The sequence below is a fragment of the Sminthopsis crassicaudata genome, chromosome 1, assembly GCF_048593235.1.
Source record: "Sminthopsis crassicaudata isolate SCR6 chromosome 1, ASM4859323v1, whole genome shotgun sequence".
In the NCBI taxonomy this organism is placed as follows: Eukaryota; Metazoa; Chordata; class Mammalia; order Dasyuromorphia; family Dasyuridae; genus Sminthopsis; species Sminthopsis crassicaudata.
This window is the reverse complement of record NC_133617.1, coordinates 756,822,931-756,895,019: the sequence shown is the minus strand read 5'-3', so window position 1 is coordinate 756,895,019 and position 72,089 is coordinate 756,822,931.

Genomic DNA, 72,089 nt, shown 5'->3' with positions numbered 1-72,089 from the left:
CAATTTAAAAATTCTCTCTCAAAATGAATTGGGGAGGGGAAAACCCGAAAAAAAGTAAAGAGTGAAACAACATTGACCCCCTCCCAAGACAATTTAGACAGCCCTCAGCATTTAATAGTTCATTCCACATAGCCAGCACCTGAGGTAAAAATGGCGGGAAAACGGCATGCGACACCCTTCCCAGACCGGCAGCAAATACCTCTCCAAGCACTTTTAAAATTCTCTCTCAAAATGAATGGGGAGGGGAAAACCTGAAAAAAGTAAAAGTGAAACAACATTGCCCCCCCCCCTCAAGACAATTTAGACAGCCCTCAGCATTTAATGGTTCATTCCACATAGCCAGCACCTGAGGTAAAAATGAAGGGAAAACGGCAGGAGACACCCTTCCCAGACAGGCAGCAAACTTCTCTCCAAGCAATTTAAAAATTCTCTTTCAAAATGAATTGGGGAGCGGAAAACCCGAAATAGTAAAGAGTGAAACAGCATTGCCCCCCAACGACAATTTAGAAAGCCCTCAGCATTTAATGGTTCATTCAACAAAGGCAGAACCTGAGGTAAAAATGGCAGGAAAACGGCAGGCGACACCCTTCCCAGACCGGCAGCAAATACCTCTCCAAGCTATTTAAAAATTCCCTCACAAAATGAATTAGGGAAGGGAAAACCCGAAAAAAGAAAAAATAAAACTACATTACCTCCCAGGACAATTTAGTCAGCCCTCAGGTAAAGTCTTCATTTCAGTGAAGGGACAGAACAATCCAGACTCCTACAACAGAAACCCCGCCTTCCTTGAGGAAGACAGCCAATAGTTGAGCACGTCCCCTACAAGCCCCGAGCAGGCCTTGGCAACAAAAGCAGGGGGAGGGGGACTTCAGGAGCTTTCAGGCTACCCTTGTTGGGAGCGTCCAAAACCCAGAGAGATTTTGTTTGTTTGTTTGTTTTTAAAGAAAGAAAAAGTACGACCTACACAAAAATAGTTACAGCAGCTCATTTGTGGTGGCAAAGAACTGGAAATTGAGGGGATGCCCCTCCACTGGGCTAGGAGTGATTAATTTGTGGAATATGAATGCAAGGGAATATCATTGTGCTTTAAAAAGTAATGAACAAGTTAATTTTTTAAAAATATGGAAAACATACAGGAACTAATGCTGAGGGAAAAGCAGAACCAGGAGAATATTGGGGTACAGCAAAATTAGTGGAAGAGTAAACATGAATGACTAAGCTCTTCTGAGTTACAGGAAATTTCAAATTAACTCTGAAGGACTTCTGAAGGAAAATGCTAACTACCTGCAGAGGGAAAAAATGATATATGGAAGTATCTATTGTTCACATATATATCTATAATAAATGTTGACCTTTTCTTTTTCTTTTTATTTTATTTAGAATTTTTTTCCACAGAATATATGCATGAGTAATTTTTTTATAACATTATCCCTCATATTCATTTTTCCAAATTATCCCCCCCTCCCTCTACTCCCTCCCTTTGATGGCAGGCAATCCCATACATTTTACATGTGTTACAGTATAACCTAGATACAATATATGTGTGTAAATACCATTTTCTTGTTGCACAATAAGTACTAGATTCCGAAGGTATAAGTAACCTGGGTAGATAGACAGTAGTGCTAACAATTTACATTCACTTCCCATTGTTCCTTCTCTGGGTGTAGTTATTTCTGTCCATCATTGATCAACTGGAAGTGAGTTGGATCTTCTTTATGTTGAAGATTTCCACTTCCATCAGAATACATCTTCATACAGTATTGTTGTTGAAGTGTTTAGTGATCTCGTAGTTCTGCTCGGTTCACTCAGCATCAGTGGATGTAAGTCTCTCCAAACCTCTCTGTATTCATCCTGCTGGTCATTTCTTACAGAGCAATAATATTCCATAACCTTCATATACCATAATTTACCCAACCATTCTCCAATTGATGGGCATCCATTCATCTTCCAGTTTTTAGCTACTACAAAAAGAGCTGCCACAAACATTTTGGCACATACAGGTCCCTTTCCCCTCTTTAGTATTTCTTTGGGATATAAGCCCAATAATATGACCTTTTCTAATGTGGGGTTGGGAGAGAGAGGGAAAGACAACTGGGAACTGAATATGCAAGCAAAAATATTAATATTTTAATGATGTAACTTTCATATTTAATGGAAATGGACCTGGAGACTGGAAAGGGAATTTAAAGATTTTTTGTAAAGTGCCAGTCATACCTCTATCCACATGAAAGCCCTTGGGAAAACCACCCAATTTCTCAAGATTGCATCTTCCATATATAAAATAGAATGGTAGACTAACTCAGAGCTTCTTAAACTTTTCCCACTCACAGCCCTTTTTCTGAGGGATTTTTACATGACCCATTGTATATAATTATCTAAAATAGAGATCCAAATCAAATATTTGCTGATAGTAAATCATTAAGAAATTTATTTAAAAACATATTTATATATTTATATAACATATGTATTATATAAATAAATATCTACTTATATATCATATAAATGTATATGTTTTCTATATTTATAGTTTATCATTTATGTAAAACTAATTATACATACAAATGAGATGGATTTATTTTTACCTACAGAATTAAATATTAGTGAAATGTTAAATTTTCATGAGTTTATATTTAATTACCTTACCCCATTAGGATTTACAACCCACAGTTTAAGAAGCTTTGGCCTTCAAAGCTCTGATGTGATCATTTGTCATAGAAGAGAGATTCTGGTGGCCCATCATCTCTGAATATCTTTGAAATATGAATATGTAAAGTCAACTCATTATTCATATTGGGGAGAATATTATCATTTCATTGTAACAGAAATGAGCTTTTCCTTCCCAATATGCACATGTCTAATATTTGTATTTCACTGATGCACTGATGCACAATTTCAAAACTAAATTAAGACTTCTTAGTTCCTCTTGTTTCTCTAGTATTGTGTTAGTGATCAGGCTGGGTGCAGAATTAAAGCTATTAGAAAAATGTCTTCATCATTAATCCTAAATTACATCCTTAGGGCAAGGTGAGGGGGAAAAGGAAGCCATGTCAATTTTTCCCAAGATGTTACAATTAATTTGGCATCAAGATTTCAGAATTCCAAGTTCACTCAGAACCCAAAACTTCTTTTCTTTTCTTTTATGTTGATAATGGATTTCAACAAGATTAACTGGGGAAAAAAGAGAAATTATACCCTCAAGTAGGTAATTTCTCACAGTGAGTGCCTTAGTATTACCTCTATTGGGAGTAACAGAGGACAGATAAGGAAGATAAGGAATATATGGTAGTCAGCTAAGTTCTGTAAGGAGATCACAGGCGATCCCTAGTCAGCTAAGTTCTGTAAGGAGATCACAGGCGAACCCTAACCCTTAGGTCCCCTTTTGGGAATTAGATTCATTAATGTGGACATTAACATGAATGCACAATGGATGCAGTCATTAATGTCAAAGCTCAAGTGTTTAAGAGATGCAAGTGTGAGATCAAAGCACAACATCCAAATGGAAATGGCAACACAATTACTTCTGGAACATGTCCTACTATTAAATGAGGATGGGTTTTGAAGAAGGCCCAAAATGTTAGCCCATGCTTTCTATCAAAATCAATCTGTCAGTGACTAGATATTATTGCTCTATTATGTTTTGGGGAGGAATTTTCATGTCCACATTAGTTGACAAAGGAGATTTGTTTTCAAAATGTTCTGAACAATTCAAAGTCCTAAAGAAGGAAAAATGAGCTAAGCTTTTGTACAAGGGGCTAAAATCCATGGGGGGCTTCCCCTCTAGCATGATCCTGTCAGTTATCATCCTTGGGTATTTTGAGTCTCTGGTGATATTATACCATATGCCTTGGGAATATGTGGCGGTTCCATCTTTCACCTCAAAGGAACTGCCAATTTTTTGCCTTACCATATTGGAAGGCAAGAAAAGAGAAGAATGGTATGGTGCCTATTATGTGCCATGTACTGTGCAAAGTGCTTTTTAAAAATTTTATCTCATTTGCTCTTCCCAACAATTTTTTGAGATAGGTAATATTATTTATTCCCATTTTACAGTTGAAAACTGAGGTAAACTGAGGTGGAATGAGTTGTCCAAGATCACATAGCCAGTAATTATTCTGATCTTCACTCTTCTTGCCTCCAGGTCACTTCAGTATGCTATCCAGCCACCTCTAGGAGAACAAGAGAGATCAGGAAGGACCACTTCAAGAAGCAGGTACTTGTAATGAGCCTTGGAGGAAATCACTGATTCCAAGAAAAGAGGTGAGAATGCAAAGCACTCCTGGGAGAGCAATTAACTTGTGAAGAGGCAGGAGATAGAGTGTAAATGGAACAGTTACAAGAAGTGGAGACAGTGAAACAAGATGAAATCAATATGGAAAAGTAGGTCAGAGATACATTGTGCTAGAGTTCAAATGACACAGCACCCTATATATTGTATCCCAGAGGCAAAAGGGAAACACTTGAAGCTTCCTGAGCATGAGGCTGACAATCTAACCTCTTATTCAAGGGTATCACTTTGGGAGCTGTGTGGAAGATAGTTTAGAGTTTGGGACAGAAAGGAGAGAGAGTTGATGATTAGGGGACTCTTACAATAAATAATAAAATAACTCTTCTTAGCAATATCAAGATCCAAGACAATGATGAAACATGCTGTCCATTCAAAGAAAGAACTGATAGTCTGAATGCAGACTGAAGTATACTATTTTTAAAACTTTCTTCATTTTTCTTGAGCTTTTTCTTGGCAGGGGGAGCTCTGTGTTTTCTGTTACAACATGACTATTATGGAAATGTTTTACGTAACTATATAGGTATACCTTGTATTAAAATGCTTCCATTCTCAATGCAGGGGAGGCTTTAGGCAGAGAGAAAGGAGAGAAACTGAAGCTCAGATTTTAAAAAAAAATGAATGCTAAAAATGTTTTTATATGTGACAATTGAAAATTTTAATCCTACATTTAAAAAGATACTTAACAATACAAAGTATGGCTGAGACTACGTCCCTAGTACCTTAGAAGTTACTACTAATGTTTTCCCAAGTGGGTCTTTGCTTCCCTTAGGGAAGTGTATATGTCCTGGGCCTCTCTGTCCCTTGGAAAAGTCCATTACCTAAGTCAGCCCCTTTGATCTCTTCTACCACAGTAGGAAATATTCGTCATCCCCCAGCAAAAAAAAAAAAATAAGAAGACCTTGTCCCAATTTGTCAATCCATGTGTGAACATGGACTTTTGTAACATACATGCCAATTTGATTATATTGAACAGACATTTATTTGTTCTGCAGTGTGTGCAACATAGAGGATTAGGTGACTTTGTTACTTTTTACTCCAGGGTTAAGTTTTATCAGCCCAGATTATTACCATATAAGTCTGTCTCCCACTTTAGATTTCCTGAAGTTATATCAGCAATCTAAAAAGAAAACCGTCTATTTGCATTCTGCATATTCTCACAAAGTAACTATTAGTTGGAATCTTTTTGAAATAGAAATGTATGGACACATTGAGTAGGATGTCTCTTCTACCTATTTAGCTATCGTTTTCTAATTAACATCTGTGCGGTTTTTTCCCTCACTGGGGTCACCAAAGTCAGAAAACAACAATCCTGTGCAAAGTAAAAGAAAAAACAAACAAACAAAAACAAACAAACAAAAACAACTAAACAGAACATGGCACTCCAAAGTCCTCTCATAACTAGTAGAGGCAAAAGTTCCTTGATAATATGGATATCAGAGGGAAAAAAAAAAAAAAAAAAAAAAAACATGAGCTGATAGTTTTAGTACTCCCAAAAGATTTTCACAGGAATTGATCCTTTTTTTCTTCACTATGACACCCTGTAATGAGCTGTTGTCTCCAGAAACTGCCAATCGCCCTCTGGGAGGAGATCTGCTGTGTCAAACTCAAATCTCTCGGAGAGATTCTTCTTCCTATAGAGACCCCTTGTCCCCAGACAGTTGCTGCCAACTCTGGTTCAAAGTAGTGACTTCTTCTTCCTCTGGAGAGCCGCCTCAGGTCTCTCCTCCAGAGAGCCACTCCAACTCTGACCTGGAGCTGAGACTCTTTATCTCTCCAGTGCCGCCCTCTTTTATCCTCCCTGAGAATGGGTGTGGGATAACGCAAGGATTTCTGGGAAAAATTACTTCAACCAATGAACTTGCTCCTCCTAAGCATGTAAGCTCCTCCCCAGGAATTCACAGAAGTAAAACTCCCAGTAAAGGCCAGAACTAGAGAATTGTTAAGTACCGACTTAGCACTTAATAATAACGTAATATCTCATTATCTCATTAGCACTTAGTAAAAACTTAACAATACCCAACATATATTGTAGCTTCAGTTTTCATTGATGGAAAATTTGCTGCCAGTGTTTAAAGCCAGTTTTTACTGAATTTCGTATGAAGACTGTCACTAAATTGCTTAAGGACATGAAGTTTAAGTGATCTAATTTACACATCTCATTCTGACAGATTTATATATTATCATCCTATCTTTTGGGATTATGCTGGTGATACTTTTCTCACTTGAGTACACAAAATGGTATAATTGCATTTAGCATGTAGGTACGTGGGTGGATGAACACATAGATATGTAGATAAATGCCCATGAGACAAATACTAGCCATTAGCAAGTTGACAAGAATACTAAAGTATTTCTATGTCTTTGTTCTCGCACTCTTTCCCCTCCCCCTTATTGTTAATAATAATGGAATATAAAAGTAATTCAAGTCATCATTCACCAACAGTACTCAGCTCCCAAGGGATCTTTCTAATGCTGTGTGAAGAGACAATTTAATAATCATTACTCTCTGACAAGGAGTGCAGATGAAGAGCTTCATATGAACAGAAAGTGAGGTAGACATCCTTGGCCTCTATTGCAAACCTTGTTTGTTCCTATACTCCAGCCTGTATCGTCCACTTTTAGTGTATACAGAGCACATGTTCTGATTCTCTGTCATGAAGTCACTTGACTCCCACCACAGAGGATTTTTCCTCAAAATCATCTCTAAGATTTTGTAATTTATCTATAAAATTGTTTACCAGTCAATCCATGTGTGAACGTGGAGTTTTATAATATACATTCCAATTTGATTTTACTGAACAGACGTTTATTTGTTCTCCAGTGTGTGCAAGGTAGAGTATTAGGTGCAAAGGATTTGAAGTGATACATAGACAAAAAAAAAAAAAAAAGAGAGAGAGAATGCCTCACCTTTTTTCTCAGCAGTATTTTATTTTTCCAATTACATGTAAAATAGTTTTCAGCATTCATTTTTGTAAGATTATGAGCTCCAAATTTTTTTCTCCCTCTCTTCTTCTCCCCTCCTACAAAAATAAGATGCAATCTGATATGCTATATATGTGCAATTACTTTAAAATATTTCCATATTAGTCATTATAGGAAAGAAGACTCAGAACAAAAGGGAAAACCCATGAGAAAACAGCTCATCAAAATGTGAAAATAATATGCTTTGATCCACATTTAGTCTCCATAATTCTCCCTGGTCTCTTGGAACTGTCATCACTGTATTGATGAAAAGAGCTAAATCTCTGGTAGTTGATCATCACATGATCTTGCTGCTATTGTAATGTTCTATTGGTTGGGCTTACTTCACTCAATATCAATTCATCTCAGTTTTTCCAGGCTTTTTCTGAAATCAGCCTGCTTGTCATTTGTTATAGAAGAAATCATATTGCATTACATTCATGTACCGTAATTTAAGGAATCCATCTTAAAAAGCTTAAATTCCATTGGAGGAAGAGCAGGGATGACATATATACAAAAACCTATTAGAAAATATACACAAGGCAATTTAGAAGGGGAGAGATAGAAATTGGTGACCACAATGGGCAGGGCCTGCAGCACTTAATCCCATTACTTAACTTCTCTTGGAAAGGTCATATTTGAAAGAATGCAGATTTTTAAATGTAGAACTTTTGCCTTTTGAAGGACTGAATTTCTTCTTTCTATTTACCTCAAAACAGAGCTATCTGCCTAGTTTTATAAGCCTAAATTATTAGCAAGTAGTATTTCAGGGAGAGCACTAGACTAAGTATCACCAGAGAGCTGAATTCAAATCAGTCTCTAACACTTATCAGCTGTGAGTCTGGGCAGTTCACTCACCTCCCTGAGAGGTGATCTATTTAAAATAGGGATAATTACACCCTTAGTATTTATATTTTGGAGTGTTTTGAGGCTGAAGAGAGGCACTATATGGAAAGGTCTTTAAAAACACTGAAGTCAGCATTGTACATTATATCTCAAAAGTCTTAGTGCAATTTTAATCTTCCATTAAAGCTTAAACCTTTACCAAAACGTTTGGATCACTCTATACATTGGTCTCATTTGGTCATTTCGTTTTTTCCCCTACTCTCTTGGTAGATTTTGGAAAGAAACAATTCAGGTCCAGTCACTAGCCTGCTATTGTTTATTATACTTAACGTTCTATTGATTACTATACAGGTAGATGAAATGGATTTAAACTTTTTAAAATAATTTAATGAGCACTGAAATGCTCACTAATGAATGAATAAAAATTGAATTAATGAAATTAATGAAAATTAAAAGCTCATTTTCTGATGCATCTCCAAAGGCATCTTTGGGATAATTTCAGTTAGAGACAGGCTAGCAGTTATGATATACACTGTGACTTCTTCCCAGGCTGTACTTTCTTCTCTTACGTCTATATTTGGGTGACATTTTCATTCCATGTTGTTTGGAGATTATAATTATTCAGTAAGGTGACAAATCTTACATTCTTACGTTTTTGTTTTTGTTTTTTTTTTTTTTGTTTTGTTTTGTTTTGTTTTTTCTGATTCAGTGTCTAGGCTGTTGTGGATAACATTTTGGTCTGCAGTGGTACAGACCCCAGTTGCCTTCCTGAATTCTTAAGGATTTGGGGGATTTATATTTGCAGTGTACAGCTTTGTTATCTGGGAGTTGATAAAGTACAGCAAGTTTCTGGTATAGAATTTTAGTCAGCTGATTCTGTCTTTCTACATACTTGGAAGGTATTATATTTTGCAGCCTGTGGCAATATTGTGCATAGTTCTAACCACTATGATGTAAATATGCATTTATCAATAAGTCTGGGATCCTTAAGGACAAACTCTCTATAATTACTGGTGAAAATTAACTTATCAAGTCAAACCATTCTCCAATTGATAAATAGTCAAAGGATATGAACAGACAATACTCAGATGATGGAATTTAAACTATATCCACTCATATGAAAGAGTGCTCCAAATCATTACTGATCAGAAATGCAGATTAAGACAACTCTGAGATACCACTACACACCTGTCAGATTGGCTAAGATGACAGGAACAAATAAAGATGAATGTTGGAGGGGATGTGGGAAAACTGGGACACTAATGCATTGTTGGTGGAGTTAGCCAGAAAAAATCTGGCCATTCTGGAGAGCAATTTGGAACTATGCCCAAAAAGTTATCAAACTGTGCATACCCTTTAATCCAGCAGTGCTACTCCTGGGCTTATATCCCAAAGAAATACTAAAGAGGGGAAAGGGACCTGTATGTGCCAAAATGTTTGTGGCAGCTCTTTTCGTAGTGGCTAGAAACTGCAAAATGAATGGATGTCCATCAGTTGGAGAATGGTTGGGTAAATTATGGTATATGAAGGTTATGGAATATTATTGCTCTGTAAGAAGTGACCAGTAGGATGAATACAGAGAGGTTTGGAGAGACTTACATGAACTGATACTGAGTGAAATGAGCAGAACCAGAAGATCGCTGTACACTTCAACAACAATACTATATGAGGATATATTCTGATGGAAGTGGAAATCTTCAACATAAAGAAGATCCAACTCACTTCCAGTTGATCAATGATGGACAGAAACAACTACACCCAGAGAAGGAACACAGGAATTGAATGTAAACTGTTAACACTACTGTCTATCTACCCAGGTTTCTTATACCTTCGGAATCCAATTCTTAACGTGCAACAAGAAAAATGGATTTGCATATATATATTGTATCTAGGTTATACTGTAATACATGTAACATGTATGGGATTGCCTGTCATCTAGGGGAGGGAGTAGAAGGAGGGAGGGGAAAATTTGGAAAAATGAATACAAGGGATAATGTTATAAAAAAAAAATTACTCATACATATGTACTGTCCAAAAAAAGTATAATTATAAAATTAATAATAAAAAAAAGAAAAAAAGAAAACTAACTTATCCTGAATTTCTAGCAAAGACCCCTGTGTTTGAATAAATAAGTCTACAGAATTTAGCATTAGTTCAACATTTCATTGAAAAAGTATCATTACTTGAGTTTTTTTCCCTGAGGCTGGGGTTAAGTGACTTGCCCAGGGTCACACAGCTAGGAAGTATTAAGTGTCTGAGACCACATTTGAACTCAGGTCCTCCTGAATTCAGGGCTGGTGCTCTATCCACTGCACCACCTAGCTGGCCCCTGTAGATCACTGCTTTGTGGAAAATTGTTTTCAACCCACAAAGGGGCCTATCCCATAACTACAATGGCTACATAGTATCCAATCAATTGGGGGATTAGTTATCTCCATCCTTACTTCCAAAATGCCAAGAAGTTTCATAGAAAATTTAGTGTTCTGTACCTGTCTCACAATTTAGGAAAACTTCAAATAAAGCAAACCAAACTTACAAAGCCTATAAAATAGGTGAGGAGAATCATTGATCTTGTGCTAGATGGAAATTGAGAGGTCATCTAGCATACCATTCTCATTTGACAGATGTGGAAACAGAGGGCCAGAAAAAAGAGATTATTCCCAAAAGTAGGTGCTTTTAAATATATGTATATATACAAATACATAAAACAGAATTTATTTCGTAGTTTCTGCAGGTTCTATAATGAATTAAAAAGAATGGAAAAAATCTGTATCCAAAGCAAAATTTAAAATAATTATTTATAAAAATAAACAAATTTTAAATTAATATTGTTACACAAAAGGCATAGTGGGAGCCTATGTGTTATGAAAAATAAGAATTAAGTATCATCCTTTCTTTGGTTCTTAGAACCATGACAGAGGCATATAGAGAACATTTATTATTCTATTACATTCATTACTATTAGGAAAAGCAACAGACAACCTTTAGGCAGAAAAGATTAGACTATTTAGAAGAAATATCACTAAAAACATCTAGAACAAGGAGACTGTTATGATGTAGAAGGGGTTTGGTAATTCCATGTTTTAAAAAACCCCTGGATCGAAAATCCCTTTATAATTCTGCTTATTTCATGAAAGTTTTAGAATTTCATGGAAGTGTTTCATTCATTAAGTTGGTCAAACAAAATAGTTTCATGCCATGGAAATTCAATTCAGATCATTCTTATAAGGCACATCTCTATATGAGCCTGATAGGTAGGAATGCCCATCTATACAAAAAAGCACACACAAAAGAATCAGGTGATATCTAGTGTACCTTAAAGGTAAATGATTTTTCATCTAGAAATCTGACTCTTGCATTTTGAATATCTTACCCAGCCAGTAAATGCTGGATATAAAAAGATAAAGCATATATTCCTTGACCGAAATGAGCTTTAAATTTATAAGAGGAGACAACATCAATAGAAGTAATTAAAAACAAAATAAATATGGGGAATGTAGGAGGAGTGAAAACACAATAACTTGGGGAATCAAAAGAGTCCTTACACAGGTGGTGACTCAAGAAAGTTTTCAAGGAAATCAGGGACTCCTTGAAGTACAGATGATGAAAAACTACATTACAGAAATGAGTGTGCAAAGACAAAAAAATCAAACATGAGGAGCCCTAGTTAAGTGTTTGCAGGCAGGAAGAGCCACAAAATAGAAAGAATTCAAAAGTTAAAGGGATTAAGAAAGATGTGACAAAAGATTATTCTTCATATCTGCCAATAAGAATCTATTAATAACTTAGATAGTCATTTGTTTTCTCTATCTATTGCTTGTATAAGGATAAAATTACAACGTCCCTTTAATACTGATAATTTATCAGGCAAGAACAAATCTTGAGCCACTAAGTGTGATTTCCCAAATAAATCTACTTTATCCTTTGGCTGAAAATGAAATTTGAAACTTTCAGAGTGTTAGAAAGATTTATGATATTCTATCTTCCATCAGCATCTTAGTGGTTTCCATACAACAGCAGATAGTAATGTTATATTAGTAACCAAGAATAGAATGGTCACAGATTTAAAGGTCTACAAACAGCCCAAGATAAAATCAAATTAACTTAAAAAATAAAAACAAATACTTAATATTAAAAAAAATACTTAATGCAAAAAACAAACAAGCAAACAAACAAACAAAAAAAAAAAACCTTTGTATCTTGAGGATGCAAAAAAAGAACTTCCAGGGATGTAATCTCTTCACCAAATATACTCTCTATGTTTGCGGTCACAGTCCCCAGGAATCTGAATAGAGTAACAGGAAAGTACTACACAAAAAATATCTCACTATGCCATCTTGGAATATAGCCACCTTTCTAAATATTAATGAAGTCCACTAAATATCAACTGATAATCATGGTAGACAAGGTGGGGAGGTGAACATATTGATGAGGACACATACATTACAGCATTAGAAAAACAACCTTTCTAGCAGCAGCAGCAGCGACCAAGGCCAAACAAAGCCAGGCCACAGAATAGTTGATCTGAATCTCCTGAAGACTCACCAACTTTCCACTGCAGGGGATGAGGAAGAGGGGGAGGGTGCTAGGTTTGCTGACAATGACTATTTCTTAGTTGTGAATCAGTTCTAGCTTTCTTGGTGACAGACTTGGATGCTATTTAAGTGGAAGAATCTCTTCTTCCTGGGCCTGAAGAGAAGACCAAAGCATGGAGCTAAGTGTGAATGCACATAGATACAAAGAAAAATGTGATCAACACAATACAGAGAAAGTTATAACATCACCCACCAAAAGTCTATTTATACATAGAAAGATAGGTGTTCAGATGGTAATCTCATTAGAATGCAACTTTAATGCCTGCCTTAGCTCCAAACATTAGCCCAGGAGCCCTGGGCTAGCTCTGTTCATTAGACCAAATTGCATATCTGAAGATATTTATAATCAATATTGAATGAGCTCTAAATATCTCTCTCTCTCTCTCTCTCTCTCTCTCTCTCTCTCTCTGAACATAGCAAGTGTTGATTTACTATCAATCTCCATAGTTCTTTTTCTGGATGCAGATGGTATTTTCTATCCCAAGTTTATTGAGATTGCTTTGAATCATTGAATCACTGAGAAGAACCAAGTCTTTCATAGTTGATCATCACTATCTCGCTGTTACTGTGTACAATGTACTCCTGATACTGCTTGTGTTATTCAGCATCAATTCCAGTAAATCTTTCCAGGCCTTTCTAAAATCAGCTTGTTAATAATTTTTAGGAGTTTACATTCTATCAAGGTCTATATTATAGTCTGTTCCAATCCTGCTGGTTCTTCCTATATCTCTCTTGCATGAAGTCACTCATCTAAATCACTTTTAAAGCATTCTCCAAACTCTTTTATTTAAAAGTTCCTTTGGTCCACCGGAGGATGTTTTCATCCCAAGATAGAGGCCAGCTGCAAAAGTAGAGATTGGAAGCTCATGGAATTGTGGAGCTTCTGAGCACAAACAGAGACTCAGGAACTAGAGCGGGGCTCCTACAAATGTGGTAAGAACAGCAGTGACAAAGAAGGGAGAAGTAGCCCCAGTGAGAATGCAGGATCCTTTATGATCTAAGTCTCACACTTACAAAGGATGGAAGATCTTGGCTTTGTAAAAGATTCACTGAGAAACCTTTTCCTGTGTAGTACTATATATGGTTTTCTGACTTACCACAGGATATGAACTCAAGCTCCAGAGAACCTGCAAATTAAAAAAAAAAAAAAAAAAAAAAAAAAAAAAAAAAGCATTTATTCATGCAGTTTGGGAGTCATTCAAACATGTAAAAAAGGCTACTCACTAACCTGAGATCTGGAAGACACTGTTCTTAGTACATACATATCTATTCTAGCTTGGAAACGTAAAGGCAAATGCAAAAAAAGGGAGTTACTTTTTTAGAAGGAGAAAAAGGGTTGTATTCCTTTATTTTATCAAAAGCAAAACCAATCCCCAAGTCCTTTTAAAGTCAGTACTTAACCACATCCTTTGACTGAACAGCTATGAATTATCGTAAAAAGGCAACCCACTGGTCACTGTAAAATCCATGTTGATCTATTCCAGGGAAAAAGATGAGCTCTATATCTCAGAGAAAAACAGAGAGAGAGTGCAAAATAGCATTTCCCAACACTTATCCAGAAGCCTGAGGAAATATAATGGCCAGGTCCTAGTCAGTGTGAGTGGTGATTAAAAGTTACTCTAAAGCATTTCTTTCCTTTGAATGAATGAGCCTCAGCTTTCTCCTTTATAAAAAGTATAAGTGAGACTCGGTGATTGTTAAGGTTTTCAGGTATGTAATTTCACATGTAATATCTTCATTGTAATCATTTGGAGGGCATTCTTCTAGTAGAGGGACAGCTGAATATTTGAACCTATGTAGTGTGAGAAAAATGAGATTAGGAAGGAGGATGAGAGAGTTAAAGAACAAGCAAAACTGTTTGATATTGGGGAAATTATTTCCTCTTTAAATATCATATTATCTACAAAAAAAAGAGCAAGGAAAATAGAATTAAATGAGTTGAAGTATCCTAAATAATTTGTAAACACAAAGTGCCATATGAACATAAACAATTATGAAGCAGATAAAAAAGACAAGTAAAAAGCAAATTAATTTCAAATAATACCAGCCCTAATTTTTTTTACTAAAATCATGATATTCAGTTGTGCTTATGAAGGCCTCAATTTTAAGTAATTTTAACATATTTGCTTTCATAGACATAGACAACACAACTGACAATGGAGCATACATTCTTATATTTTTCCACATAGTAGTTATGAGTTGGTTCTAAGTTCTCTACTATTAGTACTTGAACTGGATTTTCTAATTCTTTTAAAAAAAAGTTTGTCTAGTCAAACCATGTGACAGTGTCAGCTGATTCTTTTAAAAGTTTATCTAAGGCAATCCCAATAGACTTTGAACAGAAAATGCCATCTACACTCAGAAAAAGAACTAAGGAAACTGAAAGTAAATCAACACATGCTATGTTTATTTTTTTTCTGATTTTTTTCTCTCATGGTTTTCCCCTTTTGCTCTGATTTTTCTTTCTCAACATGATTCATAAAGCAATGTATATCAAAATAAATAAATTTACAAGAAAAAAATGAAAGGTTTAGAAAGAAAAACTGAAAATATTAATTTATGACCAAAATGATTGCACACCCGGGAATTAATCCTCTCATGCATAAACTTTTATACAACATGGGTCAATTTCAGGTCTTACATCAGGGAGTTTTGTTACTAGACTACTAGAAGATCTTATTATAATAGAATTTTATAACAAGGGCCTGGTGGTAGGTAAAATGGGATTTACCGGCACAAATATTATGGTGTACATTTTTTGCTGATCTCAGATGTGTCTAAGGAATATTGACACTGTAAAAGATGTGTGCAGGAACACAGATGGTGGCTAGAAAGTCAAACTGGACAAAAATTGATGAAAATAATTCATCATAACTGATATTTGACTTTAGGAGAAATATTTAATTTGATTTTCTGGGAAAACAAAGTACTGCCATAGTTTTATAAAGAACAAGTCAGGTAAAGCTGATTTCATTTTATTTTTGTATACGAAAATTGATTTTGACCATCAGGGAAATAATGTCTACAAAATCCAGATTTTACCATACATCTTACAAATTATTATTGTGGGAGGGGAATGGAGATATATAAATTTATATAGGGAATATAACCTGAATTGAGAGAAATGTTTCACAATTCATTGGGATATCAAATAATAATAATTTGAGGGACAGAGATAATCCTAAGCAGAAAATAAATGTGATGCAAAAGAAAGCTAGAACTTTGAAACAAGAAGAAATAAGGGCTCTTTTTCTGGCTATTATAAAGAATAAATAAGAATCAGATCCAACTCTTACTGCCCTATGTTGCTGCTGAAAGAATCATAGCCTTAACTATACAAAACTTTGTCAGTAAAACAATGCCTCTGCTTTTCACTATGCTGTCCAGATTTGCCATAGCTTTCCTTCCAAGGAAAAGAATCATAATTTCATGGCTGCAGTGGCTATCTGCAGTGATGTTTGAACTCAAAAATATAAAATCCAAAATTGCTTCCATGGCTTCCATTTCCTCTATTTGTCAGTAGGCAATGGGATTTCTTGCCAAGAGCTTAATGTTTTTATGTTAAGCTTCAAGCCAAATTTCATATTCTTCTCGTTTACCTAAATCAAGAAGCTTCGTGATTTCTCTTCACTTTCTGCCAAAAGATTGTATGATCTGAAGTTGTTATTTCTTCCAACAACTTTAATTCCAGCTTTTGATTTATCCAGCCTGCATTTTCAGGATACACTATGCATTTAAGTTAAATGAATATGGTGATAATATTCAGCCTCCTTTTCCCATCTTAAACCAATCAATTGTTCTAACTGTTGCTTCTAGTCCTACATACAGGTTCCTCAGAAGACTAGTAAGATCATTTGATAGTACCATCTCTTGGAAGGACTTGCCACTTTTTGTTGTAATCCACATAGTCAAAGGCTTTAATGTGGTAATCAATGAAGATAAAGTCAATCTTCTGCCCCTTCAAAACTTGCTTTTGTGGTAATTCTCGGTTTGCATATTGCAGAAGCCTAGGGGGCAGAATCCTCAGCATGATCTTGCTGGGGTGTGAAATAAGTGGAATTGTTCAGTAATTTGAACATTCCTTGCCATTGACTTTCTTTAGGATTGGGATGTAAACTGATGTTTTCCAATCCAGTGTTCACTGTTGTGTTTTCCAAATTTGCTGCCATGTCGAATATAGAAACTTGAACATCATCATCTTTTAGATTAGTTATAAATAACTCATCTGGAATTCCATCTCCTTTGCTAGCCTTATTGTTAGCATTGCTTCACTTGACTTCATGGCTGGCTATAGATTTTTATTCATTATTCAGTTTTTATTTCAGATTATAATATATTTTCTGGGTAAATTATTCTTAATTGTAAACCTTTTTTGTTTTGGATTTTAGAATATCTCATTCCTTAGAAAAATTGTCTGATGAAAAACCGTGATTAACTCAGTTTTTCTCAGCAGCACAATGATCCAAGAAAAGGTCAAAGGACTTATAAAAAGGAAAATGCTATACATAGCCAGATAAAGAATCGATAGACTCTGAATTCAAATCAAAGCAAGTTTTTTTTAACTTATTCTTTGTGTTTTTTCCTTTTGATCTATTTTTTCTTTCACAATAATGATTACTATGGAAATATCTTTTACATGATAGCATATGTATAAACTATATCATACTGCCTAACAGCTTTGGAAGAAGGAAGAGGAGGTAAGAAAATTTAGAAAAATGAATGCTAAATTTTTTCTTAATGCGAAAGTGGGAAAAATTCTATTTAAAAAGAATCTCATTCCATATCATTCACTGCTTTAAGGCGGTAGTACAATCCTAATTGTTGTTCCTCATTATTTGATTTGCTTCTCATTTGCTGTTAGTATTATTTTTCTTTACTCTCAAATCTGTATTTTGTCAATGCTGTTACTGTGAGTTTATATTTTGGGACTTTTTTTTAAAGAAAATGATTGATGGATTCTTATTTTTATGCCTCTCTTATACTAATTGTTCTGGGCAATTTTACTTAATGATTTATTGAAATGATATCCAGGACGGCCATCAGTTAGGGAATACCTGAAAAATATTATGACAAATGAATGTTATGAATATTATGATTCTATAAGAAATGATCAGCCACATGATTTCAGAAAGGCCTGGAGAGATTTACATAAACTGAAACTAAGTGAAGTGAGTAGAACCAAGAGAACTTTGTATATAACACTAAGAAGATTATGTGATGATCAAGTCTGATGGACATGGGTCTTTTCAACAACAAGGGTTTTCAAGTCAATTCTAATAGACTTGTGATGGAGAGAGCCATTTGCTTGGATAAAGGGAATTATGGGGACTGAATATGGATCAGAAAATAGTATTTTCAATTTTTTTTGTTGTTTGCATGCTTTCTTTTTCATTTTTTTCTTTTTTGATCTGAATTTTTTGTGCTGCACAATAAATGCAGGAACATGTATAGAAGAACTGTACATGTTTAATATATATTGGATTACTTGTTGTTTAGGGAGTAGAGGACAGGGAGGGAGAAAAATTGGGAACACAAGTTTTTGCAAGGGTGAATGTTAAAAACCATGATTGCACATATTTTGGTTTTTTAAAATTAATTTTATGATTAGAACTTTTTTTTACAGTATATATGCATGGGTAATTTTTACAACATTATCCCTTGCACTCCCTTCTGTTCTGAATTTTCCCCTCCTTCCCTCCACCCCCTCCCCTAGATGGCAGGCATTCTCATACATGTTAAATATGTTATAGTATATCCTAGATACAATATATATGTGCAGAACCTAATTTGTTGTTGTTGTTGTTGTTGTTGTTGCACAGGAAGCATTGGATTCAGAAGGTAAAAATAATCTGGGAAGAAAAACAAAAAGGCAAACAGTTTACACTTATTTCCCAGTGTTCCTTCTCTGGGTGTAGTTGATTATGTCCATCATTAATCAATTGGATCTGAGTTAGATCTTCTCTTTGTTGAAGATATCCACTTCCATCAGAATACATCTTCATACAGTATTGTTGTTGAAGTGTATAATGATCTCCTGGTTCTGCTCCTTTCACTCAGCATCAGTTCATGTAAGTCTCTCCAAGCCTCTCTGTATTCATCCTGCTGGTCATTTCTTACAGAGCAATAATATTCCATAACATTCATATACCATAGTTTACCCAACCATTCTCCAACTGATGGGCATCCATTCAACTTCCAGTTTCTAGTCACTACAAAAAGGGCTGCCACAAACATTTGGGCACATACAGGTACATTCCCTTCTTTAGTATTTCTTTGGGATATAATCTTAGTAGTATTACCATTGCATGTATTTTGAAAATAAAAAGCTACTTAAAAAAAGAAAAATGACATTTAGGATCTCTTTTCTGATTGTGGTAATCTAGGGATTCTTAGATTCTCTCTTCTTGCTTTGTTTTCCAGGTTAGATTTTCTTTTAATAAGAGATATCTTAATTTTACTCTATCTTCTCAATCTGCTGACTTTGTTTTAATCATCCTTATTGTCTCCTGGAGTCATTAATTCCTAACTGGAGTAGTCAGATTTTTAGAGAATTTCTATACTTCTTCCATTGATCTCTTTTTCAAATCTCTCCTCCATAGTTTTCATTTGTTTTATAACATGTATTTAAATTCTTGCTTCATTTTTTAAAAGAAATTACTCTAAAACTGATTAATTTTCCTTAAGCAAAGGGTTATAAAACTGCACTCTCTTTGATCCAGAAGTTTGTTTTTATGTTTGTTTGTTTTGTTTTGTTTGTTTATTTTGGTTGTTTTTTTTTTTTTTTTTTTTTTTTTTTGCTGGATCTGTATCCTAAAGAGATCATAAAAAAGGGAAAAAGACCCATATGTGCAAAATGTTTGTAATAGCCCTTGTTGTATTAGCAAGGAACTGGGACACTGAATGGATGCCCATCTATTGGGGAATGTCTGAATAAGTTATGGTATAAGAATGTAATGGAGCATAATTGCTCTATAAGAAACAATGACCAGGATGATTTCAGAGAGGCCTGGAGAAACTTTCATAACTGATACTGAGTGAAGTAAGTAGAACCAAGAAAACACTGTACACAACAAGATTATGTGATGATCAGCTTTGATGGATATGGCTCTTCAACTGTCAGGTAATTTAGCTCAATTTCAACATACAAATCCAATAATACTTGTGATAGAGAATGTCATTTGCATTCAAAGAGAAGACTATAGAGACTGAACATAACTCACAACATTTTTACCTTTGGTGTACTTGTGGTTTGCTTGGTTGTGTTTTTCTTTCTCATTTTTTTTCCTTTTCATTTTTCTTGTGTAGCACAATAAATGTGGAAATCTGTTTAGAAGAATTGAACATATTTAACTTAGATTACTCACTATTTAGCAAGTAATCTTCCATCCCCTTGGGAACAGGGAGGGAGAAAAATATGGAACACAAGATTTTGCAAGGGTAAATAGTGAAAACTATCTTTGCATGCATTTTGAAAAGTAAAAATCTATTATTATTTTAAAAATTTTAAATAAGTAACTCCACTTTAATGCTGATATTTCTCCAGTCTGACTCTTTATATACAAGGTAAACAAATGTTTTCCCCAGTATCTTTCCTATCACTCAGCATTCCTAAAGAACCATCTCATTTAACAAATATTTTTAATCCAAACAAAAAAATGAAAGGAAAATACATACACACACACACACACACACACACACACACACTTAATCAAAACAAGCAAAAATTCCAACATTTGTAGACCTCCTACCTTAGCAAACGGATGTGTAGGGAATCATTTTCAATCTTTTCTTTCCAAGCTATGTCTGTTCTTTATAATTTTGCAATATTAATTTTTGAATGTTTTGATTTTCCCATTTGCTTTGTTATAATCATTGTATATATTGTTTTCTTGGCTCTACTTACTTCTTTCTACATCAGTTTATATAGATCTGTCCATGTTTTCCTTTATCACATTTGTTATTACTGATGGCAGCTATATTCCATTATACTTATATACCATTATTTATTTAACCATTCTTTAACTAATGAGCACCAAATTTGTTTCCAATCCTTTGCTATCATACAAAGACTGTTGCTATAAATATTTGGGTGAATATGGTAATGTTATTCTTATTTTTAGGATATTTTAGGATAATGCCAAGTAATTAAATTAATTAAAACTCTGAGTCAAAAGGGGTGAAAATTTTAGTCACTTGATTTGCACAATTCTAAATTGCTTTCTGAAATGCTTGTACTGATTCACAATTCCACTAGTAATGAGTGTATCTATCTTTCCACAACCTTTCCAACGCTGTCAATTTTCAGAGTATAAGGTGAAACCTCAGAATTGTTTAGATTTGCATTTATCTTATTTTATATGTATACACATACACACACACACACACACACACACACACACACACACACAAATAGATGGGCAAGCCTGAATGGAGCCACTAGAAGCTAGGAGATAAGGGGATAAGGAAAATTTTCATGTAGAAGGAAGCACTTGTGCAGAGTTTTGAATTAAACAAAGAATTCTAAGAAGTAATGATAAAATAGGGGTGCATTTGAGAAATAGAAATTACAAACATTTGGAAATCAAAGATGGATATGTGGGAGGAAAATTAAGAAATACAGTCTGGTATGGGGGGTGAAGGAGAGCAAAATATAATAATGTTGGGAAAATAGGTTGAAGGAGGTTTGTCACAAGTTTTAAAAGCCAAAAAGAAGAGCTCATTTTTTTTTTATTCCATACACAACTGGGATGCTTTGGAATTTACTTACTCATGAAGTGACATAGTCAGACCTACATTTTTAGTAAAGAATTTTGGCAGATGGAAGAAGATGGCTGGAAAAAGAGAGGCTTGAACCAAGATGACTAACTAAAAAACTATTGCAATAATCCAAGCAAGAGCTACTTAGAATGGCAGCTGTGAAAGTAAAGAGAAGGAGGGAGATGTGAAAAATGTTTAGAAATAAAAATGGAAAGATCACTAATATGGCATAAAGAAGAATGAAGAGATAAGTATAAAGTTTAAGTTTTAAACCTCAGTGATGAAGAAAGTTATAATACTTCAATAGAATGTATAGTCATTCAGCAGAAGGTATTTTACTATAATTGGTAATGATAGAAAGGGATTGAGGTTGAGGGTGACTGTAATGTTCTGTTTCTCTAGATTTTTAATTGTTCTCTTGGGAACCAGGTTTGTTGGGAAGCTTCTGGAGGCAGCCTTAATTTCAGTTCAGTTCTATAATCACCAAAATGCAGCCAGGAGTTAAAATCCTTTACTATCTCTTTCCAAATCTTATCTCCAGATCCTTTATTTTCTCTTTCAAGCCTTGTCTCTTTCACTTGGGGCTCTGCTAGCTTGCTTAGAGGCCTCTCTCCCTCTCTTTGGTTCCCGAGAGCTCTTGTCAGAACGTCTCCAGCCAGCTTCAGTCTCTAACTCCCTCTGAATCCAAAGCCTCCAGCCAGCATGAAAGTAGAAGTGGGAATGAATCAGAATCTGCCTCCAAGAGTGTGGGATTGTGGGTTTCCCAGAATTCAATCCTAGTTGTGAATCTCCTGGAAGCCCATGAGCAGGCTTTTCCTTTAGACTTCTGAATCTCCTGAACTTGGGAATCTCCCCACTGAAATCCTGGCTCCTTATATTCTCCCAGAGAATGGGCTTGTGGGTACTCCCTGGCCTTTTGGGAGCTCCTTAAAAGTATGCTCTCTTAAAGGTGTGAATACATTACTGAACTAGAGAACTGGTAAGTACCATACTACGTTAGATAATTATATCCATTCCAGTGACTTAGCACCTTGTAAGAATTCTAACATGACTATAAACTTAATTTTGAACATATTAGGTTTGAGAGCTTCTGACACTTCCATTGGAGGCAAATGGAGAGGTGCAAGTATAAATCTGGAGAAAGACTAGAGTTTAGTACAGAGATATTGAAGTCATTTGCATAGAAGATAGATGATTATACCCAAAGGGATACCAATTGAGAAAAAATGTAGAAGGAAAATAGAAAAGGATCCAAGACTAAGCCTGCTGTAGATCACAGAAAAGCAACTTATTATGGATGATAAAATAGCAAACGAAACCTACAAACTACCATAAGATCATGAATCATGCACATAGAGATTCACTATATCTAAATATTTGGACAAAAACAGTTACAATCTACAACAGCCCTTTCAGTTGTCATCAAGAGTTTTAAAAACATATAGAGATCTCAACTAAATGTTATAGAAACTGATTGAAGAAATTCCATCAACAACAGTTTTCTCTAGTATTCTCAGCTTTCATTGCTATAGACTTCCATTCAAAGTAATTTTTAAAATGCTTTTTTAAAAAGTACTTGCTTAGGAAGAAACATGATAGCATAGCATTTTTCTGAAGATACAAAGTACATCAAACTTCTATCATTTATTTGAAATAAGCATTATTTTAAAGTATTAAAATGATAAGTAATATGCCTGTATGCTTTCTGTGCCTTGGAAGCAAATATATTAGAGTACTAAATATGAAGCCAGAAGATTTGGACTTCAGTCCTAGCTTTATTACTTACTAAGTACATCCCCTGGGGAAGTCAATTAACCTCTAAGAGTCTATTTCCTAGTCTCTATATGAGAAATCATATTCTTACTACTTACTGGATTGTAGAGAGAATTAAATGAGAAAACACTTAAAAGGCACTTTGCAATTCTCAAGTGCAACATAAATGTGAATAATTATTTTTTCCATTTTACTGTTAATGTGTATGAATAACCTTCTTTAATTTATTGCTCATCTGGAGTATAAAAAAGTAAAACAAAGCTGATGAGTCACTAGAAAAAGTAAAATAACAAAGAACTCCTTAATATTCTTTTGGTCTAGTACGAGAAGCTTAGCACATAGCCTAGTGGGGACATAATATCTATCTAGATATATAGATACAGATACAGATATTTGAAAGCCCTTCATATGAGAAAATATTATATTTATTCCATTTTCCTCTAGAAAACCTAAATGAGGAACCAACATCAACAACAAAAAAAAGCAAAGCAGATTTTAATCAATTTGAGGATTTTGTTGTTGTTAAGTCATTTTTCATTCATATCTGAATGAATCCATTTGAAGTTATCTTGCCAGATAAATTGAAGTAGTTCCCCCTTTCCTTCTCCAGATAATTTTACAGGTGAGGAAACTAAGGCAAACAGGCTTAAGTGATTTGCCCAGAATCACGCATTTAGTAAGTGTCTGAGGCCAGATTGGAACTCACAAATATGAGTCTGACTCCAGGCCCAGCATCCAGACCCAATTAGCTGCTCTTTCCAACAATAAGAACTACCCCAAAGTAGAACAGCCTGCCTAAAGGTTTATTTTTAATAAAGTAGTTCATATTTCCCCCCAGGGATTTTAAAGGAAAAGTTGAATAACTACATGATAAGTATCTTCCAATGGGAATTGCTTCTCAGGTATGGGTTGGAGTAAATTGAATTTCAATTCTAAAATTCTGTGATTATAAGTATTATTGATATAGTAGTTTATTTAATGCTAGAATATAGAGCGAGAGTTATAAGATAATGCTTAGTTATTATTGATTTATTTTATTTACATATTAAAATTTAGAGCTAGAAAGGATTTTAAGATATCCAATCTAACCCTCTCATTTTAAAAATGAAAAAAAGAAGACACTATGAGGGAACTGACTTGGCAATATGATGTGGTGAAAAAAACACTGGATGTAGGATCAGAAGGCTTGTATACAAAACTTAATCCCCCTTTCTTAGAAGTGAAACTCCAAACTAATCACGTTACTTCTCCATGACTTTGGCTTTTCATCAATAAAGTGGAAATATTGCTATCTGCATTAATTTCCCTCCCAAGGTTGTCATGTCAGGATAAGTAATATGGATAAACATTCAAGTACCACATATGTGTTAAATTTTGTTATTTATTGCAAACATCCATGATGGAAACTAAACACTGAGGAATATCTAATGCCTAGCTCTACTTCTTTTCAGCTTTGTAATAAGCTATTTATACTTTTGAGCCCTGATTATTTTTCATTAGTAAAATGTAAATGTTATAAATCTAAAGTGGTTATTGCTAGAAAATCATTTTGTAAGCCATAGATTAATATAAATGTGAGATATCACAACATAATTCAGAAGTGTGACTTTCCTCCAACATATTTTTCTTAGAAACTGATATTTTAGTATCATTTTCATATATGTAGAGTCCTAAAAAGATTAGTTAGAGCATTTTTATGCTGCTTCATTTGAAATAAATTAGAGATGAACAACAATCATATTATAAGAAGTAGAGAATTAAAACACTGAGATTCAAGAATTAACTTCATGATTTATACTTTTAATCAATTTGAGGATATGACTTTACATGGTAATATCTATCTAATAAAGTTCAGCATGTTTTAATTCTTTGGCTCAAAGTTGTTTTCATAAGTAATACATCAGAAAAAAAAAGTTGTTTCTCCTTCTGAGCAAGTTTAGAGTAATAATTATACAAGGAGAGAGATAATAAATGTTTATTTGCATATATAACTAATAGAAAAGAATAAAAATGATCCCATAAATATGGAAAATATTAGCAGGAATTAGTAGGTTTTTTTGTGTTTGTTTTATCAAGTCAATAGGCTTGTATCATAATTTACTATGGGTAACAAAACTAATTAAAAACAGGCAAATCTGTGAAGGAAATGTCACTATAAAGTACTTCTGCCATTTGGAGAAATAGTCAGGATAGGAAAAAAAAGACTGAGAATTGTTCAATAATAACATATAAGTGGACAATAAAAAATAAAAATTTCCACTTAAATTAAACTATTAATATTTAAATACTAAGGATTCTATATAGTGAAAATTGAGAAATATATGCATTTAATATTTAAAAATGAAAATATTTGAAATGTATATAGCCAAGTATAATTAAGGAAGGAATAAAATGTAAAATATGTCCTTTAAAAAAATCAAAATGATGAGTAAACTACTCAAAGATTCAGAAGAATATTAAGTGATGTATTCAAAACTCAGAACTTTTCTTAGGATAACTACTGTAATGATCACACAATCAAAAACATTTATTAAGGACTTATTAAGGACCAAGCACAGTTCTAAGCACTGGAGATATAAGAATGGTCATATTGGAAACTCAAGGAACTCAAATTCTAATAAGAGAAGAAATACATTAATAACTAGGTACACACAAGATACATACAAAGTAGATAGGAAGTTATCTTGGATGGGAAAGCAGCTGGGAGAACTAGGAAAGGTTTCTTGAAGAATGTGGAATGTGACCTGAGATTTGAAGGAAGCCAGGAAATCTAAGAGACAGAAGGTTGAATTCCATAAGGATTTCCAAAACGTTTATACTTTTCAAGTTCATTCAGAAACTGTAAGTCTGAGCAGTATAGTGAACTAATGAGCTAAAATTCATTTTGCTGTACTGTTAGGAGGAATCGTGCAGCACTGTGCAAAAAATTACAAACAGTTTGCTCCAATTCTAAATATCCTGGTGTACCTCTTAGTCTATTCAACTAACTTCCAAAATGCTATTGGATTTACCCCAACACATTTGTTTTCCTACTATGTTGATTAAGGGTCAACAGCATGATTCCAAATCTCTTCAATTTGAAAAAAAAATAAGTAAAATAATTCAAAAGGAAATGCACATTATAAAACTAGTGAAAAGAAAGTCTGTGGTACATATTACTCATACTGTGCGTGAATCTTCATGCTGAGATCTGGATAAGTTTAAGCTGTCATTCATATGACCTTCATGGTGCATGATAGCCTCAAAAAAAGATCAATGAGTGAAGTAAATATCATTATGACATTTCCTACCGACAGAAGAGTATGACTGTGCAGAGTGGTGAATAGAGCACCAGCCTTGAATTCAGGAGGACCCGAGTTCAAATGTGATCTCAGACACTTAACACTTCCTAGCTGTGTGACTCTGGGCAAGTCACTTAACCCCAGCCTCAGAGGAAATAAATAGATAGATAGATAGATAGATAGATAGATAGATAGATAGATAGATAGATAGATAGATAGATAAATGGATGAATGAATAAATAAATAAATAGATGAATGAATGAATAAATAAATAAATAGATAGATAGATAGATAGATAAATAAATAAATGAATGAATGAATATATATATAAATAGATAAATAAATAAAACTGTGCACACTGTTCTCCCCAAGATCTGTTTCATTTCAACAACTGAGTATCCCCAAGCTAAAATATTAAGGTGAACATGAGAAAAAACAACTACTGTGTTTTTAATAATCAAATTCTGATGAAGGCCTCTTTACCTAAGTCCCATAATTTATATGGAATAACAAAAAGAAAATATCTTTTATTAGCATTTTATCCACTGTGCCATCTAGCTGAATTGAATGTTTCTATTAAATATGGAGAATGGGAAGTTGATAAGAACGCCTAGGGTGCAAATATGGATGACCATAAGGATGGTAACAAAAATAGTTAAGTACATAGAGGGATTGGGTTTTCAGCAAAGTAAAATGATATCTATTTAACATGCTGAGTTTGGTTAGTTGTTAATCTAAAAGTGGAGCTCAAGAGAGTCTAGGGCTAACTCTTATCGTGTGATGAGAGATGATAATTGAATCCATGGAAACTGTTGGTGTATATACATACAAGTGTTGTAGCCTAAGTATACCCTTATTAGTTTGTAGATATAGGTGCATATGCACTGCTTATATGCACATAGATCAGCACATGTCTAAATGCACATCTCATGTACATCAGCTATATTTGGTCACAAAGATACCTACATATACAATATGAAAGTATATAATCATGTGTTCTATCCACATTCCCCAAGAATTAAAATGAATATATCTTTTAAGAATTAGTCAGAATCTTTGTGTCCCAACACCATAAATAAATAGTAAGGCCCAGATAAAGCTACCGGTATCAATATATTTAACTTTAAATCATATTTGGTTTGGAAAAATGTTATTTTCCCTCAATTTGCAAATTATATTTTTCATTTCAGGCTATTATCTGCCCTTACCGCAGGGAACACTCAGAAATGTATGTTGGTCAATAATGGTCAGTGAGGGTAATGTGGACTGAGGATTTTACCCAAAACTTGTTTAAGTTTGCTGAAAAAAAAAGATCTTTGAATTCCCGTGTAATTAGTATTCTTTGTAATCCAACATATTTTATTTTATACATTTAATAAACTTCATTCTGAGAAACATTTTGCTCGATTTCCAGAGATCCATGACATAAAAAATTTCATCTGCTAAGAAGATAAAGATCATAGAAATGATCCCAAAACATTTTTAATGGAAGAAATTCCTGAGCGTATAGTATCATAAAGCAAATAAATTATCCAATTATATTATATGTAGCAAGCAAAATATGAAAGAACTCAGTTCAACAATAAATATTCCTATAAGTTCACTTAAAAGATCAGCTAACCTTTTATTAAAAAGAGGAACAACACAACATTATTCACATACTAAAGAAAAGACTCTGTTAATTATCATTTTTAGCTAAACAGTTATTGAGAGGTATATTTAATCCTTTCAAGTGGAATGTCAATTTTTTTGTGATTTTGTGATCCTCTGGGAGATGACTACGAACCACTACATAGAATTCCCAGTCCCTCTCATTTTGTCCGCCTGCACTTTTGATTTCCTTCACAGGCTAATTGTACACTATTTCAAAGTCCGATTCTTTTTGTACAGAAAAACAACTGTTTGGACTTGTATACATATATTATATTTAATTTATACTTTAACATATTGAACATATATTGGTCAACTGCCATCTGGGGGCAGGGGAAGGAGGGGAAAAATTAGAACAAAAGGTTTGGCAATTATCAGTGTTGTAAAATTACCCATGCATATATCTGGTAAATAAAAAATAGTTTTTAAAAATTTTTAAAAGAAAAATTATTCACAATATGTATATTTCCATGGAGAATGAACTCTATTACGTCAAGGTCAAAAGCCTAGGACTCATTCAATACAGCATGTTCAAAAAGAGGAAGGAATAAAACAATGGGTTCAGACTCAGAGCTAATAGTGGATCCACATTTCCACACGACCTACAATGAACAGTGATGTTGCCTTCTATAGAAATATAGAGCTGAAGAATTGAAGAACTCTGATAACTATAAAGAATTGGACATTTTCCTATCACTTCTATTCCAGGGGAGCATAAACAAATTGCTCACATGAGTGGTGAGTGTGGGACTTTTCAAGAAGTAGTTAACTACTTAGTGGTTAACATGATAAGGATCCAAAAAAGCCAGTAGTCAATCCATCAGTTAACCAGTATTTATAGGTAGCCGTCTCGGTCTGACCTAGTCTCCTTCAGCTGTCTGACAGTCTGACAGTCTCCACCAGCCTCAGTCTGAGTCTGACTTTGTCCCCAGTTCTATAAGCCTTTAAATACCCTATTACAATTACATCATTACAGTATACTGAATATAAGCCAATCTAGAATGATTACATCATTATATCAAACTACAGTGATTCTATCTATATCATAGTAGATATATGTGAACTAGAGAACCACTATCTCATCAATTCCATGTTTCAAGTATACTCCAGAATTCCGGCCCTCTGCAACATTGTGTTGACAAAATTTCCCCTAGTATTTTTGGAACATTTCTTTTTATTTTAGAGTCAACTAAAAAGGGGCTATGTTTCAATTCTATACTAGTCCCAAGAAGAAGAAAAAAAAGTTTGTGGCCAAAGAATAAAGACAAGGGGAAGCTAGGTGGTGCAGGATAGAGCATGGGCCCTGGAGACAGGAGGACCTGAGTTCAACTTTGGCCTCAGACACTTAATACTTTGTAGCTGTGTGACCCTGGGCAAATCACAACTCCCATTGTCTCACAAAACAAACAAGAATAAAAAAATTGAGACATGAAAATGCCAGGAGATGTTTCCAGGATATGTATCCCAAGACTTCAAAGATTTCTAAGAATCAATACCCAGATCTTGGAATTCATATGAAGATATTAATGTAAGGAAATCAAATAAGTATCACTAGATATTTAAGAAATCCAGGGAAAGGAAATGGAGACTTTAGGGGAACAAATAGTGTTTCTGCCATTGCTCCTGATTGAAAGTTTTAGAAAAGAAAGACAAAGAAAATAACTTAATAAGATAGTTTAGATAAATGGAATAAATATAAATAATAAGATGGTTTAGATAAATGGAAATGTTTAACATGCAAACTCTTGGCAAAGGATAGAGTCTAAAAAGGAAATCTATTTGAAGATTTGCATATCTGGTCAACCAAGATTTAAATTTAAAAGTAGAGGGAAAGGAGAAAACAATCTACTGGAACTATAACTAATATAGTCTACCATGTGATTTGCCATGCAAAACAATATAAGATGCATTTTAATATAATCTTGCTTTACATTGTATCGATCTCATTCTTACAGATTTCACATACACAGATTAGTAAATTAGACAAAGGCCTGTATCTATATGTTGTATGTAGCACACTGAATCATCTTACTTCATTTCTGACGTTGCTATACCATATTTTTTTATCCCTATATATAATTTTTCCTGTAAGAAAAAAAGAAGTGATACATTAACAATTATAATAGTATTAAAGAAAAGTTAAAGAAAAGTTATAAAAATAATGTCAAGATATTCCTTTCCCTAAATCCCATTCCATTACTTAGTTTTAGTGTACAATTCAGAAATCTTGTAAAGCAGGGCCTTAAATTTATTTTTATGCATTTTAAGTTTTGGTGAAAAGTACAAGTGCTGAAATGTTTGAAGAACCACCCAAAAAAATGAACAAAAGTAAAAATTATTGTGATTATATAAATCTTCATGAAAATTTTATGTTTTACACAAAAATTATTTTATTCTACTCTTTTGTAACTTCCATAGCAATCTCAGAATTTCTTCTTTCCTATACCCAGTCAATATTCTGATCTATATGATACAAATTTCTGTTCTCACAATGCAATTCTCTATTAGGATTAAAACAATTCTTATTCAGAATCCTACTGCATCACATATTGATTCTATGACAGACTAAAATAATCATACATATCACAGTACTTAAAAAATGAGAACACAGAAATTACCAAAAAAAAAAAAAATCCCAAACACAAAATCAAAAGTATTCTTTCTCTGTACTTTTTCATATTCATCTAGTATTACATTTATTTTTGTACATGTTTAATTTCTTCCATTAAATTAGAGGAATTTTAAGGACAATGAATATAATATTTTTTCAGCTCTAGATTCCCAGAAATTAGTAGAATATTTCACATAGAATGAGTTCTCAATAAATATTAATGTTATATATAACAACAGGTATATAAAAATAAGTATACATATGAAATATTTACTAATAATAAATCATAAATAAATCATGCTTGTTTACTATGAGTACTTAACAGTTTCCCCTTTTTCTGAAGTTTACAGGATCTAAATTGTCTGCCCAATTCATATCATAGTAGCTGTTGAATACTAGATCACCCTTCTTTCCCAAGAAGTACAGCACTTGACTCTTTATCTTCTTCAAAAATTCTTATCCTAATATTATTGCTCTATAAGAAATGACCAGCAGGATGAATCCAGAGAGGCTTGGAGAGGCTTACATGAATTGAACTTAAGTGAAATGAGCAACACCAGGAGATCATTATACACTTCAACAACAATACTATAGGAGGGTCAATTTATTTGACATTCTTTTTCTAAAATTTTTATAATTATGATTTTTTTTTACTATGAGGGTCAATTCTGATGGAAGTGGCTATCTTCAACAATGAGAGAATCCAAATCATTTCCAATTGATCAGTGATGAACAGAACTAGCTACACCCAGTGAAAGAACACTAGGAAATGAGTGTGGACCACAACATAGCATTTGTATTCTTTCTGTTGTTGTTTGCTTGCATTTTTGTGTTTCTTCCCAGGTTATTTTTACCTTTCTAAATGTGATTTTTCTTGTGCAAGAGAACTGTATAAATATGTATGCATATATTGTATTGAACATATTCCTTAACATGTTTAACATAAACAGCACTACCTGCCATCTAGGGGAGGGAGTGGAGGGAAGGAGGAGAAAAGTTGGAATAGAAGTGTTTTCAAGGGTCAATGTTGAAAACTATACTAATAAAAAACAATAAAATAAAAATTTTATCCTAGTTAGACATGATTCAACATTCATAATAACGCTTTCTTAAATTGCAAAACCCTAATTCTTTAGTTTTCTTTTCTAAAGTTAAAATTATTTTCATTATGAACATAACAAAAATAAATAAGAATTTCCAAATACAGAGAATAGAAAAAAAGACTTAATGAAATTTTAAGTCTCTATAATGTATAGATTGCTTTTCTTTCTTCCTTCCTTCTTTCCTTTCTTCCGTCCTTCGTTCTTTCCTTCCGTCCTTTCTCCCTCCTTTTCTCTTTCTCTCTTTCTTTCTTTCTCTCTCTCCATCTCTCTCTCCCTCTCTCTCTCCCTCCCTCCCTCCCTCCCTCCCTCCCTTCCTTCCTTCCTTCCTTCCTTCCTTCCTTCCTTCCTTCCTTTCTTCCTTCCTTCCTTCCTTCTTTTCTTTCCTTTCCTTTCCTTCCTTTCTTTTTCCTTTTCCTTTTTTTTTATTTATTCTTTTTTATTGCTAAGGCAGTTAGGATTAAGTGACTTGCCCAAGATCACACAGCTAGGAAGAGTTAAGGTCTTCCTGATTTCATGGCTGGTGCTCTATCCACTGTGACACCTAGCTGCCCTGATTGCTTTTCTTTTTTAAAATAACACATTTAATATGAAACTTTCAAAGTTGCTTTGCTTCCATGTAATTATTGCTGGCTTTTATTCTCTATTTTCTTTTATACATTAAAAACCTTTCAAAAACCAATTTTTGTAGTAACATCTCTAGTGCTTCTCCCAAGCATAACAAATTGAAAAGGCAAAAAAAGAAGAAAATTTTGTAACAAATGTACAAAATAAAATAAAATCTCACACTAGCCATGAATAAAAAAGATTATCTAATTCTATATCCTGAATGTGGTATATAACATGAAATCAGTTACATGATTCATCATCAATCTTCTGGAGTAGTGGCTGGTCATAATTCTTAAATTTTTCTTTTTTTTTTTTTTTGTTTGTTTTTATAGTGTCATTATTTTATTAACTGATCACCTGGTACTGTTCCCAGTTAACTCTTTTTCTTCTAATTGTAACAAAACTTGTTCTCTCTATGCAAAAGTTGATTTTATATTATCAAAATTTCCCATTTTGTCTCCTTGTTTTCTCTATTTCTTGATTGGTCATGAATTTTCCCCATATTCCTTGCTTCAAAATGCAATTTTTCTTTATTCCTTCAATTTATTTAAAATGTGATCATTTTTATCTAACTCCTCTATCAATTTGAATTTTACCTTTGTACAATGATAATTAATTTCTGCCAGACTGTTTTCTCATTTTTTCTATCAGTTTCTGTCAAATAATGAGTCCTTACTCCAGTAGCTACAGTCTATAGGTTTATTAAAGACTATGCTACATGTTTCTAGCTTACAGTTCCTCCATGAATAAAATGAAATATATTGTATACAAAGTAATAGCAATGCTCGAGGATGACCAGCTGTCAATTACATTATTATTCTTAATAGAATAATCATCCACAACTACTCTGAAGGACTAATAATGAAAAATTCTATCCATACCCAGAGAAGGAATAGATTGTGTCTGAATACTAATTGAAGCATTCTCTATTTCTCTCTTTCTTTTTAACTAATTTGTCTTGAGGGTTTTTAATTTTCATTAGGGTGAGAGATCTACACTTTCTTTCACAACTTGACTTTTATGGAAACATTTTGTATAACTTCACATGTGGGTGAGGATAAGGAAGAGAACCTAGAACTCAAAAGCCTTAAAAGCAAGTGTTTAAAAATTTATTTTGAATATAACTTGGGAAAACATTAAATAAATAGCTGAAAAGCTCATTTCTAAAATATATAAAGAACTGAGCCAAATTTAGTAGAATATATGCCATTCCCCAATTGATAAATGATCAAAGGATATGAACAAACAATTCTCAGATGAAATTAAAGGCATCTGTAGACATATGAAAAAATGTTCTCAATCACTATTGAGTGATTGAGAAATACAGTTTCTAGAGACTGTGAAATGCAAGACATGAGAATGCAAATTAAAACAACTCTGAGGTACTATCTCACTCATATCAGATTGGCTAAGATGACAGGAAAAGATAATGATAAATACTGAGAAGATGTGGGAAAACTGGGACAGTAATGCATTGTTGGTGCGATTGTGAAATTATCCAACCCATTCTATAATCTGGAACTATACCCAAATGTCTATAAAAGTGTTAATACCCTTTGATGTAGCACTGCCATTACAGAGTCTATATCCCAACAAAATTATAAAAGAGGGGAAAGGGCCCACATGTTTTTAGTAGCTATTCTTGTAGTAGCAAATAACTGGAACATGAGTAGATATCCCTTAATTGGGGAATGACTGCATAAGTTACGGTAGACGAAAGTACTGAAATATTATTATTTTGTTTAAAAAAAAAAAAAAGATGGACAGGCTGAAAAAAGGCCAGGAAAGATTTACATGTACTACTCCTGAGTGAAATAAGCAGAACCAGGATAACATTGTACATAAAAACAGCAAGATTGTGAAATAATCAACTATGACATCTATGACAGACTCAGTTCTTTTCAGCGGTTCAGCAATCCAAGGCAATCCCAATAACTTTGCTTGGAAAAATCCATCAGCATCCAGAGAGAGAACTATGAAGACATGAATCTTATGCTCACTTTTGTTCTGTGTTTTTTCTCATGATTTTTCCCTTGTTCTGATTTTTCTCTCCCAACATTTCACTGGAAAGATATAAAAAATGAATGTGCATGTATAGCTAAATGCATTGTTGTTTTTCATGTAACTGGGGAAAATAAAAAGGGAAAAAGAAAAGAAAAAATCCACGTGCAAGAACAAGAAGTCAAGCATACGAAAAGTTTCAATGAAAAATATATGTATGAAGGAGGCCTAGAAGTTTCAGATTTCAAACTAGTATTACAAAATTGTAATAACAAAAATAATAACTTAATGTCTAAGGAACAGAAGAGTAGATTGGAGGAATAAATTAGGAAAGCTGCCTGTAGTAGATCATGATAATCTAGTGCTTGATAAACCTAAAGAGCTAATTAAGCTTTTGTGGTTAAAAATTCATTATATGACAAAACAGCTAGAACAACTGGAAGGGAATTTGGAAGAAGCTAAACATAAAACAAAGTCTCACACCATATACATATAAGTTCAAAATACATATTAGACATAAAGGGTAATATGAATATCCTGGAGAAATGTACTTATGGATAAGAGAACAGTTTAAAACCACACAACAGATAAAGAGAATCACAGGAAATAAAATAGATAATTTTAAACATATGGATTAAAAAGCTTTAAAAAAAAACTAAACTAAACTAATGAATCCAAAATTAAAAGGCAAACAGGAAACTGGAAGAAAAATTTTATATGTCTCTAATAAAGGTCTAACTTCTCAAATACATAGGGGAAGTGAGTCAGAGTTATAAAAATCAAGAGAAATTCTCTGGGTGATAAATGGTAAAAGGATATCAACAGGCATTTTCCAAAAGAAGAAATCAAAACTATTGATGTCATGTGGGAAAAAAAAAAAAAAAGCTTGTTTAGAGAATTGCAAATTAAAACATCTTTGAGATACCACCTGAATCTGTCAAGATGCCTAACAGGAAAAAAAAAAAAAAAAAAAAAAAAAGACACTTTTGAAGGGTAAGTAGAAAAATTGAGATACTAATGCACTGTAGGTGGAATTCTTAACTAGCCCATATATTGTGGGGAACAATGTAAAGCTATACCCAAAGAACTACAAATCCATATATATTCTTTGATATAGAAAATACCACTACTAAAGAAACCAAAGAAAAATGGAAAGGATCTATCTGTACAAAAATATTAAGAGCAGCTCTTTTTGTGGTAGAAAAGAATTAGAAATTGAGGAAATGACTATAAATTGGGAATTGGCTGAAGAAAAAGTAGTATATAATTGTGATGGAATATTTTTGTGTTAGAAAAAATGAAAAACAGAATGATTTCAGAAAAACCTGGGAAGACTTACATGAACTTATGCAAATTGAAGGAAGCAAAACTAAGAGAATACTGTATATAGTAACAATAATACTGTGAACATGATCAACTATAGAAGACTTTCCATATATTTCTAATCAAAACAATAATCTAAGACAATTCCAAAGGACCCATGAAAGAAAATGTTATCCACCCTCAGAGAGAGAACTGATGAATTCTGAATGAAGATTAAATCTTTCTCTTTTTGAATTTTATTTTTCTTATTATTTTTGTTCTGTTTTCATTATAATATGATTATTGTAAAACATATTTTAAGTGATTTCATATTCATAATCAATAAAATTGTTTATTTTCTCAAATATTGGGGTAAGAGAAAGGGAAGTTTTAAGTCAAGTTAAAAAAATGATTGTTAAAAATATTTTATGTGTAATTAGGAAATATTCGAATAAAAATGTTTTTAAGGGATATTATTCAGTTCTTTAGAAATTTAGAAATAGAAATCTTAATTAAAATATAAGTATAAATGTATATTCCAAAAGAGAATATTAAATAATTATGTATTAATATTAATGAAGAACATGAAGAATTTAAAGAAAAATATACTAAGGAAATTTAGGTACCTTGCTAGCTAAACCTTATTCATATAGCACTACTTGACTAAAGTTCTAAACTTTAAACACTTTTTTTGGAATCAGGAGCCAGTGTTAGCACATGAATTACTGCTTGATAGTAATATGTCCTTATAATATGTTTATTAAATGTTTGTGTGACTCACTAAGGGCAGGTTAATTTCTTAAATATTTGGCTTATTCACAACAAAGACATAGTAGCCTCAACAAAACTTTCCCAGGACTTATGTTTACTTGTGTAGCATTAGGCACTACTACTTTTAATTACTCTGAGGGTATTCTCACCTTACTCTTTCCTAGATATATCACTTGTGGAGTACTAATGGTTAGTGCCCTAGTTATCACATTTCCAAAAGGAAAAAATATACTGGAAAGCACAAAGAAAGGGTAATCAGGATGGTGAGATGGTCACGTAGTGCAGTATCATTTCAAAGAATTAGGGGAATTTAACTTGGAAAAGACAGAGGTAAAAGGAAAAGATGATAACTATCTTCAAGTATTTGAGGGACTGTTACATGAAGAAGAATAGTCTTATTCTGCTAAAGCTCAGAAAGCAGAACTACTATGAAAGGATAGAAAGTTACAGAGAGGCAAATTGAAATTTGGTGTAAGGAAGAGATCCAGACAATTAAAACTACTCCAAGGCGGAATGGGCAGCCATGGGAGGAGATGAGTTCAACCTCCCTGAAGATGCAAACAATAATAGGACTTTAAAGTGTACAAAGCTGTTTACATATTTGGTCTCATTTAATTTTCATAACAACTTTGTGCCATTAGCCTTATTTTGCATATGAGAAACCTGAAGCTGAGAAAGATTCAATGATTTGACCAGAGTCACAAAGCTAACATCTGAGACAACATTTGAACTTAGGTCTTTCTGATTCGAATGCCAGCACACTATCCACTGTATCACTTAAAAACAGATTTTTTTTCATATACAGGGTCTAATAAACACACATTCATACATATGTAGAGGGATAGCAAGACACTGTAGACAGAATAGTGGCCTCAGAGTTAGGAAAAACAGGTTCAATTTTCTCTTAAAAAATAAAAGTTTTGTTGTCTTGTTTTTACATTGCAAACATTTACAGATTGCGACCATCTCTTTAGAAGTCTCTTGTAATAAAGTAAAACATTTAAGCTAAACAATACTATAATGTCCTCATTTGAAAGTATACACAACATTTCACATCTATCACATTTCTCACCTCTCTGTTTTTAAAAATTGTAAAACAATTATTTTTTCTCCCTCCCCATTGAAAAGAAAAATAAATTTCTCGCAACAAATATGCATAGCCAAGGGACATCTTTCAATGGCTATATGTCTTTGTATATATATATTAACATACACACTAACACATCCATATAAATATATATATCCATTTGTGTATATGTGTGTGGGGCACACACATGTCCACCTCTCATTCTTCACCCTAATCTATTGCTGTTCTTTACTGTAAAGCATGATTTGCTATCAATTCTCTGGGATCATGAATGGTCACTATTCTTAAATGTTGATCATCCTTACAATTTTGTTATTATAGAAATTGTTCTCTTAGTTCTACTCCTTTCATTTTTTCATCAGTTAGGGACAGTCTTCAAATGTTTTGGAATATTGATGTTATAGTGTAACTTGTTTTAGTTCTTCATTGTTTCACTATATATCAGTTAATATAAAGTTTTTTGACATTTTGAAATCATGTCTTAAAGCACCAATAATAATAAAATATTAGAACATAATATTGGAAGTGGAAATCTTCAACATAAAGAAGATCCAATTCACTTCCAGTTGATCAATGATGGACAGAAACAACTACACCCAGAGAAGGAATACTGGGAAGTGAATGTAAATTGTTAGCACTACTGTCTATCTACCCAGGTTACTTATACCTTCGGAATCCAATACTTAATGTGCAACAATAAAATGGGATTTACACACATATATTGTATCTAGGTTATATTGTAACATATGTAAAATGTATGGGATTGCCTGTCATCAAGGGGAAGGAGTAGAGGGAGGGAGGATATAATTTGGAAAAATGAATACAAGGGATAATATTATTAAAAAAAATTACTCATGAATATATACTGTGAAAAAAATTATAAATAAATAAAATTTTAAAAAAGAACATAATATTAATAATACTATAGTAATAGCTCAAATCTCACTTTAAACACTAAATTTCTCTTTGATTTGGGGACAAACTCAAAACTCCTATTTTCTCCTCTATAATAAGAATATCTCCAGCATCAGTTGTGTTTTCAGTATGAGTAATTCCCTGTGTCAAGACAAATTAGAGCACTTAATAACTAAGTGCTAGAAGATTTCCCATGTCACATAAAAAGTCACTTCTATGACTTGGCCTGGACTACAAACTTAGTATGGGATTCTTTTTTATTCCTTCTCAGAAAGACTTCTTGATTCACTATGATATATTATCTCTATTTACTTATAAAATGAGTAAAACTAATACCAATGCTCCATACACTTATGGAACCATATGAGGAAAGGACTTTGTTAATTTAAAATATCTTATAAATGTGAATTATTAGTACAATAGCTAACTTATGGATAGTGCAATAAGGTTTACACAACACTTCATACATATTATCTCATTTGATAAAAAGGACAAGGACTACATATGTGATTTCATTGGTAAAAGAAACTGACAGATGAAGTAACTCCCTCTACCAATGCTGAAACTTCTCTAAATCTTATAATATTAGAAAGTTGTCTAGAACAATGAGAGGTTGTCCTTAGCAGTGTTAGCTTGTTTTTCAAAAAGGATTCAACTAATTAAATAAGGAAAAAGAAAATGAGGAAGAAGGGAAAGGAATAAATGACAAATCAGAACTGGAATTGATTATCTTGTTTAATCCCTTCATTTTGCAGATGAGACAACTGCAACTCAGAATATTTAAGGGACTTACAGCATGTAGGAAGTTAAACAGCAGCATCTGTAATGAAAGATTCCTCAAACCCAATTATAATATTATTTTACTAAATCAAATCATAAAATACTGACAGGAGATCCCTTGTAAATAATTGATATGAGTAATTTGTTATCTAAACTTAGGAAGAGAATTTTGTTAATCACTATGTAGTTCATTGAAACATTATTTTATATATAAAATCACCATACTATTTTGTACTTCCCAAGTATCTGACTAAAATCTCCAACTCGAACTTTTTCTCCTTCTGAATGCTGTTTGGAAGCAGGATAGATGGCCCACCAACATGCTTCAACTACAATAATGTTCCATTCAACTAAAAACATTTAGTGAAATAGACCTTGCCTATAAGAAAATAATTAATTGAGTGAGATATATACTTGTATGAATATTTTGCATCAGGTACAAAATAGATACAGGATTATTTGTAGAAAAAAAAGAGAAAAGAACCACTAGCAGCTTCTGAAATCAGAAAAGGTTCCATTCAGAATTTAACAATTAAGATTAAACTAAAGAACTCTAAGAATTCTAAGAAGTAGAGAAGAGGAAAAATGAATTCTAATTATGCGCAACATCTAGTGTGATGTCAAGGAGAAAGGAAATGGACTGCTATATGGGAACAGCAAAGAAGGACTATTTCCCATGTTCATAACAGGGTCATAAAAGGTCATAAATGGGAATAAAGCTACTGTAGCTTACTAATTATAGGGGAATGGCACAGTCGGACCTTTTAAGGAAAATCAATGGTTGGAGATGGGAGTGATAAGAGAGGAACTAAAGCAAGCAAAAAAAAAAAAAAAAAAAAAAAAAAGGAGGCTATGGTAGTGATAGCCGTATGTGACAAAGGCCTGAAGTGAGAAGGGAGTCATTTAAGCCTAAAGAAAGGGATGATGTAAGAGATGTTGAAGAGGTAAAAACAATAAGATTTTTCGTAAATGAATGGATACATAGGTTAAGAGTAAAAAATGCCTTAGGTGATATTAATATCACAAATCTGGGCAACTGGAAGACTGGTGGTACTACCCTTAAAAGAAATAGAAAAGGTCTAAAGAGAAACACTGAGAATTAGCTCTTTTTAAGTTTTTGCAAATTTCATTATTTTAAGACATAAAATTTATTTATTGTTTGTGTGTTTGAGGCAATTGGGGTTAAGTGACTTGCCCAGGTTCACATAGCTAGGAAATGTTAAATGTCTGAGTCAAATTTGAACTGAGGTCCTCTTGATTTCAGGGCTGGTGCTCTATCCAGTGCACCACCTAACTACCCCATATATAAATTTTCAAGCTCAATCTGATAATGCTTTCTCACTAACATATTTAAGAAAGTACAAAGTAACATTTCATGTAAAAAAAAAAGCATTTCCTTTAATCATCATAATTAAAATAATTTTTGCAAATGAGTTGTGTATGAGGACTGGACGAAATGCTACTTTCCCCTTAAGCTCTTTTTTAGACAAGGCACAATATCCATTAAGTTTTATCTATTAAAATTCTCTGTCATTGAGCCAAATGGAAATGAAATTTTAAAAACGCAAGAAATATAGAGGTAAATATAGTTCTTTATACTTCTGTAAGCAATGCAAATAAATCAGTTGGATAGACGAATATTTTTTTGTTTTCAATAATCTATGCTTTTATATTAATCTCTCTCATCAGCTTTTATACTAATATATTTATATTAAACTGAAATAAGAATTTGGGGATGGAATGAGAGGTAGAAATAAACCTGAGATTCAATCAAATAAATGAGAATTCTCATATTTTTTCCTTAAATCATCATAAATAATTGGATATTCTGGATACCTCAAAACTAAAGAATATCAATATCTAGTTCTTTACATTATTGAATTAGTGAAATGAATGGTGAAATGATGTGGCTTTCTCATTTTTCCAAAATATTTTATATTACCTATCTAATCTATGTTCACATTTTATAATCTATAGAAAATAAGCCAGAAATAGAACACAGAAGTTTTTCTTTTACAATCTTCATGCTTTCCTTTACCTAAGAGCCTGCCAAATTATGCAATTCAGAGAACTTTCTTATCAGACATTAGTGTACATCAGGATCACTAACTGTGGAGCCAACATTTATTCTTTAAAGAGTAATTTTAAAAATTTTTCTTAATAGAGACTGAACAGATAAAACATGATTGTTTTTACTCATCAGAGAAGATAAATTAAAGGGCAAAAATAAAAGAAATTCTGGATACCATATAATTAAAGTCTCCTGAACAAAAATGAAAAATGTGGTAAGACAGGCTGATGGTCTCATCATTTAGAGAGGAATAGAAAATGGGAAAACAAAGCCATAAATTCACCGTGTGTTCAATGGATCTACAGTTTCATTATATTTAGGGATGATGGGACCAAATGGATGACTGAGTGAATGAATAATTGAATGAATTTTAAAAAGGAAAGGTAATAGAAGGAGAAGAAAAAGCAATTATCAAGTACCTACTATTTGTCCTAAGTGTTTCACAAATATTATCTTATTTGAATGGAAGTAATAATAAATGAAAGACTAAATGTAATTTCACATGCTATTATAAAAATTGACTATGATTAGTCCTTTTGGGAAGCAATGCAGAACAATATTTCATTCTCAAACATAAGAAAAAGCAGGTTTGAATACATAAAAGGGAAAGGAATGATGATAGCTGTGAATTAATTCTAAATCCTCTACTTTTGCTAAAAACAATCCATGACTAAAAGGACTATCACATATAAATGACACATATTCATCTAATTTATCATATCATGTCCCATAATCTATTTCTATCTAATCCCAGAAAGCAGCTTGTTAAAAATTGACCCAATACACAGCTCCCCTGTTGTGTCTTCTTGTAACCTAACATCAAACACCAGTTTATCTTTTGAAGATCAGGAGGTGAAAAGACAGCAGAGATACTAGAAATAAAGAAGTAGGTGTTTGTTCATCCTTACATGTTTATATTCATGACCAATTTCTATGATAAAAAGGAATATGCCATTTAACTGCCTCCGTTATACCATAAAATAGACTTTTTCCATAAACAGGATCTTTCTTTTCTAACCATGGGGTTTCAATTGCCTATAGTTTAGAACTGTGTTTAAGTTGCACTGATCAAATTTAATGTCCCAAAGTGAATGGTCAGTCCCTATTTGTTTCAATTTCCTACAAAAGATGGGAGACATATTGGCAATAAAATAATTGCTCCTTGGGAAATAAATGAGGACCAAATTAGATGCTCAGACATGTTGTATACATCTTGTTCAGGAATTCCATGAAGATAAACAGAGTAGACTATGATTCTGTAGAATACAATTCAGATGAGGTTAGAAAGAATATGGCTTTTAACAGAGAGCAGGGAATATTCTTTGGCTAAAAGGAGAATAAACACAGAGAAAATGAAAATCCTCATAAAGGAGGAAAAAAAAGCATCAAGGCAGCATTGACAAGTATATATCATCTGGGACATGGTTTTTTAAAACTCTGGTTTAGCACACATTGGACTCATTACTCCTTTGAACTGATTTAAAAAAAAATGCAATAACAATAATACTACTTGACATTTTGAACAGTGATTGAAATTGCAAATCATTAGGAAGGATGCTTTTCTAGTTCAGATTAACTAAGTACTCACTACCAAAGAAAAAGCAGAGACATTTTGAAAAAGAAAAACCTAGCAACATCCCTATAAGTTGCTGTACTTTCCAAACATTCTATTACAATTTAGAATATCAGAGAGCTTTTCTATAAAATATCTTTTCTGATCCTTCCAGATACTTTCTAACTAAATATTATATTGTTTACATGTTAGGTTCATGAAAGATCTCCAAAAATTAGAATAACGTATTTTAGGAAAATTGAATTATACATAACAGTAGAAATAAAGATTGATAGAAAGGGGTTAATTTAAATTTAAAAATCCTGTAGTCCTATATAACTAAATTGTCTATAAGAATGCTATATTCCAGAAAACATTGACTACAATAGAAAAGTTATTAACTATAACATAAAACATTTCATCAATTTTTGTTTCTTAAATATCAATACAAGTAATAGCTTTTCTTTGACTTATTTAGATTTGTTAACTTCAATGGATCATTATACTTTAGCATCAGACTTAAAATTTACAAGTAACCAAAACTAAGATTAATTTAACTGATAGTTATTTGACTCACAGAAATCTAAACGCATGATTAAAAAGCAAAGAGGAAAAGTTCTGAAGCATTAATACCTCTAACGAGAAAGATACTATCTATTTAAAATGTTGGAACATATTTGGGAAAATTGAGAAGAGTATTTCAATCTCATTTCTGATTTTCCTTTGATTGATATATTCATATTTTTCTAACTATTTAAATATTGGATTTTGTTTTTCATTGTTTCCAATGTAAATTTTTGGCAGTCTGAATTAAGCTAACAGAATTTACAATTCTGCAAATAAATCTCATTTGAGTCAATTTAAAATAAATTGTTAAAATTAAAAATAAATTGTTAAAAAATGTAATAGTACTGCAAAGTATACAATACTCTTTTAATCAGGTTCTATGAAAATCTTATAATTAGCACTTCCAGGTTTGAGGTAGTGAGAGGGGCTACACCCTCAGTTTAGGATCTTTGACAGATTACTTAATCTCTAATTGCTCCTCACCTTTGAAAAAGAAATCTATTAATCCTGGCGTCCTTTTAGCTTCTCCAAACATTTATAATTCAATATTCTAATATATATTTGAACACAGAGACATGTGTTAAAATTCTATTTCAGATAATGCCTATTGATGCAACCTTGAGGAATTCTCTGGAGTTTTCTGGAGTTTTTGTAATCAACCCAATTTTACTTACAAATAGGAAATAGTTACTCATATCAACATCAACCAAAAAATAAGAATCTATGATGACAGGGAAGATCAATTCACAAATTGAGAAAAGAACATTGTTAAAACACCCATGAGCAAAACCCCAAAGGAAAATGGGAAGTGGTCTTGAAGCCAGAAAGATTTCATGGAAGAACTCAAAAAGAAGTTTAAAATCATATGAGAGAAACAGAAGTAAAATTCAGTAAAGAAATGAGAAGGATGCATGAGAATTATGGAAAAAAAAGAGTAAACATCTTAGAAAAAAAACAATTTCTTGAAAAGCAGAATTGGTCAAATGGAAAGAGAGTCTCAAGAATTGATGGAAAAAAACATCCTTAAAAATGGAAGAGGAGCTACAAAAGGTCATTGAAGTTAGAATTCGACAAGTGGAGACTAATGACTCTCTGAGAGAGATATCAAGAAAAAAGAAAGAAGGGTGTTCACAGATTTTCTAAACCCATGCAGCAAATGTATGGGAAGACATGGACAGTAATTACACAACTACAGCAACAAGCAAGGATTGGGGGCATATCCTCATGAATGAAAGAACAAGTCTATTTGAATTTGTCAGTAAAAATGTTTGTCTCTATCATATATATAATTTTCAATTTCATAACTAGAATAACAATACTTTTTTTGCTTAAGCCATATGCTACAACATTTATTTCAAAACCCTGTTTAACTGTGAGTTTTAATGAATAGTCATAAATAGGTAATTTCGTGATAATAACAATAATTACATAACATCAAATGAAAATTTTATCCTATTAACAGCAAACAGCATCACCTATAATATCTCACTTGAGTCTTACAATAACCCTATTGGATAAGTCTTATTATCTCATTTACAGATGAAAAAACTCAGTCTGAGAATGATGACTTGACAGGTTCTCAAAGTCAGTGTATAAGACAGTATTTGAACTCAGATCTTCCTGATTCTAAATTTCACATTCAGTCTCCTCTAACATTTACATAATTAGGAAAAAAATCTAGAAAAAGTTAAGGGAAGATATGATCATTGTCACTAAGCAGCCCAGTTTTAAAAAGAATAATTAAAGGAATATATGTTTGCAAAACTACAACAGAGCTTCAGCTTTTATATTATCTCCACTACCTCTGCATTCCAAATAATATATATGATTGTACTATGAAATTTTATTACAAAACTAAAAATAACTCAGAATAAAATAAATGATAATGAAATGTGATCACACAGAGCAGTTAGCAACACATATAAACTGTTGCTAACAGTGTTTTTTTTTTAACACTGAAAATATGTACAGCGTTAAATCACAATAAAAATGCTGGTATCAATCATTAGAATATATTTCAATGGCAAAGAATTTCCCAATGAATCAATGTAATATTGAAGTTTTTATAACTTTGAAATCTATCACAGAAATCATTTAGCTAAAGAATATTTAAAATAAATTTGAAGAAATGACCAAAGACATTGCCTTAATATATTAAAAGAAAATTCTAGAATGTGGTTATACCTGTAAAAGAAATAGATTAATTGATTATATGGTGGCCAAATTCATTTTATGTTAAAATTTTACATGGGCTTGAGTACTTGCCCCTTCTGCTTTCTCCATCGTGTTGGCCGGCATCTCCTGGAGAGCTCAGACATATAAGGATTGTTCCAACACAAAGGTACATATTGATAGGACTGGAGAGGCATTCTGTTTAAAAAAGGGAAAAAAATTAAATTATTAATTTTTTCATTGTCAATTAACCAAGAATAACCCCATTTTTTTTCTTTTGGATATACTTTACAGACAAAGTAAACACTGATTATTTCAGGCTATGCCAGATACAAAGTAAGATTGAAAAGCATAAAACACATAAACATAGAGCTTTTGATAATTTAAAAAATTATTAATAATCATAACTTGGCTTGTCTTCCTCCTGGTATAAGCCAAAATTCCTTGTAAAATATTTTTCTTATATTAACTGAAACATCCTTTCTTTGTATTTTTCATTGATTCTTTTTATATTCTTGACTTTTTTCTTCTAAATAAATTTTGTTATTATTTTTTTCTAATTCAGAAAAATATTTTTGATAGTTTAATTCATATGGTTTCACTACATATATATGGTCAGTGCTTTGTTTAGTCAGACACTGTAGTGCTTCTAGAAATTTTGCTGATAACCATGGAAGTTACTTTGGTGTAAATAATAACTAGTGGTGGTGGTGGGAACTTCACTGATAGCAGTCGTGATATTGGAGGATATGAATGGATTTGCAATGATAATGATAGGAAGGAAGTGGCTCTGGTTATTATGAAAGAAACAGAGACTTTGGACATGGTGAACAAGGTGACATAAAACAGGACAGAGTTTTTGGTAGCAACTATGATAACTAGGCAACAGAGGATGTAGTAGCAACTTTAGACATAGTAAAAGCTACAGCACTTTGCCAACTGCAGTGATTGGTCCTCAATCTTTGGTACCAACAAAGGAAGAAACTTTGGAAGCAAGAATTCCTGCCCTTGTGGTGGGGACCAATATTTTGTCAAACCACATCACCAAAAGGGCTAAAGTGATTCACATATTAAAAGCACTGGCAGAAAAATTAATTCCTGTTAGGAAACAAAGTTCAGCAGAAGGAAGTTAGAAAAGTGACAAGGAACTATAGGTTACAACACATTGGCAAACTCAGCCAAGTACAGTGACCACACATTCTAGCATTTCAAGAAGACATATTCTAGCCAGAACATTTTGGGGGGGGGGGGGGAGACACAGGTTATTTTAATTTAATTTCAGTTCTGTGGTCATTTTAAAACATCACAACAAAAAAGTACTAAACTTCTATTTGTCTCAATTGCCTCAACTAGTATGGACTGAACTCTATGACCTTTGAGACTTCCCAACTCTGTAATTTTAAGAGATTGCAAATGGTTCAGTAACCACTGGATATCAAGTCATATTATACTGAAATTATCCCACAGGTGAGTGTACACAGGATTTTCACAACTAAAGTAACTAAAAAAGTAACTTAAAAGTAAGTTAAAAAGTCTAACTAAAGAAATACATCTTATTGAATAGGCCTACTTCATGAAATTTGGTAGTGGGATTAACAGATGGTAAAGGAAAGTGGATGAACAAATGACAGTTTACTTCTCAGATCTGTAGAAACAGGGAAGCACCTGTGAGGACTAGAAGTAACTGCACAAAAGGGCAGGGGGGCGCAGTTCTATTAGGAGACATTAGGAGATTCCTGGACTCGATTACAAAGTTCCCCCCTGGTTCCCTAAGGAAGGCTGCCATAATTGTGAGAGGGGGATGGGTTTCAGTTACAGCTCACCGCTTAAGATAAGCAATGCCCAGGAGAAATACAAACAAGCCATTCTACTGTCTATAATCTCATTAAACCAAGCCTGAAATCAGAACCAGAAAAAGAGGTCAGGGAGTTTACATTGAGGGCAAACAGGCCCATCTCTGAGCAGCAGAGGTCCCTCTCCTGAGCCAGAGGAGGCAATGCTCAATGGCCTCCCCCTCCTCCCCCTTCGCCCCGCCCTGTGTGGCTCCTGTGGGGGCTCTCCTAACACAAAGCCCTAAATGAAAGAAGAAATGAGGAAATGCGGAATCTGAAATCCAAAACAGAGACAAGGGCGACATCTAGCGGAACAAAAGCAAGAGGCACCAATTCTACTCCACCTTCCCTTCACAAGGTTGTGCTCCTGGCTAGAGATCAAGGAGACAGGGAGGGAGGGAAGGAGGGTGTCCTGTTAGAGAGGAGGATGAGACCCTTTGACCCCGGGCAGAGAAGAGGCAGGCAGGACGGCTCCCATTGGCCACTTACTCTGATCACAGAAATTTGCTTGAAGAGGAGAAAGCAGGGGCCTGACTGGGACACTAACAATCCCCCCTTCGGCCTGCTGGGAAACCTGTGCCAGGAACTTCCCGGTATTTCTCTCCAATGCTGGGTTTCTAATGTCGTTCAGAGAACCATTCCCAAAGTCAGAACCCAGAACAGTCAGGGAGGATCCCGAGGGATTTCACCTCCACAGCAAGTTTCACTAAGCAGAGTTTTTACATCCCAAACTCTGTCCCCCGGGCCTGCAGAGCACAGCCCACGGCACAGGCAGGCTTGTCAGGCTGAAATCCTGCTCTGGGGACTTCTAAAAGGTACAGATCCCATTTACTGTCATACTCCTTACCCATGAGACCCTGAGGCACTTCTTAAATACAGGAGAATGGACAGTTTTCAGAGAATTTGCAGTTAGCCAGAAATCTAACAAACTTCCTGGGAGTTCTTGCAGTAGAACCTCGGATACAGCGTCCCAAGTGACTTTGCCTTAAAACAATCAGAGACTTGAAAAAGAAAAGCAACTATTCAGTTATGACCATGGTATAACCATAAGCTACTTCTCTAAATGATAGAAGCAAGTAAAGTGAAAGGATGTTCATTTAACCATCACGTGAGACAGAGAAGGTTGGAGGGTGAGCTCCAGTGAGTGGATTTGTTTTTCACTTCTAAGGAGCAGCCATGCCCAGTGAGGGAAGGGTGAACTAAGTCTATACCTTCCCAAGCCAATACAAATAACTGGTAGGCAGTTTTCTGTCCCAAATTTCAGATGAACCACCCAAAATCCCAATCAAAGACCTTCAGAAACCGAAAGGTGAGAGCCTGGAACCCTACAGCTAAAACCAAGCTTTTCCCAAACCAGACAAGTGCACAAACCAGGGCAATGGACCCCCAAGCAAGGGCTGAGTCCACTTCCCCTGCCCATACAACCCTTCTTTAAGAGTCCCTGAGGCAGGTAGGGAGAAGGCCCTGCTATAGATTCCTTTAGCTCTCTGGTCCCATCCTTTAGGGAGGTGGTCAGTCTGAAATCCAAGGGGTGTCAAACCCCTGAGACCCTCCCTCTGAAGAGATCTTGCACAGTCCCACCTTGCCGTGCCCCATCAGGAATCCCAGTCATGTCTAGGTTTCCATTTCCCAATAAAACATACTCATGGATCACCTCATGGCCTCTGCCTTCCTTTGAGTCAGTCTGCCAAAGCCCGCTGCTTTCCACTTCTCCTCCTCCATACCACGTGGTATCTCCCCTAAGTCCACCATGCTTCCTTCTCTTTATGGCTAGCTTTTCAGGTGCTAAGTGCCAGCTAAGGGCATGCCCCAGCCTCATGGGGGGTTGTCTTTCTCCTGGCAAAGAGAAAGTTCCACTCAGAAACTTGCCCTTTCCATCATTAATTATGAAAACCGCTTTCTATGCTCTCCCACTCTATTTTGTACTGTATCCCACCATTTTGTCTACAACCTCTTCCCTAAAGTAATCCACTTTTGGCAAAGACAATGACCACCACGACATCTTCCCGTGGCTCAATCCCTGCAGTTGGGTTCTGTCACCATCTCCTGTCACATCACCCACATCATTTGGGTCCTCGGACCTCATCACTGGGTGCCCGCCCAACATCCCACTCCGCTCTCTGTGCCCAACATCATAACCCACATCAAACTACTTACCAATTCTAGGTTTCAATATTACAACAATAGCCCCAAATAACTTTTCCTAAGTAACAGAAAATAATCTATCATAAAGATAAGCAGGAAGCTCAGGTGATTTACAGCTGGGTTTCTTTCTTTTTTTTTTTTTTCCTGAGGCAATTGGAGTTGTAACTTGCCTAGGGTCACAGGGCTAGAAAGTGTTGTGTCTGAGGGCAGATTTGAACTCAGGACTTCCTCTCTTCAGGGCTGGTGCTCTAGTCACTGGACCATCTAGCTGCCCCAGAGCTTACATTTTTGGGGGTTAAGATGTCCTTTGTTATTCTTTGATGGTCTTGTGAGTTTCAATTTTTTAATTTAAGTTTTATTATTCCATAACTGTGGAAATCAAATGCCCATTTATTTCTCACAGTAAGTCTATGTTTCCCCCCTTGAGGACTACTTTAATTGAATGCCAGAAATTTGGGGCTATTTTTAATCATTTTCATTTTCCTTTGCAAACTTATCATTTCTGAGATCCTAGAATCTTTGTTCTCTGACTCAGTCCTTATTTTATGTCACTGATAAATCTCTGTTTAGGTTGGCTCTTTTGTTGGCCATCCCTGTACCAATTTCCCGTCTTAATCATCAGGGAATGGAACCAAGAACTCCCCTGACTCACAGATGAATGCAGGAAAGAATTATTTCACATTCTTGCAAGAATAGATTCACACAGCCAGTCACTGCCCCAGAGAAACTTACTTTCTAGAAGGGGAAAGTAATGGAAGAGGGCTGGGGGGGAAGAAACAAATATTCTTTTCAAATATCTTCCCGTAGGACAGCTAGGTGGCACAGTGGGGAAAAAAAAAAAGGAAAAAAAAAAAAAAGACCATCATAACCTGGCCCAATCTCAGGACAGCTAGGGGGCACAGTAGATAGAGCACTAGCCCTGAAGTCAGGAGGACCTGACTTCAAATCTGGCCTCAGACTCTGAACACTTCCTGGTTGTGAAACCCTGGTCAAGTCATTTAACCCCAATTGCCTCAGAGAAGGAAAAAATATATATTCAAGTCTCAGGCCACCATCCCTGATTACAAAAGTCAAGCTCTGCCTCCAAGGAGCTTATATTCTTTTAGGGGAAGATGAACTTCACCCTTGATTATTTCCTGATGTCCTTGTGGGTTTCAGGTTCCTAATTAAAGTTTCATTTCTCCAATTTAATTATCAGAACTTTGGAAATGAAATAAATATCCATCCATTTCTTGTAGGGAATGAAAGGATGTTTGAATTATTTGTACCTTTTTACATTTGCGTGCAGTCTCTCTTTAAGCTACTGCTTAATTTTTGTAGAAGTTCCATATGTTGCAAAGATATGTCCATATTCCTGTTGTCCCATTTAGAAGATGGCTGTAAGTCCTTTACCTCCAATTTCTTTAAACATTTGTTCATCTCATCTGCTTTCATCTCATTCCACATTTCTTCATTCCCCCTTTTTCCTTTTCCTTCTCTTGCAGATTTCCCTTCATCTCTTGCCATTCAACTAGTCATCTTCATTAGTTATTTTTTTAATTTCATCCATTTTTCTTCTCCTTTCCAATGAGGGTTTCTCTCCTTCCCCTCACTGTCCCTCTTTCCTTTCTGTTTAGCCTAGATTTTCCTTCTCTGACCGTTTCTCTTCAAGTTTCTCTTTTCCCTGTAAACTTCCTTCAGATAAAGTCCCCAAGGTGATCCTTCAGAGCTCTGTCCCGTAGGTTCTTTCTGCCATTGCTTACAGGCTATTCCCACAGATTACCCCTTTCAGAATCCCATGGATCACTGCAGGAATCAGAGGAAACACTGCTCCACTGCAGGGAACACTGCCTCCTGAGACTGACCCTCTCTTGTTCTCCTTTCCAATGGGATTAGCTGAAGCTTTCTCAAAAAGTCAGTGAGACTAGACCTCAGTCACATGGTCCCTATTGCCAGAGGTCTGCAGAGCCAGAAGATCAGGCATTGAGTCCCAGGTTGCAGGAAGTGACTTCCTGCACATGATCTCTTCGCCTAGAAAATTCTAAAGGTCAAGCCCTAAGTGAGTTACAGGAAGAGTTTCGGGACCCTTGTGAACACTGACCAATAGCTAAGTGTCAGGAATGTGTGTAGGACTATTCCAAGGCCAGGAGAATTTGAAATCATTGACATTGGGAAAGATAATGCAGAATGTTGGAGGGAATGTAGGAACACTGATCCATTATTGGTGGAATTGTGAATACGTCCAGCCATTCTGGAGAGCAATTTGGAACTATGCTCAAAAAGTTATCAAACTGTGCATACCCTTTGACCTAGCAGTGTTACTACTGGGTTTGTATCCCAAAGAGATCTTAAAGAAGGGAAAGGGAACTATATGTGCAAGAATGTTTGTGGCAGCCCTTTTTGTAGTGGCCAGAAACTGGAAACTAACTGGATGCCCATCAACTGGAGAATGGTTGAACAAATTGTGGTATATGAATATTATGGAATATAATTGTTCTGTAAGAAATGACCAACAGGATGATTTCAGAAAGACCTGAAGAGACTTACATGAACTGATGCTGAGTGAAATGAGTAGGATCAGGAGATCGTTGTATACTTCAACAACAATACTATATGATGATCAATTCTGATGGATGTGGACATTTTCAACAATGAGATGAACCAAATCAGTTCCAATAGAGCAGTAATGAACTGAACCAGCTACACCCAGTGAAAGAACTCTGGGAGACGACTATGAACCACTACATAGAATTCCCATTCCCTCTATTTTTGTCCACCTGCATTTTGGATTTCCTTCACAGGCGAATTGTACACTATTCCAAAGTCCAATCCTTTTTGTACAGCAAAACAACTGTTTTGACATGTATACATATATTGTATTTAATTTATACTTTAACATATTTAATATGTATTGGTCAACCTGCCATCTGGGGGGTGAGGAGGAGGAGAAAAATTAGAACAAAAGGGTTGGCAATTGTCAATGTTGTAAAACAACCCATGCATATATCTGGTAAATAAAAACTATTAATAATAAAAAAAGAATGAGTCTTGAAAAAAGAGACTAAATAAACCATGGAACTTGAATGTAAAAAAAAAAAAAAAAAAAAAAAAAAAAAAAAGTTCCAGCTTAAAAAGTGTCCCCAACTTAGTTGTAAGCCCACTACTTTCTCAAAGGGCTAGGCTAAGGGCCACAGTACCCCACAGATGCCATGCTGGAGAGATTGTGCTTTTGTGATCCCCATCTCCCCACTTCCCTGTGTGCATGTCAGTCTTCATCAAAAAAACGGATAATCAACGTATGTTCTAATATTCTCAGAATGTAAGCTTGTGATGGGTCTTAGCAACCTATGGAAATGATTTTTCTGCCCTAAGGGAACAGTTGAATGCTTAGTTTTGGAGATGTGAGAAGAAAAACTTGAAACGGTGTAGGCAGTCTGGCAAAGAAGAAATTAGTCCATACTAATCAGAGATACCAACATTTTTTTCATGGAATCCAACAGATATGGGCCGACTACACGAGTACACACCAACACTCTGCCATTAAAGCCAACCACCCAACCAAGACATACCAATTACACAATAATGCTTCCATGAATGGTAACAACAGGCCAATGACCAGTTAGCAACATGCCGATTAGCTGACAACTACTGGCAAACACATTGCCATCACATCCAAGGAATCAGAACTTGCCCTCAGGCAGCTTACTCACTACTGAGCCAAACTATTATTGCTGCTGCTGCTGCTACTTCTACATGGTGTTGAGAGAGTACAATAAGAAATGATAAGCCGCATACTGTCAGGAAAACCCGGGAAGACTTACACTAAGTTAACAGAACAAGGAGAATAGTGAGCTCAGTAATCAGCAAAATTGTAGAGTGAAGAACTGTGAAAGACTTAGCTATTTTGACAATTCTGCAAGACTCATCATGAAAAATGTTCTGCACTTCCGCACCTCAAAAAAACAAAACAACAACAACAAAAAAAACCTGATGGAATCCGGGTGAAGGAAGAAACATGCTTTATATTTTACTTTTCTTTCATTTACTTAATCTGCATGTAATTATGTTTTGTATGACTATAAATTTATCATTTAAATCCAATTGCTTGCCTTTTCAAAGGGTGGAAAGGACAGGGAGGGAAGGAAATAGAGAATTTGTACTTTAAAAAATTTTCAAGGTGAAGTTCAAAAAATGGTTTTACATGTAACAGGGGAAATAAAACATTTAAAAATAATATCTACCTTCTAGATTTGTTTGTGAGGATCAAATGTACTAACATCTGTAAAGTACTTTGCAACTTAAAAAGCTTTAGAAATACTAGCTAGTAGTATGGAACCAGAATAAAGAGTCTTCATTAAGTTAATAAAAGGTATTCGGTTCTGGGCATTAGAAGAATAAAGAGATGGCAAAATATTATAAAAGAAAGGAACCATAAAGTGGTAGAAAGCAATAAACAAATTCAGATGGAGACATTACTCTACTATGCATCAAACTAGTGAAATTGTTCTCATTTCAAAGAATCATCTATGGCAACAATAGGAAACTAAATGCTATAATCTTAAGGTTTTGAGATGAAGCACACACAAGATCTGTCAGATACTTGCACCCTTTACAAGTTATCATTGAATTACTAGCAGGGAAAGGCCCTTTGTAAATGGTAAAGAAACAGACTTTGCCTTTGGAGGTGGGAAGCACTCCTTCCTCTTCTTTCAGAGCCCTTATTTTGTGTTTCTTTTTAGCAGACCAGCTCTCAGACAGTTGTTAGAGTAGGTAGAGAAATTAGAAAGAATTCATGAATTCATCTTTAGAAAAATGTTAGTTTAAAGGTCCTTGACATATTTTCACTTTCTAGGCTCCCTCTACTGTGAACTGAGGGCTTCTTATTGCCAGAACCTAAGCAATCTTAAAGCCCTCAGGAGCTGCCTTCCATTCTCCTCCTCAAGCTCCAGCATCAGATTTTTTAATCTATCATTTTCCTAATTCTCATAAATTACAGGAGAACTTCCAAATATCAATGGAATCATGGAATATTAATGGAATCATGAAAAATCACATTCCATTCCAAAAGTACTTCTCTAACTTTTCCTATTCAATCAACAGTTCTTTAAAAACATACCTTAATCTGGATATGTTTATATGATTTCCTTTCTTTTGAAGTTTTATCCGAAATTAAAGCAACCCTAACTACATTTCTAACCCTCAACATTTCAAACACTACCAAAATAAAATCCCTTGGCAGTCTGTGAAACAAATCAACAACAACAACAACTATCATCCTCCTCCTAGCACTTCTGGCCTTCCACCACTCACTGGGTTCATGCCTAAATGGCTTATTATACAAGAACTTATCACCAGCAGTTTACTTACAATTGAACTGAAATATAGATCATGCTGGTCACTCAGAAACTTCACCAGGAGCATCCTTCAGTTTAGTACCTCAAAAGTGTTTTATCTGGGTTTTTACTAAATGTAAGATCTTTCCCTGCCTACTCAAAATATGAAACTGTTCCCAAACAAGTGAGGTATCATTTTATATCATTCCCAAAGACATTTGAATATTTTTAGTCATATACCACAAGGTTTTATTTATCCAAATCTTATTCATTGGAAAGCTGTTTACATATATATAGATATATTGATATAGATATTGAGACAGATTGATATATATATATATATATATATATATATATATATATATATATATATATATATATATATGTGGTATATTTTAACATATGTTCCTTTTGTTCTTCCTTAGCTCTTAATCATCATCTTTAAGTCACAATATCTTACAGCATCTAATAATTGACTTCAGTCTCTTTTTTTTTTTTTACACAGAAATGAATTCTGTCCTTTTCATCCCAGATTGCAGTGTATCTTCCACTCTGAATGAGTTTCTAAATATCGCATGAAAGTACCTGAATCAGACCTGGGGTCTGCATCTACAGAAGGAGGACCTGAAAGGTGGGATGATGAAGCATCATCCCCCACACTGTGCCCACCAAAAACTCCCTATTGTTCATGCTTTAGAACAAAGAAGTTACAGCTTCAAAAACTCATTTTTTTTTAATGAATTCTTCATAGAAACTACCAAGCTCCTTGAAGGGTCAGCTCAAGAACCACCCATAACAAGACCTTTCTGGATTTTTGCTGGCTGTCAAAGGCCCTCTCTCTCTGTCACCCCAGACTCCAGAAAGTTTCCAGACATCAGTAGCTCAGTACAAGAAAACACGGGAGCCACAGTCAAAAAATAAAGTAAGCCAGCTTTACTGAGTCTTTCTCTGGCTTTCTAGAAAGTCAATGAGACAACCGTATTCCTTACACAACACAAATAACACTGAGTGATTCTTCCCACGCTCTGTGTGCGCTCACCTGGGGAGGAGTTGAAGGCTGTAAGCTCGCTGTCTCTCTCAACCTTTCAATTCCTAATCTACAGGAACAGCCCCCAAAAGCAGGGAAGCCTTGGGTAGCGAGGTCGGGCAGTTGGACCGGCCCAGGTTCAGTGAAGGACTCCTCTCCTCTCCAAAGTCGCTTAGCTGCCACACCTGGGGCTGCCTTACAACAAACAGAATCAAGGGCCTTCCCCGCATTTAGGGTAGAGTTGGAGGCATTTAGTGTTAGGGTTAGAGTCGGGAGTCGGGAGTCGGCAGGCATTTTAGAGTTAGATTTAGAGTTAAAGTGGGGAGGCATTTAGGGTTAGGGTTTCCCCCTCCCCCATAAATCGCAGTATCAGCCATTTAGGGAACTTGGGGAGACTGGCCTCCACTCCCCCACCTCTGCTCCTGCAGCAGAGTCCGGCTTTGGCAGGAAAGGCAAACACTACTAGGAAGAAAGGGTTTAAATCAGATTCATTTCACTCTCAATCACAACCAAAGCCAACTTCTTGCTCCCTTGTCACCACGTTGATCCGAGGATCTTGAGTTGGAAGGGGCTTCAGAGGCAGTTTAGTGCACACTCACACCTGCACAGGCGTCTCGAAACCGTTTCTGCTTGAAATCCTGTTGGGAAGGCGGCCCATGATTGAGGACACTGCCCATCACTTGGGGCTGAAATCTGCTCTTGCCACTTACACTCACTGCTCCTCGGAATTCTTTCTGAGTGTCAGGCTGAACAAGTGGGATCCATCTTAGACTTTTTAACCTTTCAGCTATTTAGAGTATTCCTTGTTGCCCACCGAGTTTTCTATTCTTCAGGAGAAGCAGCCTCAATTCTGTCAACTGATCCTCATTGGGCATGTTCTCCATCCTATTTGTAGCCCTGTATTCCAACTTGTCAATGCTTCTTGAGGATGACCTCCAACTGATCACCGAGAGATAGAAATAACTATCTTGTTTGTCCCTATTCCACTTCCTTGTTGTCTCTTCCAATAGACTATGAGTCACTTCCAAGCAGAGACTCTGTTGCCATTCTTTGTGTTTCCAGTGCCAAGTTCAGTGCCTGACACATAGTAGGCATTTAATAAATGCTTGTTAACTGAGCCTCGTGAATTATGGTGCCTGGAAATGAACACAATATTTCAGGTGTGGTCTGACCAACTCAGGCAATGTTCAACTGGATTATCACTTCTATATTCAAAGAGTGATTATTGGGGCAGCTAGGTGGCACAATGGATAGAGCACCAGCCTTGAATTCAGGAGGACCGGAGTTCAAATCTGGTCTCAGACACTTAACACTTCCTAGCTGTGTGACCCTGGGCAAGTCACTTAACCCCAGCCTCAGGGGGGAAAAAAAAAAAAAAAAAAAAAAAAGAATAGATGGAATTCATTTATTTCGTTGAATGTCCATCTTCTTCCCTGGAAAAAAAGATGCTCATTTTTGCTGGGTAAGTTATTCTTGGCTGCATTCCTTAGCCTTTCAGAATATCATATTCCAGACCCTTTGATCCTTTAATGTGGATGCTGCTAGATCCTGGGTAATGCTTATTGTGGCTATTCCATATCTGAATTGATTCTTTCTAGCAGCTTGAAATATTTTTTTCTTCCTCTGATGGTTCTTGAACTTGGCCACTATATTTCTTGGTGTTTTGATTTTAGGATCCCTTTCATTAGGTGATTGATGAATTTTTTCAATGTCTACTTTACCTTCTGTTTCTAAAACATCTGGGCAGTTCTCTTTGATAATTTCCTGGAAAATAGCATCGAGGCTCTTTTTTTTCATCAGGGAGTCCAATTATTCTCAGATTGTCTCTCCTGCATCTATTTTCCAGGTCTGCTGTCTTCCCAAGAAGGTACTAGAGGTTTTTTTTCTCCATTGTTTCATTTTTCTGGTTTTGCTTGACTGATTCTTGGTGTCTCCTTGAGTCATTCATTCCTATTTGTTTGATTCTGATTTTTAATGATGTATTTTCTTCACTCACTTTTTTATATCTTTTTCTAATTGTCCAATTGAGTTTTTAAGTGAGTATTTTTTTGTTCTGTGGAATTTTTTTCCATTTCGCCAATTTTATTTTTTGGAGAGCTGTTTTCTTTTTCCAACTCACTAATTTTATTTTTCAATGATTTGATTTCTTTATCCATTCTGTTTTTAAATGCATGGGATGACTTCTCCAGACTCTCTTGCCAAGATTCCCTTTCCTTTTTCCATTTCTCTTCTAGCTCTCTTGTGAGAGCCTTTTTGATTTCCTCAATGAGAGTCTTGTGTATTGAGGAGCAGATCATATCCCCCTTTGGGGATTCCTCTGGAGACGGTCTGTTTTTAGTCTCTAGTTTTTAGTCTTTAGGGTTTGAAGTCTGCTCTCTATTCATATAGAAGCTGTCAATGGTTAAGCCCTTTTACATTTTTTGTTCATTTTGTCAGAGCAGAATCAAAGAAAACAAACTGACCAAAATAAATGCAGTTTGCTGTTGGGGGGAGGGGGAGAGGGAATGGGGCTGGATGGTATTAACGGGCTTCCTCTACAGACTGTGGGAGACAGCATTGAGGCACTAACAGGACAGCAATGGTTGGGCTGCATCTGTGCTCTGAGGCTCTGAGGCTCTAAGAATGCTGACTCACTCCCGGATGGGGGAGGGGTGACCTGTCCCGAGAGATGCTACCTTTTCCGGGTTTTATTCTTTACCTCTGGTTTTTACAGCTTCTCTGCTGATCTTGTCTTGCTGCCAAGACAGAATATCCACACTGGGGTAAGCGTTGTTCTGCAGAAACGGCAGAGCAGTGTGAGCTGCCTTGCTCTGGCTACTTGCCCTCAGCCTGCGCCCGATCTATTCGTCCCCTCCCCCGAGCAAAAACAGACCTTTTCTGGCAAATTTCAAAGATGTCTTCTGTTGGTAATTATTTGTTGTTGTTGTTGTTGTTGTTGTTTTCCAGTCAAGCATTAATTCCTATTAATTCATTCCATTAATTCCAAGCTTGTCATGAAATAAATTCTGAGAGAAAACGTGGAGCTCAAGCAGCTGTGTGCCTCCTCTCCGTCATCTTGGCCGGAAATCAGGATGTGGTTCAAGCTCCAAGATCTGGACTCCAATAGGTGGGAGAACCCAAATCATAGTGATCCAGAGTCTCAAGTGGAAAATGGTGTTAGGCAAATGATACCAACCTCCTAAATGAATTCCCAAGATCCTTTTCTGTTAGGTTCTTGCTAAGTGCTAAGTTGGTACTTAACAATTCTCTAGCTCAAAGTTCACACCTTTAGTTCAAACAAGCAAGTTCATTGGTTGAAGTATTTTTCCCACAAGCCCCTGAGTTATCCCACGCCCATTCTCTGGGAGGATAAAAGGAGAAGTTAGAGTCTGGAAAGTGAGTTCTGGATTGGGTCAAGGAGAAGACGCCCCGTGGATTCGCAAGTCCAGTAATTCCATACTTTTGGAGGGGAAGAAGAGGACAGAGAAAAATATTCACAGAGAACAGAAACCTCCCAAAGAAGGATTACAATTGAGAGACAACAGGACCTTTACACTTTTCCACTAAAAACTGAGAACTGTTCCAAATATTTCCATTTGATATGTAGCTCGAGATAGAACTCTCCTCAAGTATAAGGATGTTTTATCACAGGAGATTCATTAAGAGAATATTTATTTTTATTCGTATAGAAGGACTGACTTTACTCCAGGAACTGACCACATTCTTTGGGCAAACATCGGCCTACCATTAAGGATGTTCAATAGTCAACATGTCAGGAAGATGGCCAGTCCTCATAATGCCTCCTAAGATTTATTAGATGGCAAGGAGTGCATTCCAAAGTTCTCAGCAAATAAATTTACACAAAGGTGTGCCTGAGACTTACTGGGATTCCCTACAGATAGAGACAAAGGTCCCTGGGAGCAAAATGACTCCTATCTCCCCAACTAAATTTGGTATTCTTCTCCATGTAGACTGGTATGTTGGGAAAGGGGAAAGATTATAGAGTGTAAACTGGATTTCCCTAGATTTCCCCAAGCTATATGGAGAGAACTGACACAAATTTATAAGAATTGAGGCCATTCTCCAGTTATTAAGTGGTCAAAGGATTTGAACAGACAATATTCAGATGAAAAAATTAAAAACCATTTCTAGTCATATAAAAAGGTGCTCTAACTCACTATTGATCAGAGTAATGTAAATTAAGAGAACTCTGCGGTAATACTCTATCCAGCCCAAATTAATTGGGATCAATGACCTGACTTGACCAAATTACTACTACACCTGATTAATAGGCTTATTGAATATTAAACAACACACCCCAGAAGAGGAGTTTCCCACCATTTTTGAACATGGGACATATGATGGGGGGCATGTTTTATACATATTAAAGGGAAACATGTATCAGAACATGTTTCTGTATCAGAAAGTATCAGAAAGAGCTGTATTGGAAAATATCCAAAAAAAAAAAAAATGTATCAGAAAGATTGTAACCCCAATGAAATGGACCAATCCATTCTCTGAAGGGAGGAACTGCATCACATGATCAAGTATAAAAATTCCCCCATTTCTGTACACTCTTCCTGAAGAGGAGTGAGGCACACTTCTAGACAGAAACATTTAGATTCTTTAAGAATTCTTCTTAAATTCTTCTTTAATAAATTAAATAATAAATTAATAATGAATTATTAAAGATTCTTCTTTAATAAGGTTTCCTGGATATCTGATTTTCAGTGTCAAGAGTGTTACTGTTAACATACTCATGAACCTGAGTAGCTGGGACTGTCCCACCCAAGGAATACAGATGTTAGTGCTTCCTCAGAGAGATGATGATGTATGTTGTATGTTGTAGAGGGAAGGAACTCTGAAAAGGTATGATTGATGTAATTTTACAACAAGATATTAACTCAGTGGAATTGATGAGAAAATGATTGCCTAGTGATAAAATGATTGTCTTATATTCAGTATGATGAATTGATGTAATTGCAATAAAGTATTTAAGAGATCAGACTCAGAAGTCGGAGACTGAGATGTGCAGATGGCTGATGTGCAGACTGCTGACTAGCTGACTAGCAGACAGATAGACTGACAGACTTCTGGCGCAGACTGAGAGACTGAAGGAGACAAAAATTTTGGATTTTATTCCTAACTATTCTCATAGTGATTATTCTGTTGAGACCAAGGCCCATTCAGAGGACCTCCAGAAAGCCAGCCAGAACATTACATTTCCAGAAAGCTAGCAAGAACATTACATTATTTGTTTGTTTGCAATAATCACCACTGTGTTTGTTAATTATGTATTTTGTGCTACTATTTACTTTATCCTACTAGAAACTATACAAATTGTCACCTTTTGTTTCCCCCCCCCTCCAGATTTAAGCCCTGATTTAAGCTCGTTCTGTGAGTCTAAGATAAGGTTCCCTAAGTTGCAGACTAGTGAGTCTACTTTTATTTTCAATTTGATTTTTTGAGTCGCTAAATGGGTAAAGGGAACTGTGTGGCCTCAGTGTTTTTTAAAAACTGAAGTTTTTTACTTCTTTTCTTTTTGTTTTGTTGGAAACTTTGTTTAGAATTGAGGTAGACTTATTGCTTGAAAACCATTATAAGTTTGAGAGTTTTCACTAAAAGTAATCTTCCCAAGGTGCAATTGGCTTTACTTGACTGAGAGGATAATCTATGACTTTGGTCTGTGGATTTTGGAAGGAGGAAGAAGGGCTGCTGGCCTCTATACCAGTTACAGAAAAGGGGACTGGTGGGGAGGTTCTGTAGGCCTTTAGACCCTAAACCTCAAGACATAAGAAATTCCAGAGACCAATCGCTTGATTCTAGTTAAAAAACAAACAAACAAAAACAAAACAAAACAAAAAAACCAAACAAACAAACAAAAAAAAAAACCTTTGAACTCTAATTGGGTCCTTAAGTCTCAAAGGATTGATTTTGACAGTAATTGTTATTGTCAAATAACATTCCTAAGGAGGCAGGTCTCAGGTTGATGGGAAATTATCTTCTTCTACTGACAGATGGTAGTAATTTCTAAGTCCTTCAGTTGAAAGCTTCTCAGAGGAAAGGTCCTTGGGAATTTAGTCCAATTCTTTCAGGGGGAGTTTCTCTGAGTCACTGGGGCTCCTGGTTGGGAATGCTCTCAGGAGAGATGAGATTAATCAGCAGTATCCCTAAGGGATCCCTGTCAGGCAGACTTTTAGCAGCCTGACACAAGAGTGGACTCCCTCTCAGAGTGGGAATAACTAGAGCGAGAGCTAGGATTAGGACTACCAGCCAAGATGGCGGCATGGAGGCAGACAGCTGCTTGAGCTCCTCGTTTTCTCTCAGAACTTACTTCATGACAAGCCTCAGACTTAATGCTTGACCCAGAAAGAAATCCACAAATTATCCCCAAGAGAAGACATCCTTGAAATTCACCAGAAAAGGTCTGTGTTTGCTCGGGGGAGGGTCAATCAGACTGGGCGCAGACTGAAGGCAGACAGCCAGAGCGAGACAGGCAGCTCACACAGCTCAGACCGGAGGGGGAGGGGTACGATCTCTGCCGTTTCTGCGAAAGGGCTTCTGCCCCAGTGTGGATGCTCCATCTTGGCAGCAAGCCAGGAGCGGTGGAGAGGGTGTAAACACCAGAGGTGAAGATTAAAACCCCAGAAAGCCAGTGTCTCTCAGAGCCCGGCCACCCCCAACCCCCACCTGGACTGACTCGGTGCGTTCTCAGAGCCTCAGAGCGCAGACTCAGTACAGTCATTGCGGTTCTGTTAGTGGCTCTCTGCTGCCCTACCCCCAGTCTGTAGAGGAAGCCCATTTACACCATCCAGCCCCATCCCCCCCAAAAACAGACCAATTGTTTCTCTTGTCAGTTTGTTTTCTTCGATTCCTACTCTGACAAAATGAACAAAAAGTTCAAAAGGGCTCTAACCATTGACAGCTTCTGTGTGGAGAGGGAGCAGACTTCAAATGCTGAGGAGACTAAAAACAGACTGTCCCTAGATGAATCCCCTAACAGGGATATGAGTGGCTCCTCAATACAAAAGAATCTCATAGAGGAAATCAAAAAGGCTCTCACAAAAGAGCTGGAAGAGAAATGGGAAAAGGAAAAGGAAGCTTGGCAAGAGAGCCTGGAGAAGTCATCCCATGCATTCAAAGACAGAGTGGATAAAGAAAGCAAATCACTGAGAAACAAGATTAGTGAGCTGGAAAAGGTAAACAACTCCAAGGAAAACAGGATTAGTGAGCTGGAAAAAGAAAACAGCTAAAAAATAAAATGGATAAAATGGAAAAAAATTCCATAGAAGATAAAAACTCAATTGGACAATTACAAAGAGATATTAAAAAAGTGAGTAAAGAAAATACATCATTGAAAATTAGACTGAAACAAGTAGAAATGAATGACTCAAGGAGAAACCAAGAGGTAGTCAAGCAAAACCAGAGAAATGAAACAATTGAAAAGAATGTCAAGTACCTTACTAGAAAGACAACAGACCTGGAAAACAGATCCAGGAGAGACAATTTGAGAATAATCGGACTCTTACATTTATGGCCCTTACTTATCCATGCCTTCCCCATCCATCAGACACACATGTACATGTGACACACCTGCAGTGAACTTGTGTATGTACACAGGAACTCTGATCCATGCCTCAGATTCCCTTTATCCCCTCAAGCAGAACAAGACATCTTCCTGTACATCCTTTGACTTTGTTTTGCTCATGACTGATTCTTCCCCTCATTTATCCTCTTTCTGACTCCCTCCTTTTTCTTCTTCCCCCTTTTCACTGGGGAGTACATTGCACTTTTCCTATGTCATTTATTCTTCCTTCCTTTGACAAGATGGCAGAGGTTCAGATGTCCCCACCCCCTTGTTTGTAGAGATGTCTACTGCAGACCCTCCTTGCCAGAAATAACATTTCCTAGCCCTCCTTTCTCTCTACCCTCTTCCTCACTTTCCCCTTAAGATCATCAAGATGTGACAGAGCCACTTTCAGCTTTATTCTACTTTGATTCTCTCTGTGAGCCCAAAGAGAGGTCTGAGAGGACACATTTCATCTCACCATAATTGAATATAAATAGTTTGTCTTTTCATTTTGAGTCCCTGAGGCTAGTTTATTCTGGATTATTTTTTTGTATATCTCTTCACTTGTGTTTGAACTTCCGAAATTTTCTTCAATTATGTTTGTTTTTTTTTTTTTTTTCCTGGAAGGATTTTCATTAAAGGCCCTTTTCCTTGATAGCATTGTATTTGTTTTTGCTTCATAATTTGCTCTTGGCCATAAGATCATGTCCTTTGCCTTCTGTCAGATCCTATACCAAGTTCCCTGCTCCTTAATGAAAGTTGCTGCCTGTATAGGATCACAGATAGTGGGGGAACTCTGGGTAAGGTATAAGATACTTCAGCCCGTTGGGAACCTGCTGACAACGTGTGGTTTGGCTCCCTACTTCCCTTGGGTGTTCTCACCCTTTCTGAGAAGTTCAGAGGAATGTGACCACCTGTGTTCTACTTGAAGCAAGGGATACTTACATTAAAATGCATTTACATATCAATGGCAGGGTGGCTATAGTTAGCACTTGTTCTGTATAATGTGATGACATAATGGTTCTCTAGTTGGCACATGCTTAGTGCGTTGTAATTATGTAATCCTACTGAGGAATTTTAGGGCTGAGAGGACTGGAAATAAGGACACTCCATCTTTGACTATCCTGGCGGCTGTCCGCCCTCCTTCACTCCTCCACTAAGATCAAGGCTGGGCCCAAGATCCTCCAGAGATCTTATCTAGACATTACAGCTGCCAAATTATGTCTGGCCCTAATGGTGGCTCTTGGGACTTGAACTGGACTGGACTTTCTTTCCAGCAGCCTGCAGGAGGATTCTTCTCATTGACTGGGCAGCTCTGCATTTTGGTGATGATTTCCTGGGAGTTTTCATTCTGAGATTTCTTGCAGGAAGTTGAGGTGGTTCGAGGAAGATGCAGAAAGAAATCTGAGAATTTTTCTCTTGGCCATCAGGAGCTCTACTCATGCAAAAGCATACAGGATAGTCATGGGAGAGACTACTAAGGCTACCAAAGGAAGCTGCCCATATCAACAAATTTTGGCCCTTTGCCAAGCCACCTGGAGCTGGAATGGGATCAAGGACATGGTCTTCTGTGACCTCTAAGATTTTTGAATTAATGGGATGTGCTTTTAACTGTGCAAGATTGTGATAAGAACAGCTGAAAGCACATTTCTAGTGGTATATTTAGGAGAAGAAGTTATAGATAAAATGAAGAGGGGAAATAGGCCCAAGCAGTGGGAAAAAGGAAATGCAGTTGGGAGAGCGGTTGGGTTACCAAGGAAACAGTTTGGAAGAATTCATTAAAGGCATGTGCCATGTGACCCTAGGATGCCAGTTCCATTATACATTCCATAATAAGTCCTTTCTCAGCTTTATCCTAAATTCCACCAATCTGACTGCAGGTTCAAGGGTTGACTCTGACGCTCATAAAGGGAATGACCTTTGGGTAAATCCCTTCTCTGTGTTTCAGTTTCCTCCTGTAAATTGAAGAGGGTTGGACTCTAATTCTAAAAGGGAATTTTAGCTCTATATCTTATGACTTTTGATGACTTAGGAAATGGTGACATTCAAGGATGTAGCTTTGGACTTCACCCAGGAGGAGTGGGGGCTCTTAGGCTCCTCTCAGAAGGAATTGTACAAGGAGGTCATGGTGGAGAATACCCAGAACCTACTCTCCCTGAATAAGAAGTCTACAATCAAAGGGAATACCTTCATTCCCCAGGGTGCAGGATTTGGGGGTGGGGAAGAGAATGGAAAGGGATGGTCTTTGCATTATATGATAGGATTTGGGGATGTCCCTTATTGCTCCTGAAGCTCTCTCTTGCCAATTCCCAGGTCAAAGATTAAATCAGTGTGGAAGCATCTCCAACATGGACATCATCTTAGAAGTTAGACTCTACCTGGAAATGAATTTTGTCTGTCAAAAATCTGAAAACTGCTCAGGCAGCTTTTAAAACCCCAAGACTTTTGTTTTGTTCTTTTTTTTCCAAACCCCACTTACCCCAAAATAGAATGTGCCCCTCATCGATCTCAAAATGATTTTGTGATTACCATATATAAGGGGTGACATGAGTCAAAGCTTACAGGGACGACACATCTTTATTGGATATGGGTTTGGTCATCCGAGGCAAGTTAATGCTTTAGGTCAGGGCTTCATAATGCTTTTCCCCATGTAAGCCCTTTTGGCTTGAGAAAAATTTTACATGAATTTGTAAAAGAGGTAAACTAGACATACAAATCCAACACTTACTGACACTAATCATAATTTCATGACTCCCACATTCAGATGCAGGAATCCATATGGGGTCCAACCTACAGTTTAAGAAGCTGGACTCTACACGGCTCCCAGACCTGGGATCCACACAAACAAAAACCAAGCAGAAGAAGAAGGTCCATAACCCAGATTTTCATATGCATTTGAATGGAAAGCCTCCAGAATCTTTCAGAGTTGAAGGAATAAGAAAGCAGGCTGGGTGAGTCAGGAGGTGGGAGGTGGGAGGCATTTAGGGTTAGGCCCTGGGGAAATCACCAACCTCTTCCCCTAACCTCAAGCTCTCCATAAAAGCAAAGATCTACTTTGTCTACATTGATGTGTGGCTCAGAATGATGAGTGGTTATCACTTAATAAAAAGCTGGAAAGATCCTTAGACGCAAAGCAAAAGTTTATTGTACATTCTTGAGAGAAGCAGGCATCCCTCCCTTCAAGCAAGCACCTTTGGGGACAGGTTTTACACTTTAAATAGTCCCCAACACCCATCCCACCACAGACCCTCATCCTCATCTACAATGCATGATCCACAAATCAATGAACCCTATTCCAACTATCTGACCAGTGAGCCTCTATCTCAATAACAGTAGCCCTTTCCGTAAAACTAGGCCTTGGCCCATTCCCCTTCTGAGTACCAGAAGTTACACCAGGAATCCCACTCCTAACTGGAATAATCCTCCTAACCTGACAAAAAAATTGCTCCTACATCTATCCTATATCATATCTCCCCTTGCCTAAACATAAATATTCTCCTCACCCTCACAATCCTATCTACCATTCTAGGAGGATGAGGGGGACTTACCCAAATGCACCTAGGAAAATCCTAGTCTAATCATCCATTGCTCACCTAGGCTGAAGATGATCAACCCTTCCAGAACTGTCCTAAACCTCATCATCTACATTCTCGACACTAACCACATTCTTAATACTCAACTCCTCAAATGTCACCAAAACCAATTCACTAAATACCTTCCAAAAGCCATTCTTGTTCTCACACTATTACACCTAGGAGGCCTACACCCTTCACAGACTGCACACCCAAATGACTCCTCCTAGAACTGATGGCCAATGGCAACATTACAATAGCAATAATAATAGCCCCATCTGCCCTGCTAAACCTATTCTTCTACATATGAATTATTTTCCATTTTGCTTTTGAATTTGAAGTGAATCTGGAAAGAAACCAGGGATTTCAGGAGCTGGAGCTGAAAGCTGACTGTGTTCCTGGTATAAAGACTGATTTGGGGCCCTACTTCAGAAGTAATCCTTCTGAGGAGAATCATCCCTAACTTTCTTTTATCATCAAAGGTAGTTTGCAAATGCTGAGCTTAGAGATCTTAATGAGTGATGTCTTGTCTCTATCTGACAAAGACCACGTGCCATTATTGTAACTTGGGTCCCTCTTGCCATGTATCACTGGTGAAGGCTTGGGGCCCTTTTGCTACATGTCTTGGTTCTAGGCTTGGGTCCCTCTTTCCATGTGCCATTGGAGCGTGGGTCATTCTTCTTTCAGTCTAGAACCACAATACCACTTTTTTCCCCTAATAAAACAATTACAAAAAATTTCTGACTCATCTACAGAGAACATGGTCAGATCTCCCTCTCTACTGTCTCAACTATCCCAGTCATTATGCAGGGTTGTTATGCCACATTTACTTAAGTTGAGAAAGGCAAATGTATAAATCAGGTGTTAACTCCATTTATGTCTATTATTTTATTTATTTGTTAATTTATTTGTTTGTTTGTTTGTTTGATTTTTGCTGAGGCAACTGGGGTTAAGTGACTTGCCCAGGGTCACACAGCCAGGAAGTGTTAAGTGTTTGAGGCCACATTTGAACTCGGGCCCTCCTGACTTCAGGACTGGTGCTCTGTCCACTGAGAACCTATGTCTATTATTAATCAGAGCTGGAGTAAAGATGATTCTTACCACTTTACTGCTCCTGGGTTATGTATAACCCTTTCTCCATGGGCTTCAGGTTCCCCTCTGGCAGGTTTTTTTACCCTAAACCCTGAGTCACTAATTCCCTCAGGTCTACTCACAGTATTTCCCTGCCCTTCTCTTCCTTTCATGGCCAATACACCCAGGGAAGGACCAAGAGCAGATTCTCTCCCCCGTATTCAATCATTATATTTACTTTCTACCCTATCAGTTTCTTCCACTGGAAAGAAGAGTGTTTTCCAGGCCCTCTGTTCTCCTATGACACACTTCCAAACACCCAGCTCCTCTTGCCCTCTCCAGTATTTCCTCAAGTGTCAGGATATGCAAAAACTTTCTTATTCATTAAGAGATGGTGTAATAGCTCGTTGTGTAAAACTTATAATTGGAGAGAGCTGACTTCAAATCCTGCCTCAGGATAAGTGTGGAATTGCAGAAAAGTTACTCAGTCCCTTGTATTTTCCACCAGCTGCTCTAATGGGGTTGGATTCATGAACATCATGTCTCTGCCCCCTCCAGTCCTCCCTGCCTGTGAGCTTGCTTTTTAGGCACTGTACAATCCCAGGAGTTTGTAAGCTCCTCCAGGATAAGGTTGTCTTTCTTTTTTCTTCTTCTTATTTGAATCCCAGCTTTTCTCACAGTACCTGGTACATAGCATACATGTTTCTATGTAACGGTAGCCATCTCTAGCATGGAAACAGGCAAAGTGAAAGGAAAAAATTGACACGATGATGTTGTTGCGTCTTCGAAAGGAATAGCAATACAGTTTCATGTTCAATCATCTTTTTTATGATCTGGGATCCTGTAAGAAATCACTGTTTGGAATTTGGGGCTATGGAATTCTCCTGAAAGTGCCAAAAGGGATCAGGTGATTCCAGATGAGCCATTTCTTAGACCTTCTTTAAATCTGCAAATATTTATGGGCCTGCTACATAGCCTGGGCTAAGCTGCAGGAACTTAAAGAGATGCAAGGGACATCCCCTGTTCTCATGGAGGCACAGACAGTGCACCAGCAACTATGGAGAAACCCACTGTGGCACTAAGTCACTAATCAGTGAGGATAATAATGCTTTAAGAAAGAGAGCCCAATTGGGGAGGAGGTAGTGAAAATGAAATAAAATAGCTAGCAATGGGGGCAGCTAGGTGGCACAGTAGATAGAGCATCAGCCCTGAATTCAGGAGGACCCGAATTCAAATCTGATCTCAGACACTTAACACTTCCTAGCTGTGTGACCCTGGGCAAGTCACTTAACCCCAGCCTCAGGGGGAAAAACAAAAAGCTAGCATTTATACAGCACTGTGTCATGCTTTGCATTGTCTTACTTTATCCTCAAGAGAACCCAAGGGCTTAGCTGTTATTATTATGACCATTTTCTTGGTAAAGAATCCAACAGTTGTCCTATAACTTGACTAGCAAGGTTTCGAGGTGGGGTTAAAACTCCAGCCTTCCTGATTCAAAGCCCTATCCATTGTGATTGTATTCTGATTTTGAAAAAGATATGATGAAAATGGCCATATATGTATCAGGAAAATAGAAAGAGAAAGAGACAACCTCCTGTTGAGACATAGAAATTCATTTTTTATATTCTACCCAGTCAAAGGGAATTGCTAATTACTGTTTTTAAAAAAATTATATTCCTATTAGCTCATGACAAAAATTGCATAATATTTATATTCTCACAACCTTTGAAAGGATAGCTACTGAAACCCTACAGAATGACAAACACATGTTGCCAACCAATTCCTTTGAGAAACTGCCACATAGACAAAGAGTAACATACCCAGAGGATATATTCAAATTATAAAATAACCTCACACATTTCAATGAATGTCACTTTAAATTCTGTTTTTCTAGAAAGATTGGGGCCTTCCATAATGATTACATGATAGCCTCTCCTGTCTTTGCCTCCTGACCATAGTTTTCAAATAGCCTGCCTGCACTGCTACAGGAATGCAGACCCAGGTAACATCCCAATCAGATGATTAAAGATTTATTGAGATGGGGTTGCTAGGTAACAAGGAGTGAGAGAACTACTCTGGTTCAGTGAGAATGGTACCCAAGGGTCTTTGCAGACCTGTGGCCATTTGTACATGAATGTCCAACCTTCCTGGAATACTGGAAACAATCTGATGTCAAGTTGAAAAGCCAAAAAACTGTATTGCATTTAGAAGCAGTGAGAGTTTGCTGGATTCATTGCACAGTCCTTCTCAGTAGTGTATTGGTGATCATGAGAGATTGAAATCACTGCAGAAAGAGCTGTTGCGATAGAAATGTGCACATCGGGGTTGTCCCAGAGGACACCTGTCTTTATAACTAAATCAGATATTATTTCCCACTTAAGACGCTACTAACACATTTTTGGGTCAGATCCCTTGGATCATTATCTCAATCCTTCAATGGTTTCAAAGGGAAAGGATTGTAATAGTGGAGCATGTACTACCTTTAAATATCACAGGATGATGAACTTATATCACTTATATCTCTTTACAAAAAACACCTGTTACTTTTTGAATATGACCTCAGATAACATAATGAAAGCAAGAAAATTGAAAGTGATCATGTTATGGTTATAGGCAGGATAAATCATGAAATAATTTGAGTGTTTAGTATATATGCACCAAATGACATATCTAAACAAAAGGATTGAAAGAACAAATAATGAAAGGGAAATGGAAAAGTTTGTCACATACTGTAGGCAGAATATGCCCATTCACAAGGTATAACTTCTAGTCTCAGCTTCTGGGATTTGGGCCAAGTCATTCATCCATTCTGAGCTGATGGCCTGAATTGTTCATTTAATGAGAATGAAGGCACTTTTTTTATTGACACACATTTAATGTGAAGTTCCAATGTAAGTGTCCATAAAGCTCCTTAGAATTTAAATTACGTTTGAGATGTGAACTAAATTATGATTTTAAATGATTGTTTCTGCCCATTTAAGATTTTTCTTGTAAAGTTTTTGTGGTCTTTTTCATTTTCTCTTTGCCTAGGAAAAGAGTTTCTCCTCTGCTGATGAAGGAGAGGGGATATTTACATATGTGTGTGTATGTGTTTGTGTGTACACCTGCATCGTGTCTATATTTGTTTTATTGTTCGTTTTCTTTTTCTTTTCTTTGTTTTTGAAAGGAGAGCTCAGACTTGAAATGAAGGAAACTAAAGCAGAGCTAAGCCTTTCTGTGGCAGAAACTCACAAAGATTCATGAGTGATGGTTCCTGTGGCATTACTTGGAGAGAAATTGGTGCAATACATGAGAGAATTCAGCTTAGAGAGAGACATTATGAATGTAACCAATGCGAAAAAAGGGTTTATAAAAAAAGAAACTCTTATTGGACATCAGAGAATCCACATTGGAGAGAAGCTTTATGGATGTAACCAATGTGGAAAATGTTTTATAAAAAAGGAAACCCTTATTGTACATCAGAGAAAACATACTGGTGAGAAACCTTATGAATGTAACTAATGAAGAAAGACTTTTATAAAAAGGGAAGTTTTTACTTTACATCAGAAAATTCACACTGGAAAGATACCTTATTGTTATGGGCCAGAACTCTGAACTTGAAACAAGATGTTAAGTCAGTGGGATTGATAAAGACAATGGTAGTTCAGTACATGTACTCAATCCTTACTATAGTTCTACAAGATTCACACATATGATAAGAGAGCATATAAGCTCAGATAAACTCAGCCAGAATCAGAACTGGAAGACAGAGACCATGGTGGAGGTCCTCCTGCCTCCCCTACAGAAACCAAGGCACATTCAGGAGGACCTCAAGAAGCTGGCGGAGGCAGAGAAGACAAAGGACTGGTGGCAGGAGCTCAAGCTCTTCAGAACCAAGGAAAGAGATAGGCCTCTA